This window comes from Pipistrellus hanaki (assembly GCF_964339955.1).
Source record: "Pipistrellus hanaki genome assembly, chromosome: 5".
Taxonomy (NCBI): Eukaryota; Metazoa; Chordata; class Mammalia; order Chiroptera; family Vespertilionidae; genus Pipistrellus; species Pipistrellus hanaki.
Genome location: NC_140507.1, coordinates 87,867,697 through 87,939,785, shown reverse-complemented (window position 1 = coordinate 87,939,785; position 72,089 = coordinate 87,867,697). Strand labels below are relative to the sequence as shown.

The window sequence follows — 72,089 nt, the reverse complement described above, 5'->3', positions numbered from 1 at the left end:
GGTCGTAGGCTCCTCCCCAGCCCAGGCCCTGGTTGGGGCACATGTAGGAGGCCCAATTGATGTGTTTCTCTCACATCGAGGTTTCTCTCTGTCTTTCCCTCTCCCTTCTACTCTCTCTAAAAATCAATGAAAAATATCCTTGGGTGAAGATTAACAAACAAAACAAAAAAGAACATTTTCTGCCTGGCCAATGTGGCTCACTGGGTGAATATCGACCCAGTGATATTCATATATATATATATATATATATATATATATATATATTCACATTTTCTGTCATTTCATGGGATTGGGGATACCGTTTTGGTATACTATTATGGTCCAATCTCTATTCTTTTATTACAAGGGGAAGAGCAATTGAGAAAGGTCATTTTAAGACAAAAGTATGAGAAGAAAGCAAAGGATGATGCTTAAAAAAAAAAAAAAAGGGAGGGGTGATTTGGTAATGGGAACATTGTAGGCATTGGAGTGTAGTGTATTTGGGGATAGGGGCCTTTCTAGGGCAACCCCAAATGACCCTGTGAAGGTAAACTACTCTTCCAAGAGAGAGCTCTGCTCTACTGGCTGTATCTGGTTTGACACTGGCCAGAGAGAAATTAAAGCCAGTAACCCGAAGGGTCAGATGTCAGGCTTAATCTTTGTCTAAAGAATCAAGGCCAGGAGCAAGGAGCCAAGTCCCATCCGGAGTGTCACCAGGAATTACCAAGTTTTGAGCCAAAGAGAGGCTACAAATTGTTGAACATTGTAGCCAGCATGGCTTTAATCAAGTGTGGCAAGACACGCGGACATGGAAATGACTGTCATGAGGAATTTTTTACACTCTCACGTCCCTAAAATCAGGGGGTGGGGCATGCCATTCAGGGCCACACGGGGAAGCACCGGAGGCAGTCAGGAAGCAGAGGGAGCAGGAGCCCTTACTGTGGTCTGTGGGTAAGGCAAGGCAGGGGACAGGCCAGGATCGGCTGGTCTCAGTCACTTCAGTGGGTTCAAGGGCACAGCGACTGTCCCTACTTGTCTGGTCCTGGAGTGACGAGGGCAGGTGGATAGTGAGAGTGTGAGAGCTGGCAGGGTGTGAGAGCGGATGAAGGAGGTGGCAGGGGTATGGCTCTGGCTGTGTTGGGCTGTGTAAGAAAGCACTTTTGCAGGCCAGTCTTCACTCTGGGAATTGGTTGGCTCTGGGAGAAGCCGTCTCTCCAGGACCGGCAAGGCCCCAGATGTGGAAGCACCAGAAAGTAAAAAGGCACAATTCATACGAAAGTCTTAGCTCAACGTGGGAACTGAGGGTCAGGAATCAGGAATAAGGAGCTGGCAAACTGGAAGATGAAATGGCCCTGTGGGGACCTGCACTCTCCAGAGATGACCTTGGGGGCTTTCAGAAGGCTGACCACACCTGGGCCAACGCCAGCCTCTGTCTCATGACTTTTATTTTTTTGGTGCCAAAACCGGGGAGGGAACCACGTCTACTGCCTTGAAGGTGATGCTACTGTTGCTCAGGAAACTGTGACTTGTGTCACCGGCCTCTTCATTTTCCTTCCAGCTCCTGCAACACAAAAACAAGGGCAAGCAGCTGTCCAAAGGGATTTTTACATTCCTGATTTTTACAGGAAAGAATTCATAGAAATATAAAACTTTTATACCCTGTTTCACTATTACCTTTAGCACTTTATCTCCAGTCTAATGAAGCAAATAGTGATCATCGGAATTCTCACAGAAAAAGGCAGATCTAACAGCCAGTTCCGCTGGGCGCTCCGTCTGCTTTCCATGAGGCGTCGGTGGCTCCAGCTCCCCGTGCCGAGCGAGCCCCGAGGAGCAGGCAGGAGTGAGGGAGCTCTGCCTGCAGTCACACAGGATGCCGATGTGCACAGGATGCCGATGTGCACAGGATGCCGATGTGCAGGTCCACACGGTGGGCAGTCGGCTTCCAACTCAGCCCAGTCCAGCTGAGACGTGAGATAGAGTCCACCAGGGACCGGACGCCGGCCAGGCAGGAGCCAGCATGTCTGACCGAATGCAAAGGCCCTCGCCTGTGGCACTAGCGGTGACAAGTACAGTCCTCTGAGATGCTGAGGTGACTCCTTCACCCCCTCCCTCTGCTGTCTTGGCAGCTGTACCTGCTCCACCACGAAGGAACGCGGAGGCAGCAGAGAGCTGTGGCCTGCAGTTTGTAATTCATAGAGGGCAGGCGGAAGACGAGCTCTGTCTGTTCCTCTCCGCTCCCCACCAGAGGGAGATGCAGCAAAGCCGGTGGCTACGGGCTTCTCATTCGCGTCTCTGACCATCAGATATCCGTGCAGCCCGGCCCACTGACAGAAGAGTAATGGTCAGACAGAAGGGAGGGACCTGTGAACAGACTGGTGGCAGATGAAACAAAGGCCACAGAAGGACAGAAGCAGCCACGGTTATGGCAGGAAAGGGGAAGCCAGGGAGAGGGAGGAGGAAGAGGTGACTTAAGTTCAAAGTATAAAAGACTGAGAAAATAGCGGTAGAATGAGAAAAATAGGAAGGCATGAGGGACAGCTCCTCATGGGGAGGCACTGAGACCGGACAGGTGCCGAAAGGTGGAAGGTTAGCTGTTGGTGTAGGTCCGGTGCCTCCAAAAGAGTGAGGGACAATCATGACATCTGTTCTTTTTATTATTATTATTTTTATTGATTTTTTTACAGAGAGGAAGGAAGAGGGACAGAGAGTTAGAAACATCGATGAGAGAGAAGCATCGATCAGCTGTAATCAGCTGCCTCTTGCACACCTCCTACTGGGGATGTGCCCGCAACCAAGGTACATGCCCTTGACCGGAATCGAACTTGGGGCCCTTCAGTCCACAGGCTGACGCTCTATCCACTGAGCCAAACCGGTTTCGGCAACATCTATTCTTACAGCGTTTTATTCACACGATCCTCCTCCAAGCTCATGACACCTTTGAGGCCAGCCCACGCAGGTGTTATTGCCATCAGCTGAGCAATGAGAAAGCAGGAAGTACAAAAAACAGGCAGCTGGCCTGTCAGAGTCAGAGCCTGAGTCAGCTCCCGAATCGGGTTCAAGTCCAGAGGCCTCCTCTTTTCCTTGCCTAGGAGCACACAGAGGGCCCACTGATGGAAGACTTGTTCGTTCATTTGGAAAAAAAAAATGTTTCCTTAAATGCCAGGCAGTGCTCCAGGTGCCGGGGAATCGCCAGTTAATAAAATAAACAGAATGGGTAAGATCCTGCTAACATGGAACCTGTATTCTTATAGATGATAGGACAGACCCACTGGCCGTTTAGCGGTTTTCCTAGAAGCCCAGAGAATTCCCCAGGAGAAGTGTCCCAAGGCAAATCTGGGCCTCACAGCCAACATTTCCATGTGCTTACTCCGTGTAGGTGCTTGATAAGCAGGAGAGACCTCTCTGCTGTCTGTCATGCTGATTCAGGTGAACACCCATGCTAACTCGAATTGACACGCATGCAGTCAAGAAAGGAAGGCTTCCTGGAGGAAGGGACATTCCAGCAGAACCCTAAAGGATTTGAAGGAGGAGAAAGAGCAGGTAGGAGGAGGAAAGGGAATGAGGAGAGAGAGAAGGTGTTCTGGACTGGAGAGAAGAGCTGCTGAGCCCAGCAGGGAGCAAACTGGAGCATGGCATGTTGGGAAGGCCGAGCTTCTGGCTGGCCGGATGACAGTGTGAGAGGCAGAGGGAGGCACAAGATTTGAGACTGATTTTTTAGCTCTCTGTGTGGCAGCTCAAAGAATGGAGCAAAGGGGAAGGAGACCTGTAGGGTGAACCCTGTCGATCTGATTGTGAAATCCTGCCTACCAGGCGTTTGCTAATTGCAGTTACCATGGCAACATTAGACCACAGACCCAGAAGCATCTAATCAACCTCTCTTATTAAACACTGTAGGTCCAGAGCATGAATTTATGCACAGGTAGGGTCCCTCGGGGCGGCCTGCAGTGATCGGGCAGAAACCCACAGTCCAACGCCACCTGTAGCTCTTACCTGCTTCTCCTGCTCATCCCTGCCCCACTGCACCTGCTGCTGGCTCATGCCCAATCAGTCTCCATCTATCAGGAAAGGCTCCTGTTGCTATAGCAGTGCTGGCTGTGAGCCCTGTGTCTGGTGCCCTCCCGAGGGGAGTGGCCTGCAGGATCCAGCCAAAACCAGCTCTCTGACAACCCCAGAGAGAGTGCAGGCCAGACCGAGGGGCCTCACTTCTGCATGGGTGCATGATGGGAGCCCGGAAGGGACCACAGGAGGGCTCCAAGGCTTGTCTGGTCCTGACTCACTAAATCTTGAATGGGGCCAGCTGAGGAGGGACTGAGGGAGGGCTCCAGGGTGTGTCTGGCCAATCTCACTTAGTCCTAATTGGTCACGCCCCAGCAGCAAGCTAACCTACGGGTTGGAGCATCTGCCCCTGGTGATCAGTGCACGTCATAGCTACTGGTTTACCTGTCAACTGTCTGCCCCCTGGTGGTCAGTGCACATCATAGCAAGCACTTGAGTGGTCTTAGCATATCATTACCATATTATGCTTTGATTGTTTGAACAGTCAACGAGTCACTGGATGACAGGACACTTAGCATATTAGGTTTTTATTAGATAGGATTATATAGGATCATGACACTAAGAACAAGGCTGGAAAACAGATTTACTGGCTTTCCTACTGGCAGTGTGGAAATTCTCCCCCTCCACAATTTTTAAACATGTGTGGTGGTAAAATATACTTAACAAAAATGAACGTTTAGCCATTTTAAGGGTGTAGTACAGTGGTATGAAGTACATTCATAATTTTTTTAAAATATATTTTATTGATTTTTGACAGAGATAGAGAGAGAAACATCAACCAGCCGCCTCCTGCACAACCCCTGTCGGGGATGTGCCCACAACCAATGTACATGCCCTTGACCGGAATTGAACCCGGGACCTTTCAGTCCGCAGACCGACGCTCTACCACTGAGCCAAATCGGTTTTGGCCCATTCATAATTTTGTGCATCCATCCCCACTTTCATCCCCAGAATTTTTTATCATACCAAACTGAAACTCTGTACCCATTACTATCACTTCCAACACCTCTTCCCTCAGCCTCTGGCAACCCACATTCCACTTCCTGTCTGTCTAGGCGCCTCATATACGTAAAATCATATACCGTTCGTCTTTTTGTCTCTTAGCACAATGTCCTCAAGGTTCTTCGACGTTGTAATATGTGTCAGGATCTCCTGCCCCTTTTAAATATATATATTGATTTTTTACAGAAAGGAAGGGAGAGGGATAGAGAGTTAGAAACATCGATGAGAGAGAAACATCAATCAGCTGCCTCCTGCACACCTTCTACTGGGGATAAGCCCGCAACCAAGGTACATGTCCTTGACTGGAATCGAACCTGGGACCCTTGAGTGCGCTGACTGATGCTCTATCCACTGAGCCAAACCGGTTATGGCTCTCCTGCTTTTTGAAGGCTGAGTAATATCCACTGTGTGTCTGTACACATAGTGTTTATCCATTCACTCATCAAGGGACACTTCTATTGCTTCCACCTTTTGGCTATTACAAATAATGCTTGCTACAAATACGGGTGTACAAATATCTGTTTGAGCCCTTATTAACTAGAAGTTTTAATTCCTAATATACCTTCAATTAGTCCCATTTAATGGCTGCATCCCATTGCCTACGTCAGTGCCTGACACATAGCAAGGGTTTAATAAATACATATGACATTCCCAGCCAAATGAATGAATGAGTGAATAAATGAAAGAGTGAACCCGCTCAGACAGGGCTGTACTATTTGTCCCGTGGGTGCCAGTCGTGGTGTCCTAACCCCAGGCTGCTGAGTCAGTTAAGAACTAACCTCTTTGGAGCCCATCCAAGTAGGGAGGAAAACACTTCCCCGGCCTCGGCTTGTCCCCTTTGCCTCCGATGTTTGCCCCACAGCAGGCTCAGCTGCCTGCCGTCTCCGGGTGAGTCACGGGAGACCAACTCGAGGGAGGCAGAGCCGAGGCCAGGCAGGGAAGAAGGAATTCTTAGCTGCGGTGTCTGAGGAACCACTAAGCACATTCCTCCCTGTGAGACAATCATAACACTCATAGCCCACATTTCCTTGTGCTTACGCCGGGCAGGTGCTTGATACGCAGTATCTCATTTAATTGTTGAATAAGCCTGAATTAGGCTCCGCAAACCCCCTCACTTTATAGAACAAAACCCGAAGGCACAGAGAAATGAATGAACTTGCCCATGGTCGCCCGGCTGGAAAAGGGGAAGCCGGGGTGGAGTCGACGCCAGGGCCAAAAAGGAAAGCACCGGCAACTGCTCAGGCTGCGAGAAGTTGCCAGTGATGTTGAGGTTAACCAGCATCCTTTTAAAATAAGTGTTTCCTGAGTCTGAGGAATATTGATTGAATACACTTTGGAAAACATACACAAAAATGTAAGTGATTTGGTACCACCGAAAACCATAGCCCCTTTTCACATATTAGAATGTTTCCTCACAGTGGTTTCTTCTTACTTACATCTATCCAGGCAGCCCTCCCTAGCCATAGGGTCCACATCTGAGCATTCAACGAACCGCAGTTGAAAACTATCCCCCACAATGTCACGTTGCTGCTGATGGGCCTATGATAGTTATGTCTGTACTGACTTCTCTTTCTTGCCTGTTCCCTAAACAGTACAGTATAACAACAATGTGCATAGCCCGGACTTTGTGTTACACATGATAAGTCATGTAGAGATGATTTAAAGTATGTGGGAGGAGGTGTGGAGGGCACATACAAATGCCACCCAGTTTCACATAAGGGATTTGATTGGTCCTAGAACCGATCTCCCGCGGATACCAGGGAATGACTGTGCTGGTGTCTTCATTCTCTTAGGAAAGAGGCATCGGTCCTTCCCATCCCGATAACCTGCCTTCTCATCCGTCTTCCTGCTTCCTGCCAGGTGATGTGATAAAACGGGATGTTAATGTAGAATAACGATGGCGGCTGACGCGGAGTGTTCGCCGGAAGCACTTGGCACGCGTTATCCCGTGTGGCTCCCAGCCACTGTACTGGCGCACGTTTTACTGCCGAGGAGCCTGAGACTCAAGACTTCACATGTGGCTCTTCCTCCCCCTCTTCCCTTACGGAATAACTCGGTCCTAAAGCCATGGGGTGAAGGCTAGGGATGCAGATGAGGGGGGCTGTGAGGAGGGTTCTAGACCAAGTGCTGGAGCCCCCACTTCACCCCAAACAGGTGAAGAGGATGTTTTCGTGAAGGTGGAAGGCCCTTGGTTCAGGGGCGACTCAGTGGGAGGTGCCCAGACACCGGGCACGGTGAGAGGCACCCACAATGCTTTGGGGGATGCTCTGGTGTGGGGTGATAAAAACCAAGCCCGGTGAGGACAGACGGGTGACATGGGACATCAGAGCCCAAGAAAGGTGAGGGAGGCAGTGTGTGCGTGAGTGGGGTGCTCGGGCCCAGCCTGGCGGGACAGCCTCTGTCTGAGGGAGGGGTACCGGTGGCTGTGGAGATTGGTTACATAGAGAGAGGGTGGTCGGTGAGCAGTCACATTACAGGTGATGTGAGCCACACCTCTCTCTCCCTGTTGGAGAAAAGAACTATAAAGAAGAGGGGGAAACCAGGCTGAGTCCTCAGGTGCTGGGTTGGCCTGAGGTCTTGGTAGGAGCTCATTGTTTTCAACAGTGCAGGTCGCCATAGAAATAAACATATATGTATAGATGTACATATATGAATGTATGTTCAGTATTTCCCTAGCCCTGTTCACCTGGGGGCTTGGGAGTGGCGATTCCGCAATTGTAATGAGCAAACACCAGTTTCTAAATCCATTCTCTGCTGAGAAGAACCAGTGCTCCTAGGACAAGTAGTGGGGACAAGGAGCCTATACACGGTGCCTAGAGCAATCCTGTACTCGTCTTATAGTAAGTAAGGAAGCGATCTAAGATTGAAGGTTACCCACCCAGACCTGGCCCAGCACAGGGCCCTGCATACAGCAGGTGGTCAGGATTGCCGAGGTGTGTTTCCACCTGTGAACCCCCTGAAGTTCGCCTCCACCTCAGTCCCTGAAACTGAGGATTGTGTCCTTTGTTCCTAAGCAGGGAGAGCAAAGGTCCTGGCACTGTGTGTGCGGTATTACAGCTTCCTGGACTTCCCCCGAGATGACTCCAGACATAGCTGAGCTGAGTCTGTGACGTCCGCTGGAGAGATTTGGCCTCTTCCCACATGAGGGCGAAGGCCAGCGGGCCAGGGCTTAGTGGCTGCAGGGGCGGAGAAGGGCCGAGGGTGCCGAGGGTCCCGGCAAGCACAGACGCTGAGGGGCTGCCTGCACTCAAAAGGAATCAGACAGCTGCTCCTAACAGTTTAACTTTCTGATTCTCAGGTATTAGGATGGGAGATGATGAGGTTGTTTTTTGTTTGTTTGTTTGTTTGTTTGTTTGATTGTTTAATATTTCTATTCTTAAATTACAGTTGATGTACAATATTATATTGGTTTCGGGTATACAATCCTGTGTAGAGGGCCCCTTGGGAATGCATATGGATGCCCCCAACTGGAATTGAACCTGGGATCCTTCAGTCTGTAGGCCGACACTCTATCCTCTGAGCCAAACCAGCCAGGGCTTTAAAAAATTTAAGTGATTGCTGACCCAAGTTTCCATCAATGGGTGAGTGGATAAAAAAGCTGTAGTACATTTACACAATGGAATGCTATGCAGCTTTTTAAAAAGAAAGAGCTCTTACCCTTTGCAATATCGTGGATATTGCTGGAGGTTATTATTCTAAACAAAATAAGCCAGTCAGAGAAAGACAAATACCATATGCAGAATTTAATGAACAAAATAAACTAATAAATAAAATAGAAACAGGCTCATCGATAGAGAACAGACTGACAGCTGTCATGGGAGGGGGGTTGCAGGTCTGGGTAATAAAGGTGAAGGGATTGAGAAAGAAAAGCACACCCAAAAAATAAAACCTCATAGACACAGATAACAGTGTGGTGATTACCAAAGGGAAAGGGGGTGGAGAGAGGTAGCAGAGAGCAACGGAGGGATGTATGGTGATGGGAGACTTACTTGGGATGTGAATACACAATATACAGATGCTGTATTACAGAATTGCACCTGAGACCTATATAATTTTATTAACCAATGTTGCATCTATAAATTCAATAAAAATTACAAAATAAAGTAATTGGGGGTTTTTTTTGTTTGTTTTTTGTTTTTTGTTTTTATTTTGTACAGAGAGGAAGGGAGAGAGATAGTTAGAAACATCGATGAGAGAGTCATTGATCAGCTGCCTCTTGCACACCACCTACTGGGGATATGCCCGCAACCAAGGTAGTACATGCCCTTGACCGGAATCGAACCCGGGACCCTTCTGTCCCCAAGCCGATGCTCTATCCATTGAGGCAAACCGGTCTAGGCAAAATAAAGTAATTGTTGATAGATCTGTATTTATTGTAATTTTATTACTCATATTTTTCTCTTCTTTTTGAAAGAAGAGAAGACCCTTTTACATTTCTTGTAATACTGGTTTGGGGGTGATGAACTCCTTTAGCTTTTTCTTATCTGGAAAGCTCTTTATCTGTCCTTCGATTCTAAATAATAGCTTTGCTGGGTAGAGTAATCTTGATTATAGGTCCTTGCTTTTCATTACTCTGAATATTTCATGCTAATCCCTCTGGCCTGCAAAGTTTCTGTTGAGAAATCAGCTGACAGTCTAATGGGAGCTCTGCTTTTCTCTCACTGCTTTTAAGATTCTTGTTGTCCTTAACATTTGGTATTTTAGTTATGTGTCTTGGTGTGAGCTTCTGTAGGTTCATCTTGTTTGAGATTCTCTATACTTCCTTAACTTATATCTCTATTTCCTTCACCAAGTTAGGGAAGTTTTTCATCATTATTTTTTCAGATAAGTTTTCAATTTCCTGTTCTCTCTTTTCTCTGTCTGGTACGCTTGAAGTACCAGGGGCTCCTTACACTATCCTGATATTTTTGGATTCTTTTTTCTTTTTGCTGTTGTGATTGGGTGTGTTTTACTTCCTTATCTTCCAAATTGCTAATTTGATCCTTGCTTCATCTACTCTACTGTTGTTTCTCTATAATGTATTCATTTCAATTACGGTAGTGCATTATTCATTTCTATTTTTAATTTTTTTCCTATCTCTATTTTTTTTTAAATATATTTTATTGATTTTTTACAGAGAGGAAGAGAGAGGGATCTATGAGAGTCACCAATTAGCTGCCTCTTGCACACCTCCTACTGGTGATGTGCCTGAAACTAAGGTACATGCCCTTTGACAGGAATCAAACCTGGGACCTTTCAATCCGCAGGCAAATGCTCTATCCACTGAGCCAAACTGGTCTCGGCCCTATCTCCATTTTTATGTTTCCTGTTCCTTTGTTGAGGTTCTCACTAAGTTTCTCTACTTTTCCCTTAAGTTCACTGACCATCCCTATAACCAATGTTTTGAACTCTGCATCTGGTAGATTGCTGGTCTCCAGTTTGTTTAGTTCTTTTTCTGGAGTTTTATTCTGTTCTTTCATTTTGGACATGTTTCTTTGTCTACTCATTTGGCTGCCTCCCTGTGTTTGTTTCTATATAAAAGGTAGTGCTGCTAGGTCTCCAGGTCTCGGTAGAGTGGCCTTAGGTAGTAGGTATTCTGTAGGGTTCAGTGGTGCAGCCTCGCCAGTCATCGAACTGGGTGCTCCAAGTGTGCCCTCCATATTGGCTGTGTGCACTTTCTTGTGTAGTTGAGCTTTGACTGCTGTTGGCATATCAATGGGAGGGGTTTAATCCCAGGCCATTAGGATGTGAGGACTGGCCGAGACCACCATGAAGGACCTACTGTGCAGGGGCTGACCTCATGGAGCAGAACTCTTTTTAGTGGGGCTCAGGTTCCCACCACGTCTACTCTTTGAGTGTGGGGTATGTGGCTTGTGGAGGTTGTTAGATCTAAAGCTATCCACCAAGTACACTGGCTCTGGGGACTCCTGGGAGGTGCAGATCACTGTCAGCTGCTGCCTATGCCCTGCCCAGGGCCACCCAGCATGAGCTACAGATCAATCTGCAGATGGTTGCTACTTGTGCTGGAATTGGAGGTGCCTGGAAGAGGCCAAGCTACAAACCAAAGCCAGTTGCCACTAGCGCCAAGCCTGGAACAACCTAGCAAGAGTTACAGGGTATGAAGAGGCCAAATGCTGCTTATTTGAGAGATTTTAGGAGAGTTGGTAGCATGAGCCAAAACTGGCCATTTGTAAGGAAATTCTTGGGCTTGGGTGAGCTGGCAAGCTGAGTGGGGGAGGGCTCAGAAAAGGAACAATGGCCTCTGCCAGCTTTTCTGTCTGGGAGAAAGCTGCCCCCCAGATCTCGCCCTGATGCCAAACAATTCAGTTCCTCCCCATATGTCCGGGTGCCTTCTGAGCTCAGAGTGAGTGAATCCATGTAAGTCTTCATGTGGACCCTTTAAGAGGAATATCTGGGACTCCAGCAGCCCTCTAACTCACTCAGCCACAATCTCCTTTGGTCTTTGCAGCCAGAAGTTTTGGTGAATTCTCTTCCAGCACTGGAACGTAGGTGAGAACCTGGTGTGGGGCTGGGACCCCTTGCTCCTCAAGAGGGGATCTCACAGGCCAATATATTCCTCCCAATTTTTAACCACCACACATGGGTGTAGGACCAGCCTGTTCTGCATCTCTGCCCCTCCTACCAGTCTCTGTGACATTCAGGAGTGGACACCAGCAAAGCCTGCGTGGCATCCCCACATGGAAGCTCTGAGGAAAGAGGGTAAGTTCAAGAAGGAGCCTTCATCAAAGGAGGCCTGCATGGAGGAGGAAGCAAAGCTGGGCCCGGTCCCGGGGACGTGGCTGACTGTGGCACTATTTGCATTTATGGCCCCATGCTGTGGCTCAGCCCTGACTGGTCCACCCATCAAGCTACTTCCTAAACCACCACCCACACTTGGCACAAAGAGCAGCGTCACCTGCCCTGGAAGCATCCTGGGCATTCCCAGAGCCAGGCTCTGCCCTGGGGAAACCTGTCATGCCGTGTCTCTGCCCATCCACACCTTTCCAGGCTTCCTCCTCCCGCCCTTCGGGGGGTTGCTGCCTCCATGCCAGGCTCCTCGGTGTGGCTTCAGCCATGCCAGGGCGCTGACCTCACCAGGAGGTTGCTCCATTCCACCCCACAAACAGGATGGTTCCACCCACCAACCGCCTTAACGTGGGAGGAGCCATTTAGAACTGCACCGCCCTGAGGGAAGCTAAACAGTCATATCCTTACTTCCCATTTCCAGGTGGAGAAACTGAGTCATGGACCTGACCTACCAGGGCATTCAAAACACCTCAGCGACTCAGTGAAATCCAAATCCCACCAAGTCCAGCCCACAGCTGTGACCTCAGGCACCCGGCTCTGCTCTCGCAGTCTCATTGACATGAGCTGGTGCCAGAACCTTTGCCTAAGGCTCTGCTGTGGTTCTGGGGTTCTGCCTCTCAGGTCCTATTAATGTTGCCACCATTAGTAAGTTCATATCCCAACATAACATGGATGATTATATACCTACTAGAGGCCTGGTGCACGAAATTTGTGCAAGGGGCTCCGCCCTCGCAGCCCGCTTCCTTCAGAAGGTCCTCTGGACAGTCGTTCTGCTGTTCGGTCTAATCAGCATATTAGCTCTTTATTGTATACGATGACAAGATGAGACACTACCGAATGTGTGAATGTGTAGGTCCATCCATCAATGTCAGCGCATTCCCTCTGCTGCTAGGTGAAAATCCCCAGCCAGAACAAACAAGCTAAGACCATAAATCTAACGCAGACCAATCTCCCAGGGGCATGCATGCCAGACACAGATGGCCGGCGAGGCCAGGCGCCTGTTCAGTGTGACCCTTGGATACATAGTCTGTTGGACTCTAATTGGCTCTCAGCGGTGTTTGTACAGTGTCCGGGGGAGCCTCACAACTACATTTCCTCCTTCCCGGAGGGCAAAGGAGTAAGGCTATTAAGCACTTGTGCTGGGAGGGGCACAACAGGTTTCATATCTATACTAATAAAAGGGTAATGTGCTCATTAGACCTGGTAGACCGGACATCATCTGGTCATCCTGTCCTCCTTCCAGACAAAGCCACGGTGGTGGGGGCTGAGGCAGAGGTAGTTAGGGGCAATAGGCATCAGGCAGAGGCATTAGGGGCGATCAGGCCAGCAGGCAGGTGAGTGGTTAGGAGCCCGCGGTCCTGGATTGGGAGAGGGATGTCTGACTACCAGTTTACACAGGCAATCAGACATCCTCCAAGGGGTCCCAGATTGGACAGGGTGCAGGCTGGGCTGAGGGGAACCCAACACACGAATTCCGTGCACTGGGCCTCTAGTAGCATAAACTGTCACCACAGCGAGGTACGGTCCCGCTTGCAGAAGGGGACACTGAGGCTACACGTTTCTGCCGGAGCCGCAGCATCCCTCGCACAGGAGCCACCGAGGCTCCAGGCGGCCCAGGACCTTCCCAGCGCCCCTCCCTCTCCTCCATGCCCGGACCCCGGCAAACCTCTACCTCCTGCCTCAGTCATCCATTCCCTCAGCCCAGAGAACCCACAGCAGATGACTCCCATCTGTCAAGGCCACTCCTCCTGGTACACACCCGCCCCAAACACCACACGACCCTCGGGCCCGGCTGCTGAGGCCGGCGGGCGGAGCTAGGAGAGCATCCGGGAAGAACCGAACGGAGCGGAGCGCCAGAAACCTCCTGGGCGCCGGGACCCCGTCCGCCTGGCCCCGCCCCAACGCCGGGCCCCGCCGCTCCCAGGGAGACCCGGCCCGGTTCACGGCCTCTGCCTCCGCCCCCGGCCAGGAGGGCGCCCGCCCCTCCGCCCATCGCCTCCGGACCCCGCCCAACTCCCCTCTCCTCCTCCCCTCCCTCCCCATCACTCTCCGCCCCCCACCACCCTCCTCCCCTTTCCTCCTCCCCATCACTCTCCGCCCACCCCGCCCTCCTTCCCTCTCCTAACTCCTCTCCTCCCCCTCTCCTTCCTCCCCATCACTCTCCGCCCACCCCTCCCTCCTCCCCTCCCCTCTCCTCCTCCCCTCCCTCCCCATCACTCTCCGCCCACCCCGCCCTCCTCCCCTCCCCTCTCCTCCTCCCCTTCCTCCCCATCACTCTCCGCCCACCCCTCCCTCCTCCCCTCCCCTCTCCTCCTCCCCTCCCTCCCCATCACTCTCCGCCCACCCCGCCCTCCTCCCCTCCCCTCTCCTCTTCCCCTCCCTCCCCATCACTCTCCGCCCACCCCGCCCTCCTCCCCTCCTCCGCCAGGCGCCCCGCAGCTCTCCTCCGCCCCCCGCATCCCCTCCTCTTCTCCGACCCTCATCTCTCCCCCCTCCCAGAGCCTCCCCCGCCCCGCCCCTTCCCCACCTTTCCGCGCCCCTTCCAGCCCCTGCGTCCCCGCACCCCGCGTGCCCAAGGCGCACATCACCACCCGCCCCACCTCCTTCCCAGCCCGGGATCCCGGCTGCACCCCATCTTCACCCCATCTTCACCCCGGCGTCACCCAGCCGCTCCCCCGGGACCGCGGCCCAAGGCGGAATCCCAGCGTCCGGAGCCCCAGCGCTCCGGGCGGAGGAGCCGGAGGCCGGGCGGGTCCGGACCTCGGACGGAGCTGACGGGTCACGTGCGCTCAGCACTGAGACTGACACATCGATGCTCCCTCCAAATGCTCTCCTCCGGCCGGAGGGGATGGCGGGGGAGAGGAAGCAGGGGCCGGGTCCAGGCGGGGCGCGCCGGGTGGGTCGGCCGCAGACCCACTGCCCTTCGCTAGGCGCCGAGGGCAAGCTGGTCGCGGGTGGTTTTTCTCCGTCGCCCTGGTTTCCACGAGCTCCGAAGGCTGAGCTGAGAGGCAGAGGTTGAGGGGATGGGGGGCGTTGAGGTTGAAGAAGCCAAGAGAGGGGCAAAAGTCCAAAAGTTTGCCTTGGGGTTTCTTCTGTTCAGTCTGGCTGCTCCCAGAGAGGAATTCGCATTTTGAAAAGAAAGACAGAGAGAAGCCTTGGGAGCTGCGATGGTCAGCAAGCTCATTAGTCAACAGCCAAATGCCAACAGGACCACTGAGATTTCCTTTGAGAGACACATTTTTTAAACTTAAACTTCTTCTAACGCCACTTCTTCAAAATAGAGTCGCCCAGGCCGTGGTATTTTGTGGAAGAGCCACACTCAAGGGGCCAGAGAGCCTCATGTGGCTCATGAGCTGCAGTTTGCTGGCCACGGCCCTAGGCGGACAACGCCCTCTATGTGCGTGTCCTGCGGACCAGCCACAGAGCAGGGGCTCGGTGCCTCCCGCCGCCTCACAGTCTTGCAGTGCCTCTCAGATCCCGGTGAGACCGGCTCCCTGGCTCGGGCCCCTGCAGCAGAGCCCTGGCCCAGTGCCGGGACCTGCCCAGGCCTGCAGCTTGTTCCTCCAGGAATCGGCAGAGCCCCCCTCCTCCACTCACAGGCCTCCTTCGTTTAGGGGCAGAAACAGAACATTGGGGACCAGCTACAATAATAAGAAATGTTATTCATGCTCTGTTATCCGTGAGGGTTCTGCTCTGATTCTAGAAAGCACATTCTCACCTGTTGGGAGTTGCATGCCCTGGGCCGTGGGAGCGAATGTGGGAATGCAGTCCATCCTCCTGTCCCGAGAACTGCTTATCATGGAAGGATTTACAACCTCCGGGCTAAAACAATCTACAATAGTCCCAGGTCAGCCCCTGTTGCCTGTAATCTGGTCCCAGGGCCCGCCCGGGGCACCTGCCCTCTGCCACACTACACTCCCCGGCGGCACCGATGGCTTGTGACCTGGAATGGTTATTCCTTGCCTGCTTTCCCATGTCTGCAATGCCTACTTTCCCACTCATCGTTGTCCTTCTACCCAGTATAAGCAGCGGGCGTGTGGGGAGAGGCCCGCTGCTCTCCCAGACCGCAGGCATCACTGGGGTAAACGCTCACACTGGATGCACCCCTGGCTCTGCCTAATTGGCTCAAGCATCGACCGGCAGCCGGCCCTCTTGGTTGTCCAGTTACACTTCCTCGTGAGGCCCCCTCGCTCTCTCACGGCCTGCTTTTCTCCCCAGCTCTCACCAGAGTCTAAGAAGTGCTTCCCAACCTTAGGTTGAAACACAGATGCACATTCAGGTGGTCCTGGTGGCCCCCGAGTTCCTAAACCGACCCACGTCCTGCTGCTGCGCCTCTGCCGGTGGGTCTGTGGAGGGCATTCAAATAGGAGCATCTAAAACATGGCGCTGTGTGTTCCACCTTTATCTTGTTTTACTTTTGTCCTCCCACACTAGAGTGTAAGTCCCAGGCGGGTAAAGAGCTGGTTTATTTTACTCCCTACTACATCCTCAGCACCTAGAACGGTACCTGGCACACGGGAGGGGCACACGGTTATTTACTGAAGGAAGAAGTAAATGAAATGCAAGCCAAAAGAAAAGCAGAAGTGATCAATCTAATGGCATACAAAGTAAAACTCAAAGTGAAAACTAAATGGAACAAAGGTTTATTTTGTATTTATTTTAAAAATAGGGGAGCAGCAGTCACAAAATGTTGAGTCTGGAATAGTCTGATATCAACTTGTTTAAAGTAAGAACTATCAAAACAACACAGAAAACAGCCAATATCACATTTATTTTATTTACTTTATATTTTATTGATTTTTTACAGAGAGGAAGGGAGAGGAATAGAGAGCTAGAGACATTGATGAGAGAGAAACATTGACCAGCTGCCTCCTGCACAACCCCACCGGGGATGTGCCCACAACCAATGTATATGCCCTTGACCGGAATCGAACCTGGGACCTTTCAGTCCGCAGACTGATGCTCTATCCACTTTATTTTTTTAAAGAACAGTTTATTGATTTTTGGAGAGAGAGGAAGAGAGAAACATCGGTGTGAGAGCGTAACATCAATCAGCACACCCTCTATCAGATGGAGCCCACAACCCGGGCATGTGCCAGGGCTTGTGTTGATTTTAGAAAGTTAAACTCCCTCTCAATCACACTTGTTAGACAAAAGATGACCTAGAAGACTTGTATAAAGAAACCAGTAGCTTGAGTTAAGAGCTCTGCATTTACCTCTTGATTGAAGTAAAATACACATAAGCATAAAATTTAGCATTTTAGCCATTTTTAAATGTATGGTTCAGTGACATTAAGCATGTTCACAGCCCTAGCCGGTTTGGCTCAGTGGATAGAGTGTCAGCCTGCGAACTAAAAGGTCCCAGGTTCAATTCTGGTCAAGGGCACATGTCTGGGTCGCAGGCTCCATCTCCAGTGGGGGGCTTTCAGAAGGCAGCCAATCAATGATTCTCTCTCACCATTGATGTTTCTCTCTTTCTCTCTCCTTTTTCTTCTCTCTCTGTAATCAATAAAAATATATTATTAAAAAAAAGAGAGAGAGAGAGAAAGAATGTTCACATTGTTGTGCAACCATCACCACCATCCATCTCCGGAACACGTTGTCTGCCCTCACCGAAATGCCATGCCCATTAAACAGCTGTTCCCCATTTCTCTCAACCACCAGCCCCTGGCAACCACCACTCTGAATTTCACTATCTGGGCACCCCATGTAAATGGAGTCATACAGTGTTTGTCTTTTTTTTTTTTTTAATATATTTTTTATTGATATTTTACAGAGAGGGGGAAGGGAGAGAGAGAGCTAGAAACGTCAATGAGAGAGAAACATCGACCAGCTGCCTCTTGCACACCCCCTACCGGGGATGTGCTCGCAACCAATGTACATGCCCTTGACCGGAATCGAACCTGGGACCTTTCAGTCCGCAGACCGACGCTCTACCACTGAGCCAAACCGGTTTCGGCCAGTGTTTGTCTTTTTGTAACTGGTTTATTCCCTACAGCATAAAGGTTAGAATTTCCTTCCCCTTTAAGACTGACTAAAACTCCATTTGCCAGCCCAAGAGCTCAGCATGGTTCCAGGTGCAGACCAGAACAGACGTGCCAAACAGAACATAGGTGGGATGTGGGACCATCATCACCTGGGCCTGGGGGTCGTGGCAGCAGGTACAGGTTTGGACCCCATGGAGTGGATCGCCTGAGGGGGAGAGACAGGCAGAGAGAGACACATCAATTGGATGCCTCTCGCACATGCCAACTGGGGACAGGAACGAGCCTGCAACCAAGGCATGTGCCCTTGCCACAATAGAACCCGGAGCGTCCGTCTTCAGGCTGAGACAAACCAGCGAGGGTCCCTTTGGCTATCTATACTAATAATAAAATAACATGCTAATTAGACCGGAGACCCTCTGGACGTCCTTCTGGACAAAGCCATGGTGGCGGGGCAGAGGCAGAGGCGGTTAGGGGCAATCAGGCCAGGAGGGGAGGGCAGTTGGGGATGAGCAGGCGGGCAGGCAGAGTGGTTAGGAGCCAGTGGTCCTAGGTGGCGAGAGGGCAGGAATCAGACATCCCCCGAGGGGTCCCAGATTGGAGAGGGTTCAGGCCAGGCTGAGGGACACACCCCTCCGTGCACGAATTTTGTGCACCAGGCCACTTGTTTTAAATAATGTTGCTATGAACATTAGTGTGTGAATACCACTTCTCATCCTTGCTTTCAGTTCCTTTAGATACATTATTTGTCTGGCGTATGGGGAAACTCAATCGAACAAAAAACAAAAAGCACTGGAAGGTGAAGCAAGTAAGTGGGGCTTGATTCTCTACAAGGGCTGCCTTCCTCATCTCTGTGTTTCTTGTGGAATTCAACATAATGTCCTTGCGCGGCTGGTGTCAATCCACATGAGTCAAATAAACAAGTTTCTTCTAAACACACACACACACACACACACACACACACACACACACATCTTCCAACCCACCCTCTACCCCACTATCAAAACAAACAAACAAACCAGTAATTCATAACAAAAGGTTAACTAACCACTTGGAAATCTTAGAACCCTCTCTTTAACTCTTGGGACAAAGAGAAACTCAAGGCTAAAATGATAGACTGGTTAGAAAGTAACACTGAGAACAGTTACCTATGGAAAATAAGCTGGAGAAACGCAAAAGGGAGAAATTAATGAGGATAAAGGGGGGGAGGGATTAATTTGCTAGGAAATAGAAAGAGAAGTGAACAAATAAAACAGCTAAGTTTCCTTGCTATTTGAGAAAGATGGCTATAGGGGCGTCCAGGAACTCGGGGAGAAGAGCAGACGGTGCCAAGGAGGAGTGAGTGAGGGAAGAAAAGGAATATTGGTCTCTCCTGCTGCCCCCCACAGCCTGAGGCTGCCCCGGAGCTCAGCTTGGATAGTCCTGGCACACACCAGGCGTGTGAACTTGGGCAGGTTACTCGCTCCCCTCTCTGAACTTCAGTGAGCTCATCTGAGTAGGAGGGAGGACAGTTACTCTTCAGCAAGAAGGATTAAACGAGCTACCGGTCAGAAAGAACTACATACCGGTCAGAAAGAACTAAATATAGAGCCTGGCCCATATGGGTGGTGGTTATTTCTATTTTGTTGTTGATGATCCTGTTGATGAGAATGTTAATGTTTTGTTTCACCCAATGGGCGGTCCTGCAGAGGGAATTGTGGGTGGAGAGCCGAGTTCCAAGCGTGGGGCCATGCTCACCTGTGACACAGGGAAGAGAGGCGCCCAGCAGGGCAGCCCAGTCGCACAACTGGGCTCCCACCCCCGCCCACACTGCTCCACAGGTGAACGAGGGTACAAGTGAAGGTCTCTCCTTCTATACAGGCCAGGCCTGGACTCGCTGTCCTGAGGTCTCTGCTCGCTCTGCTGGCCTGTTTGGCTATTTTAAATAATATTGCTATAATTTTTTGAGGAACCAGCATACTGTTTTCTACAGCAGCTGTACCATTTTATATTCCTGCCAGCAATGGACAGGGATCCCAATGTATCTACATCCTCGTCTGCCCTTGTTATCTTCTCCCTTTATTGTTTTTATAACAGCCACGTATTGGGTGTAAAGTGGCATCTCATTATAGTTTCGATGTGCATTTCCCTAATAATTGGTGCTATTGAGCATGTTTTTCATGTGCACATTAGCCATTTGTATACCTTCTTTGGAGAAATATTTATTCAAGTCCTTTGCCTCGGATAAGCAACACAGAAAGGAGGCCAAGCGGAGGGAAGTGGAGCAGTTTTCCAAGTCAAATGCTGAAAGTGACAGCAGTGGAGGTTTATGAAGTTGTTACCCAGGTATGGACCTCAAGATGACTTCAGCTTCGTGGGTTTTTTTGTTTTTGTTTTTGTTTTTAATATATCTTATTGATTGTTTATAGAGAGGAAGGGAGAGGAATTGAGAGTTAGAAACATGGATGAGAGAGAAACGTCAATCAGCTGCCTCCTGCACACCCCCTACTGGGATGTGCCTGCAACCAAGGTACATGACCCTTGACCGGAATCGAACCTGGGACCTTTCAGTCTGCAGCCTGACACTCTATCCACTGAGCCAAACCGGTCAGGGCCAGCTTCTTGTTTGCCTGTGTTGGGAGAGGTCAGAGCAGGCAAGTCTGCAACACTGCATACACAGGGGGCTCCCTGCACCCCAAGGAGGGTACGGTGCAAAGAGCGGCGCCCAGTGGCCAGCCGTCCTCAGTGTCGCATTCCTGGAGGCACCGAACAGTGGGGAAATAATATGTCCTGAGCCCAGTTCCTTCATTTGGGCCGCCTTGTTGACTAGCTCTTGTCTCCTGAGGGCAGGTGAGAACCTGGGGGCAAATGCCAGGCTCCTGAAGAGAATAAAGTAAGGGCTCCACAGAGAGGCTTCCATCAAAGCCACAGGAACAGCGGGTCAGAGCTGACAGGACGGCCAGGCAGAGGCTGGTGTCTCCTGCGGAGCCGTTCCCTCCCTGCCCGCACATGGGGAGAGGCAGAGAACAAACATCGCCCACAGCACTTTGGAGAACCCTCCCCCACAGGCCCGGAGAATCCTCTCCTGGGGTCAGGATTTGGGCAGCTGCCTCTAGCTTCAAAGGATGGCCATGTGACTCCTGTTGGGGGGCTGCCACAGACTTGGGGGGCGGGGGAGATCTTTTTTCTGTGATTAGCTGTGTAAACCTGCATGGACTCAGGGCAGGGAGGGTCATCTTAGCCATCCCGGGGAAAGATCCTTTCTGAGAATTAAGCAACACGTAGGACAGTGCCTCGAGTTATGCAGGTAGACAAGTTTATCTGCCTCTTTCTTCCCCTGAAGCCAGAGGTTACCCAGCACCTTTAACTAGAGCAGCTCTCATACACCTGGGGCGGGTTGCATTGTGTTCAAGTCTTAACCTCTGGTACCTGTGACGGAGACCTTCTTTGAAATTAGGATCTGCAGATGTGAGCAAGCAAAGATGAGGCCATAGTGGGTTCAGGTGGCCTTATAAGACAAAGGGAATCTGATCACACACAGGGAGGAGGCCATATGAAGAGGGAAGCAGACACCAGAGGGATGTGTCTACACGCCAAGGAGCACCAAGGGCTGTTGGGAGCCGCCAGAAGCTAGGAGACATGGGGATGTCCTCAGACTCTTTCTCAGAACCCCCAGGAGGGACCAACCCTGCTGACACCTGGACTTTGGACTTCTAGCTTCCAGAACTGAGAGAGAATAAACTTCTCTGGTTTTAAGCCATCCATTCTGTGGAACTTTATTATAACAGACCTAGGAAACTGTGAGGTTCTCCCTCCTCCCAACTGGTGGGCGGAGTTATGACATTACTGGCATCTATCACAGAGACATTCCCAAGGCATTGAGCCACCAATCAGGGCGTGCCAAAGTGCCCTGGAGCCCACCCCTTCCTGTTCCGCCCTGGGTCCAACCCTCTCTTGTTCCTCCCCTTAAAAAGACCCCCAGACCAGCCCACATGCTGCTTGTCCTCCATGTCCATCTGCAGGCAGCCCGGCTGGGTTCCTCTCCCCTCCCCACTCCTTCAATTCTGATTTCTCTACCTCCGTAATGAGTCCCGCACATTACTGGGGAATAAACTTTATTTTAAAATGTCTTGGTGGTCAGTTTCCTGCGTCTCACACCTTACAGAAATGAATACAACACAAGCCCCAACAGACGGTGTTGAGCGTGGTATCACTTCCTGCTTCATCTTGCAAGGAACGCGTGCAAGAGACTTTCACGAAGTGGTAGCGGTGGTCGGCCGTCTTTTCCCCAAAGAGGAAGTCTTGGCCTCCGTGTGGTTTTCATCAGCCCCATGGCCTCTTGCCATCCAGCCTACCTCCTCCCCCAGCACCTATGCCCAATGAAATCTCAGTATAGGCCCTCGTCATATCGTGTCTGGGTGGCGATAAATTGTCTGCCATCTTTTTCCATCTCGGTTCATCCTCCAACAAACTTAAAGTATAGCCAAAGGGGTAAAAGCAATACATATTTGTTTGCAAAAGAAGGTCTTGACCCTGGCTACATGTTAGAATGACCTGGGAGCTTTTAATAAGTGCCAGGTGCTATCCCTGAGAGTCTGATTAAGTTGGTCTGGTGCCCACCCCAGCTGGCGTGGCTCAGTGATTGAGCATCGACCTATGAACCAAGAGGTCATGGTTTGATTCCCAGTCGGGACACATGCCCAGGTTTTGGGCTCAATCCCTGATGTGGGGCATGTAGGAGGCAGCTGATCAATGAATGATTCTCTCTCATCATTGGTGTTTCTATTTCTCTCTCACTCTCCCTTCCTCTCTGAAACCAATAAAAAATGTATATTAAAAAAATTAAAAAAATAAATTGGTCTGTTGCCCACCCCCTTTCCCCACCCACCCACTTAATTTTTTTTCACCCATCTAATTTTTTAAAGTTCTGTGGGTGTTCCTAACACACAATCAGGAGGGGTTTTTTTTGTTGTTTTGTTTTTAATATATTTTTTTGATTTTTTACAGAGAGGAAAGGAGAGAGATAGGGAGCTAGAAACGTCGATGAGAGCGAAACATCGACTAGCTGCCTCTTGCACACCCTCTACCGGGGATGTGCCCGCAACCTACATACAGGTCCTTTACCAGAATTGAACCTGGGACCTTTCAGTCCACATACCGATGCTCTACCACTGAGCCAAACCGGCTTCGGCAGGAGTTTTTCTTTTTTTAAAACCTCACCCAAGTATATTTTTTCCATTGATTTTTAGAGAGAGTGGGAGGGAGGAAGGGAGGGGAGAGAGAGAGAGAGAGAGAGAGAGAGAGAGAGAGAGAGAGAGAGAGAGAATAATATTAATGTGAGAGAGACCCATTGACTGGTTGCCTCCCACCCAGGACTGGGGATTGAACCTGAAACCCAGGTACATGCCTTTGACCAGGAATCAAACCCTCGACCCCTGGGTCTATGGGCCAACACTCTAACCACTGAGGAACCGGCCAGGGTGAGAACCACTGATTGAAAAGAGGATTGGTATGGCCTGGGAAGGCTTCTAGGATGTGACCTACGGGCTAGCCTTGATGTACAGGGGAAATTTAGACACACGGAGTAGGTGTGAGGAAAGCTCAGTATAGCGGCAGGAGTGAAATGTCAGTCTGGCTGTCAGCCCATCAGCCAGGCTAGTTGGAGAAGGCTCTAACAGTTCAGTGCAGGGAGATGCAGCTAGAAATGTAAGTGGGCTTGTCTGGAAAGGGCCTCAAATGCCATGACAAGAAGTCTAGACAATCCTGAAGGTAAGGACACGGTAAGTCACTGGTGATATTTATGCTAAGAAAGTGGCATGATCAGAGATAAACTTAAGCAGATAACTCCATGTGCAGAAGGCATATAAACTATCTAAATTACTAAATAATGACACAACCTCTTAAGATAGTTGTACTCAAGCTAAAGCAGCCACCAAGAAGGCTGTCTTTGGACCTGAGGTTCTCCCAGGCTAACCTTTCTTCCCACAACCTGAACTTAAAGATCTCGCCCAGTTGACATATTTGTCATGTCTCTAACAGAATCCCAGGTTTGTTTGGAATTCCTTACTATCAGCAATCACGTTTCTTTCAACCTTTTCTCCCTCCTGCTTATCATAGTAAGTCATAGTGCCTTACAGGTTCTCAAGAAAGGTCTATACATAGGAAGAGTCCCACCACAAGGTAAGGTTACTTCTGTATAATTCAGGTGGACTCAGCGGCAGGGCACGGGATGGTCGGAAAATGGGAGAGAGAGGCAGACTCAGTCGGAGCTGAAAGAAACACCTAGTGGAGGGCTGGCCTCATGGTTGGGTCAGAAACAGTACAACACAGTCCATTGCCATGGCTGTGGTGAGCCACCAGGAACGGATGGAGGCTAAGGCTCACCTGGGCCTGGGAGTCAAGCATCAGGGTCAGGTTTGGACCCTACCAAGTGGTGGGTGTCATACAACCAATGCCCTAGCCTGATAGCCCCAGCGGCTCAGCAGACTAAAGGATTGGTGTGGCCTGGCACAATTGGTGGATCCCAGCAGCTGAGCTGAAGATGCCCAATGCCAAGATGCCCATGAGAAAAAAAACAGGACTTATTGGTTTGTTAGCAGTGGCTCCTTATCAATGAAATGAAAACACAATTTTCTGGCCTCCTTTATCTTTTCTCTGAAAGGAAGATGTTGCGATCAGCATCTGCGTCCCGGTCCTTCCCGGTGCAGGACTGTGGGGAAGCACGGGGCTTGTTTGGAAAGTCTGTGAGGAGGATTCTCCGAAAGGTCAGAGGCCCCTAGGGCAGAAGTCGGGAAACTCATTAGTTAACAGAGACAAATATCAACAGTACAATGACTGAAATTTCTTTCGAGAGCCACATTTTTTAAACTTAAACTTCTTGTAATGTCACTTCTTCAAAATAGACTCGCCCAGGCCGTGGTATTTTGTGGAAGAGCCACACTCAAGGGGTCAAAGAGCTGCATGTGGCTCGAGAGCCACAGTTTGCTGACCACGGCTCTAGGGGGACCTTGCCGAAGGCGGCAGCCCCTGCCTTGATTTTTTCAAACAAGTCCGAGCCCCCAAGTGCTTTACTGGAATCTCTATGCTTAGTCTTTAGACCTGACCTTGTAAAAGTATGTGCTTTCTTTCTTTTTTTAAAAAAAATATATTTTATTTTGATTTTATTTATTTTTTTTTTTTCAGAGAGGAAGGGAAAGGAATAGAGTTAGAAACATCAATGAGAGAGAAACATTGTTCAGCTGCCTCTTGCACACCCCCTACTGGGGATGTGCCCACAACCAAGGTACATGTCCTTGACCGGAATCAAACCTGGGACTTTTCAGTCCGCAGGCCAATGCTCTATCCACTGAGCCAAACCGGTTAGGGCAGCATGTGTTTTCTTAAAGATACCCTGCTGATTTTATCTAGAGGTTAATTTTAGTTCAAGCTGTTGCTACAATAAAAGCCTACGGAGGGAGGTGAACGGGGCTGTCCAATTCCTTTAGCCAGGTAGACCCTTAGCCCTCTTTCACAGAAATGTGTGTCAGAGTGATCCATTCACCCATCATTCAGCATCTGCTGGTTAGTCCTGGCACAAGGCCAGCAAAGGCCCCACCTCCCCTGGCTCACTTCAACCTCCAGAACCTCACCAGTGGGCTCCCTCCATGGCCGCCATCCAGCACCAATAAGCTCCAGGGGCAAACACCAAGAACACCTGAGGCTCTAACCGGTTTGGCTCAGTAGATAGAGCGTCGGCCTGCAGACTGAAAGGTCCCAGGTTCAATTCTGGTCAGGGGCATGTGCCTTGGTTGCAGACACATCCCCAGTAGGGAGTGTGCAGGAGGCAGCAGATCGATGTTTCTCTCTCATCGATGTTTTTCACTCTCTATCACCATCACTTCCTCTCTGTAAAAAATCAATAAAATATACTTTAAGAAGAAGAAGAAGAAGAAGAAGAAGAAGAAGAAGAAGAAGAAGAAGAAGACCACCTGAGGAACCTGGCCTGGAGTCACAAGACCTAAGTTCCAGTCCTGGTATCATCACGAATTCACTGCCCTCATTGGGCATGGTGCCCCTGGGTCTGTAACTCTGCCCACCTGCACACCAGCCGTTTCCCAGGCTCTCCTCCTGCTCTCCTCTGATCTTTCACACCAGTGTGCTAAATATCAGGGCAGATGTGCCATGTGCCAGGACTAAAGCAAGAAGGCCTCCACTTCCTGTCTCGCCAAGCCCTTCACGATGCTGCTTCCACCCACACTGCTTAGTTGGGTGGAGGAGACCTGCCAGGGGGAACGGCCGCCAGCTCGGCGCAGTGTTGCACGGGAGGAATGGAGATGTCAGACTCCGATGTCACCTGCAGTCATAAGAAGTGGCAGCTGTGGCGCTCTCTCCAGAACCACTGCCAGGCACGTGTGGGCGGCTGCCCACGGCCCCTCGTTCTGGAGAAGGACCCTCTTGATGGAGCCCCCGGACATGAACTGACTGGTATGGTGTACAAAGCTGGCCCCTTGCCTGGAGGTGGGTCAGCTCTGCAGTGTGGTGTGTGCTCCAAAACCTCCTCCTAAACTTTGAGACTACGTCCTTGCTCAGCCCCAGCCCTTCCTCCTCTGTCCTGCACCCCTCTCTCGCTTCCAGCTTCTTCCTGAAGAATAATCTTAAGTCTCTTTCACAAGAGCATCTGCCTCTGGTCCTGCTTACAGGGACCTGATCTAAAACAGTGTTCCTTTAGTGAGGCCCGGAGCAGGGTGTGGGCGTGAGCTAGAAGGGGTCAATGGGGCTGGCGGCGGCGACATCTGTAATACTGTAATAAATATTTTTTTTAAATAATAAAAAGAAAGAAAATGCCCGGCCAGCTTGGCTCAGTGGTTGAGCACTGACCTATGAACCAGAAGGTCCCAATTTGATTCCAGGTCAGGGCACATGCCCGGATTACAGACTCGATCCCTGTAGAGTGTGGGCAAGCGGCAACCAATCAATGATTCTCTCTCATCACTGATGTTTCCGTCTCTCTTTCCATCTCCCTTCTTCTCTGAAATCAATAAAAATGTATTTTTTGAAAGAAAGAAAATGTAAAACACAAGCATTAATTGCCAGATTAATTTATTCCGTATCATGCAGATAAGCACCAAGGGAGACAAACATGCCTCCAGGGTCCGGTTAAGTAATGAAAGTAAGTAGGTGGGCAGGGTGAGGACTTTGTGTTCTGTTTAGAGAAGGAAGCTGTGGCCCGGGACGTGTGGCTTAGCTGACAGGAGCATATCCACGTTCCAAAGGACTGCAGGTTCAATTCCCAGTCACATCGAAGTTTCTCTTTCTCTAAACTCAATAAAAATTCCTCAGCTGAGGATTAAAAAAAAGAGGGAAGCTGTGGGAATGTGGGTTTAAAAAGGCTAGATCTTCAAGTTTTTCAAGAGACGGTGCCAATGGGCATTGCATATGAAATCTTACGATTTTTAAATGTTGGCAACTAAGTCAACAACAACAACAAAAAAAGACATCAGCCAAAACCGGTTTGGCTCAGTGGATAGAGCGTCAGCCTGCGGACTGAAAGGTCCCGGGTTCGATTCCGGTCAAGGGCACGTACCTTGGTTGCGGGCACATACCCAGTGGGGGGTGTGCAAGAGGCAGCTGGTTGATGTATCTCTCTCATCAACGTTTCTAACTCTCTATCCCTCTCAATTCATCTTTGTGTAAAAATCAATAAAATATATTTAAAAAAGAGATTTCTCTTATAAAAAATAAAAAATAAATAAAAACACTTGATTGCTCAAAATAAATGCAGATCAGATATAATCCAGAATCTGTAAGTTTGCAACCTGTATCCTGCACTGTGTAAGGTACAGTCCCATGTACTATAGGAAGAATGTTAGAAAAGGTGACAGCCTTCAGAGTTCATAAGCTATTTGTGTAGGAAGCCAATTTACAAAAAGAAAAAAATTATGTATTATAGATGACATGAGGTATTTTTGTATTCTTGGTGTTTTTATTTGCAAGCAACAGAAACTGACTGATTCGTTTTAACAGAAAAGAACATTACCAGAAGGATATTGACAGAATCGCTGATTGTAAATATAAATGGAATCCAAGCTCTCAAGCTGCTGTCTTCCAGCTGGCTCAGGAGCTGTGGCCATTCTATTTCATAAAGCCAGCCACTCTGGCTATTGGGGTCCACATTAGAGCTAGCAGTTTCTTCTTTCACTAAAGTTAGTCCCTTGGTCAGAAACAAAAAAAGAAACAAACAGAAATCCCAGTGTGCCTTTAACAATGAAAGGAAAATGCCATTGATGAATCATGGATGGGGCCAAACATATATGGGAGTAGGGAAGGAAGTGCCCAGATTCATTCTGAAAAACAAAAATAGAAAGGCTTCCACAGTCACTCTGTGGGGGAAGGAAGCAGAGAAAGGTCAGCGTCCTTGTTGTCCCTGTCTTTCCCTGGTATTAAAACCCCTGTTTTCCTGACTGATTTCCCAAGCATCGCGGGGTGAGAGCTTCCAAGGTAAGGATCGGTTGCTTTTTCTGGAACAGCACCAGCCCGAGGCTAACCTGACTCACGCGGGAGCCCCTTGAATTAAACTCCAAGAGTGGATGTGACCCTTTTCCTTTGAGAGACCAGGCTGGTCTGTTAAGAGTCCAATTTTAAGAGGCTACAGAGACCAGCTCTAGCCAAAGTCGCCCAGCCCACAGTGGCCTCTCAAATGACATGGGGGAAGTCCTGCCTGACACCAAGCCCTCGGGCCCAGGCACTGCTCTCAGGCACGTCAATCAGAGGCCGAAGCGTGGTGGTTAAGAGCACACACCCTGGACCAACACGCACACGTTTTATTCCTGGCTTTGCCTCTTGGTGTCTGCGTGGACCTGCCTTAGTGTTGGCCTCATCTGTCAAATTAGGGGCTCACATGTTATTAAAGGCATTGATTCAGGGAATGAGCTGAGAAGGTGTTTAGCACACGGAGAAGATCAATACAGATTAATTTACTGTTAGCATAATGCATAACTGCTCATTCACTTGAGGGCACTTGGGCCACCACCATGAAGTGCTGTGTGTATCTGAGCAAAACATGTAAGCACTTCCAGCTCTTCAACTCAAGGTGCAGTAGGACGCCCTGCCTTTAAAGCCATTTCCGGGCCTAAAAAACTGAGTGTCAACACCTGCTAATGTCAACTTTGAGCTCAGTCTGCTTCCAGTTCCAGGCCTGAACTGAAATTGTAACCTGGATACTTTCTTCATTTATCCATACAAGACTTGTGATGGATAATTTCGTGTCAACTTGACCAGGCCATTGGGTGACCAGATAGTTGATTAAATGATTCTGGTGTGTCTGTGAGGGCATCTGTGGATGAGATTAACATGAGTAGACTGAGGAAAGCAGATTGCCCTCCCCCATGTGGGTGGCCCTCATCCAATCCATCAGGGCCTGGATAGAACAAAAAGGTGGGAGAAGGGAGAATTTACTCTCTTCTGCTGGACTGTGTCCAAGCTGGGACATTGGTCTTCTCCCCTCAGACTGAACATTCACTACCCACTCTCCTGGGTTTCCAACCTGCAGATGATGGATCATGGGACTTCTCAGCTTCCATAATCACATGAGCCAATTCCTTATAGCAAGGAAGATTAGATAGATAGATAGATAGATAGATAGATAGATAGATAGATGATAGATAGATGATAGATAGATGATAGATCTGCTACTGGTTCTGTTTCTCTGGAGAACTGTTGGTAATAAACAACTACTTCTGCATGTCCATCAATCAAAGACACTGAAACAGGGATTTGTTAAACAAACAAAAAAACAAACAAATATTCAGGAGTGTGATTCATTTATTTTTAAAGAGGAGAAAGGTAGTAGGGATAAAACTCTGGACATATCAAGGCAGTATGTTTCACTGTTTTATGGTCCATCTCTCCTTTCAAAGACTATGTTCTTGCCAGAGATGAATTGCCACCTGCCTGCTACCACAGCAGCCAAGCATTCACAGTTGAACTTAACTTTCACTTTAAAGCAGAGTATTGAGTGCAGGAGGGACCCAATGCCCATGGCTTTGAGTAGCCAGCTCTTCCTTCAAATTCCTTCTTCCTCCATTACTTGCTATGTCACACAATTGAATCCTTACCTAAATGAGTCATTCTTCTCTGTAATATGATATTAATGCCTCTTTTAATTTTTAAAAAGTATAGATTTTATTGATTTTAGAGAGAAATGGAGATATAACAACATCAATGATGAGAATCATTGATTGGCTGCCTCTTGCACTCCCCCTACCAGGGATGGAGCCTGCAACCCAGCATATTCCCTCGGCCAGAATTGAACCTAGGACCCTTCAGTCCACAGGCTGATGCTCTATCCATTGAGCCAAACCAGCAAGGGCATAACACCTCCCTTTCAAAAATGTCATGAGGTGCACATGAGAGAATGCATGTGTATTAGTCTCCCTTGCTGTTGAAACAAACTGCCACAAACTTAGTGGCTTAAAACAATACAAATGCATTATCTAACAATTGGAGGGTAAAGTCTAGAATGGGTCAGCAGGCCGTGTTCCTCTGCAGGCTCTACAGGAGAATCCATGCCTTTGCTTTTTCCGGCGTCTCCATTCTGCACGCCTTGGTAGGTTCGTGGTCCCACATCACTCAGAATTCTGCTTCCATCATTGCAACTCCTTCGTCTCAAACGTGCCCTCTTTTCCTTATAAGGGCCCTGTGGTTACATTGTGTCTACCTGGATAATGCAGGTAATCTTTCCTTCTCAAGATCCTTAACTTAATCACTCTGCAAAGTCTCTTTTGCCATGTAAGGTAACATATTCACAGGTTCCACTAATTAGGACGTGAACATCTTTTTTAAAAAAATATTTTTTATTGACTTTTTACAGAGGGCAAGGGAGAGGGATAGAGAGTTAGAAACATCTATGAGAAAGAAACATCAATTCAGCTGCCTCCTGCACACTCCCTACTGGAGATGTGCCTGCAACCAAGGTACATGCCCTTGACCAGAATCTAATTTGGGACCCTTCAGTGTGCAGTCCAACACTCTATCCATTGAGCCAAACCGGTTAAGGCAGGACGTGGACATCTTTGAAGGGCTATTATTCTGCCCACCACAGCATGTGAGAAACCTGGGACAATAATTCTGAGCACAGAGTAGGTACTTCACAAATAGCATTTTTTTTGGCAAGGAAAGCAACAGTACTAGAGTGATTAATTAAAGGTGACAAATGGCAAGTACTATATGTTACTACTAATATGAGGTTACTAGATTAGTCAAATTCCAAGAGACATAAAGTAGAAATTGTGATTGCCAGGGACTGGACACTGGGAGAGATGGGAGAATGTTGTTTAATGGATATAGAATTTCAGTTCTGTGAGATGAAGAAGTTATAGAGATCTGTTGCATAACAATGTGCTGGTGTAGTTAACACTACTGAACTGTACCCTTAAAAATGGTTACGATGACTCAAAATGGACCACAGACATAAATGTAAACTGCAAAATTGCAAAACTCGTAAGAGATAACACAGAAGAAAATCGAGATAGCCTGGGTTTGGTGATGCCTTTTTATTTGTTTATTGGAGGCCTGGTGCACGAATTCGTGCATGGGTAGGGTCCCTAGGCCTGGCCGGAGATCAGAGCTGATCTATGGGGCAACTGGCGGGGGTGACTGGGGAACCCCTGCTGGCACCTGCCTTGGAGGTGACCGAGGGGCAATTGGGGGGATAGCATTACCTGCTCCGGGCCAATCCTCCCCCCCCACCCCCCCACCTCGCCCCGCCAGTGGCATCCCTCTGCGGGGTGACCAGCAGGGCAATGGGGGGGGGTGGGGGGAGGGGCGCGCGCCCCGCTGGCATTCGCTTTGGCTGGCCAGGGGCCTGCAGGCTGCAGGCAGCTCCTGCATTGAGCATCTGCCTCCTGGTGGTCAGTGCGCATCATAGTGACCGGTCCTTCAACGGACTGTTCTGCCGTTTGGTCGATTTTATATAAGGCTTTTATTATATAGGATTATTTATTTTTAAAATATATTTTTATTGATTTTAGAGAGAAAGGGAAAGGGAGAGAGAAACATCAATGATGAGAATCACAGATCAGCTGCCTTCTGCATGCCCCCTACTGGGGATCGAGCCCACAACCCAGGCATGTGTCCTGACTGGAATCGAATAGGACCTCCTGGTTCATAGGTCGACACTCAACCCCTGAGCCATGCCAGCTGGGCTGGTGCTGCCTTTTTAGATAGGTATGATACCTGAAAGAAATAATTAATAAGGTGGACTTCATTAAAATTAAAAATTTCTGCTCTGTGAAAGACAATGTCAAGAAAATGAAAAAATAAGCCACAGACTGGGAGCAAATATTTGCAAAAGGCTCATCTGATCAAGGACTATTATCCAAAATAGTCAAAGAACCCTTCGAAGTCAACAATGAGAAAACAAACCTGATTAAAAAATGGGCCGAAGACCTCAAGAGATATATCACCAAAGTAGATACAGATAGCAAATAGGCATATGTAAAGATCTATATCATATGTCATCCCAGAAATACAAATTAAAATAAGATACCAGTATATACCTATCTGAGTTGTATTGAATTTCAGCCAGAACACTGACAACAGCAAATGCTGACAGGAATGTGGAACAACAGGAACTGTCCTTCAGTGCTGGTGGGAATGCAAAACAGCACAGTTTGATAGTTTCTTACAACTAAACACACTGTTTATCATGTGATCCAGCAATTTCATTCCTTGGTATTTACCCAAATGAGTTAAAAAAAACAACAACTTAGTTCCACACAAAAACTTGCACACAGATATTTATAGCAGCTTATTTTTTTATAGCAGCTTTATTCATAATTGTCACAACTAGGCAGATTTCTTCAGTAGGTAAAATAAACTGGTACATCTAGAAAATGAAGTATTACTCTGCAATTTTAAGAAATGAGCTATGAAGTCATGAAGACACATGGAGGAAACTTAAATGCATATTTCTAAGTGAAAGAAGCCCATCTGAAAAAGGCTATATACGGTATGACTCCAGTATAGGACATTCTGAAAAAGGCAGGAAGATCAGCAGGCCCTGGATGGTGTGGCCCAGTTGGCTGGAGCGTCGCCTCATACACCAAAAGGTGGTGAGCTGGATTCCCAGTCAGAGCATATACCCAGGTTTTAGGTTCGATTCCCTGTCGTGGTTGGTGTGGTAGGCAGCCGATCTCTCCCTCTCTCTTTCTCTCTCTCCCTAAAAAATGTAATAACATTTTTTTTTAAGTAAAAAAATAAAAATAAAAATAAAAATCAGCCGTTGCCAAGGATTGGGGGGGGGGGGGGAGATGAATAAGTGAAAGACAGGGTTATTAAGGCAATGGAAATACTCTGAATGACATTGTAATGGTGGATACGTCATTATACATTTGTCCCCAAACTCACAGAATGACACCCCCAACAGTTACCCTTATGTAAACTATGGGCTTTGGGTGCTAATGGCATGTCAACGTCTGTTCATCCACTGTAACAAACACACTCCTCAGGTAGGGGTGTTGGCAGAGGAGAGTATGCATGGGTAGGGGTGGGGGGCATGTGGGAAATCTCTGTACCTCCACACAATTCTGCTGTGAACCTAAAGTTGCTCTAAAAATTAAAGTATATTAGAACAATATTTTAAAAAGTGGTTAAGATAATAGATTTTATGTTATGTGTTTTACTACAATTAAAAAAAAAAACCCTCACTCCTCTGGTCTCAAAGAGACTAATCAAACTTCATCTGTTTGATTTGCTTAAAACAGGTTGGAGCAAGCTTCTTACACCACCACTTAAGCCAATAAATATTGCCTGTAAAGTGGTTTTTTTTATAAAAGTATGTTTGCAAGTACGTCTAACATTTATAATTATAATGCCACATCATTAAAAAAAAAACAAACAAAAACACCTTTAAACCATTTTTTCAGGTAATGGCTTAAACATCTCAAACTGTCTCTAATTGAGGCTGTTTCCAGTTTTCCTCAGTATTTTGTTCTTAATATGAAAATAGTATGAATAATATGAAGGTGTGGGAATTTGGGGGACAGGTGCTTAAACAGTTCTGTATCTCGATCTTGGTGGTGGTTATACAACTATATACATTTGCCCAAACTCCCAGAACTGGGCCTGGTCTATTTGACTCAATGGATAGACCATTGGCCTGTGGACTGAAGGATCTTGGGTTGGAGTCCAGTCAAGGGCACGTACCTCAGATGCAGGCTCCATCTCTGGCCCTGGTTGGGCACAAACAGGAGGCAACCAATCAATGTGTCTCTCACATCAATGTTTCTCTCTGTCTCTCCCTCTCCCTTCCTCTCTCTTTAAAAGACAATGGAAAAATATCCTTGGGTGAGGATTAAAAAACAAAACACTCAAAACTCCCAGAATTGTATACTAAAAAGTTTTATTTTATGTCAATTAAACCTATTTTTAAAAATACATATTTTATTTTATTTTTTTTACAGGGAGAAAGGGAGAAGGATAGAGAGTTAGAAACATCAATCAGCTGCCTCCTGCACACTCCCCACTGGGGATGTGCCCGAAACCAAGGCACATGCCCCTGACCAGAATCGAACCTGGATCCTTCAGTCAGCAGGCCGACGCTCTATCCACTGAGCCAAACCAGTTATGGCAATTAAGCCTATTTTTTAATGAAAAAATGTTATTTGGTATTTTGCTTTGTATTTACCCAAATTAATTGAATTGCAATTTTGACTCAATTGTAAAATTCATCTCTTTAGGTGCCCCCAAAATAACCCACTTAGTCTTTGAGACAAACAAGACAGATTTCACTGGAGATTTGGTTTGGGAAGAGACTTTCATTACAAATCCTTCTCAACTAAAGAGTTTGTGTGACCTCTGTCCACTTCTCCACTCCTCCATCCCTTAGGAACCTACCCGGACCCCAAGTGCTTCTCCCTGGATTATGAAGACCGGTTTACCTACTAGGGTGTCGTTGCAAGCATGCCTTTAAAAGTCACGCTGCAAGTAATACTTATTGGTTTATATAAATATTGAAATGTCTTGAAAGTTAACACATCACAGTGTGCAGAATAACTGTCCCCAGCGGCAGTATCCATAGGCCTCAGAGCATCAGGGGCCTGGAGGCCAGGATACAGGTGAAACCTCTTGAAAAGTGATAGAACTATCAGGTCAAAACAAGGACGGAACAGAACTGCGACCTTGCAGCTCTCCTGTATCTTCAACTTCTCTACAAGACCCTTCTCTTAAGCTTTTTAATATGCTCAAAATCTGTTCCATCTCCAAGAAAAAATCCCCACCCTTCTCCCCCCAGGTATCACCCTGTGCCATTCTTGTCCTTCACGGCCACATTATCTAGTAAGGGCTGCCCCTGTTCTCCCTCTTCTCACTCCAAAAGCACCTTCCGGCCCTGGCCCCACAATCTCCAAAACGAGCTTTGGTTCTGGCCAATAATTTCTGTTGAGGAAAGCAGCCAATGCTCTGTGATGCTCATTTAAATGGACCTTAAAACAGCACCTGGCCCTCAGGCTGCAGAGTCCCCCTGCATGGCTCTCCTCCCCTCTGGCCTTCCTGTCTATCCCTTTTAGCGGCTCCTCTGTCCCATCTTTCAGTGTGCTTCTCTCAGGTTCTCCCTAGACTACTTCCTTCTCTCTCTCTCTCTCCCTCTGCACCATCTCCTCCATCCTCCATAGTTTTGCTAAGACCAAAACCTGTTATCTGCAGCCCAGCGCTTTCCTCCGAGTTCCAGGCTCACCTGTCCAGCGGCCTTTCTGACTTCTACCTGGTAATCTCATTCTGGACCACTAGTCAGGCCACCATCAGGAAATGGAACCATCATCCGGTAACCACCGAAGGGTAACTCTTTTCACATGTGGGTGACATAGCGCATCATTTATTTAGCCCTATTCATTTCACTTCCTGGATATTTCTCAAATTCCTATTCCTCCCCATCTCCACAACTACAAACTTAATAGGTCATTCCTCTTTCACTCTTGCCCTTCTCAGGTGTATTTTCTGAGTTTAAAAGAGAGATGCCTGCCCTGCTGGCGTGGCTCAGAGGTTGAGCATAGACCAAGGAACCAGGAGGTCACAGTTAGATTCCCAATCAGGGTACATGCCTGGGTTGCAGATTCTATTCCCAGTGTGGGGCCTACAAGAGGCAACTGATCAATGGTTCTCTCTCATCATTGATGTTTCTATCTCTTGCTCCCTCTCCCTGCCACTCTGAAATCAATTAAAAAAAAAAAATTATGCCGTTGGCCCTCTGTTTAAAATTCTTTAGCTCCTTTCCCCAACTCTTGGGGAAAGGCCAGCCCAGTGTTTGCTGCCTGCCTGCCTGCCTGTCCAGTTTCTCCCCACGTCTGTCTCATCACTCTGATCTGCTTTCAGCTCCTCGCACGCTTTTCTTTTTCACCTTCTGAGCAGATGCTGCTCCCAGTGCCTAGAATGTTCCCCACCCTTTCCCCTTGCAGCTTCCTGCCTCTCAGCTCTCAGGGCTGGGTCTAAGGCCACTTCCTGTGCTGCCTCCCATTTAAACCCCCACGTGACAGGCTATCCAAATTTCCTTTCCTCTTAACACACATCGTAATAATTTGTGCAATTCTGTTTACTTTTTCCTGCTAGGCGGGAAGTTCCGTGTTTGTTCTGTCGCGGATATTTGTCTTTCCTTCTGGCGACACAGCACTTGAACTTTCTATGCTGGCAGAATCGACCACTTTGAGTCCTGGTGGAAGGGGCAGGAAGGCCGCAGACCAGCCACCCCTGACTCCCAGCCTCTCTTGTAGGTAGGACTTACGCTGTCCCCCAATGGGCACACTGTGGGAAGATTCTGATGCAAGAACTGGCAACACAGAAGGAAAAGGTTGGGACACATGGGCAGAAGTGGCGGCAGCGGCTGCAGGGTGGGTGAGCTCCTGGGACAGGCAGCTTTGGTGCTGGCTGCCAAGTGAGGTCCTTGGAGAGTTGAAAAATGTAGTGTCTGCTGTTCAGCAGTTTCCATCAGTTCTGCAGTGGCTCTGAGCCCTCTTAATGACTGTCACTTGTAACCACTTTCTAACAGACCCCACGTGCACCAGGGTCAGCCTACACCAGCCACCATCGAGGGTGCCGGAGTTCCTGGCATGCTGCACGTACGCAGTCAATGTTGGCTGGTTAGAAGGATGCAGGGAACAAAAGGGTCACGTGTGCTTTTGTGGGATGAAGATCCCTTATTCTTACACAGAATAACTTTTAAAACTTGCCGAAACTGATTTGTCTCAGTGGATAGAGTGTCAGCCTGCGGACTGAAAGGTCCCAGGTTCGATTCCGGTCAAGGGCATGTACCTTGGTTGTGGGCACATCCTCAGTGGGGGGTGTGCAAGAGGCAGCTGATCGATGATTCTCTCTCATCGATGTTTCTAGCTCTCTATCCCTCTCCCTTCCTCTCTGTAAAAAATCAATAAAATATATTTTTTTAAAAACTTGCACCCACCTGACATTTAAATGGCAAGAATCACAAATGTTAAACTAAAGTTTGGAAAACACTGCATTAGTTCATATTGGAAATTCCTATAAAATTGTGTTTCACTGCATTAATGTGCGATTTATTTTCCCACCAGAAAAAAAGTCACATCCATCGAAGAGTAAAAGTTGACTCAGCCACCAGGGAGCGTGCATTCTGTTAAGAACAGTTCCACTAAAATCCAAAGGACTCAGAAGCTGTTCTCGGAGGAAGAATGCAGGGCGAGACCTCCCTCATTCATTTACTAAACTTAGATTTTCTCTCCGTCAAACGGACAAAGCAACTACCTCAGATGAATTGCTGTGAGCACTAAAGAATGTGAGAGGGCAAAAGCCAACATCTGGTCCATGCCAAGTGCTCTCAACATTTCCATATTCTCCCCCACCTCGCTCCTCATCTAAAACAGGATTTATTAAACTACATGGCTAATACAGCAGTGTTTAAGAAACCACCGATACGGAGTTTTTTCATGCTATGCTGACCTCAAATTACACCCCCCAAAACATGGATTCTTTGGCAGGAACATTATAGTGTTTATAAACTCAGATATAAAAATTAGCATCAGAAATGGCTGGAGTGTATGGATTTTCTTTTGCAGATTTATTGGTGATGCTGAAGTTAGCGATGGAGCGCTTAAAGCTTAAATCTGTCTTTACACAGGGGTATCAGTGCTGCCAAATGTAAAAGGACATGCATGCTGACAGCACTGCCCGTGTTTCATCTGATTCCATTACCTTCCAGATCTACCGTGAGAACGGCCGACAAGTATTTTCAAGAATATTAATTATTGTAGAAGTTAGAAGCTGTGATTTTCAGGATATAAGTTGACACTTCAGAATTATTTCAGAAAAACGTAGAAACTCTAGATGCTTCGATTCCTACCATAAATCTTTGGGTTTTGTTAACTTTTAATGACTCCAAAAAGGCCCTCTCCCCCTTTCCAAGATGAATGTCCCCTCCGAGGCCATAATACACTCTACTCCTGCCAGAATCTCATTCCATTACTTATCTGTTCCTGCACACCTTCAACATTTCCTTTGCACGCTCTCCTCAGTCTACAAACACTCCTTCCTCTCATCCCAGCCTAAGCAGATGACCCTACCATCTCTCTTCAATATCCTCCCCCTCCCTTGGTCTCTGTACTAAGAAAGCCAACCCTTGCTCACTTGCTACTCAGTCATTAACCTAATGACACTCTTCTCTAGGTCCCCGCTTTGCTCCTACAGAAGATGCTCTTGTAAAGATGGGCAGTGATTGTCAAGTTAAAACACTTCCCTTAACTACTAACTTTGACCGGACTGCCTGCCTCCTCCTCTTTGGGGAGTTCTCCTAAAATACTGTTTTTGGCTTCTCTGCTGTCTTCAAATGGTGAACACTTCACTGCTATGTGAACTCCTTTCTTCTTTCCTCATGTTTAAATCTTTAAATACTGTATAATATATATGCATGTCTCAGTATTTCATTTCCACTCCAGACCTTTCTCCCAAGTTCTAGTTCTAATCAAGAAGAGGTTCTGTTCAGACCAGCTCAATGTATTCAAAATAGAAACTTTCTTCTTATCACTCTATTCCTTCTCCTGTCCTCACTTTCTCAGTTAATTTCTCAGCTTCTCCTCTAACCCCCACCACCATAAAAAGGGTACACACGCCTGCTTCCTCTCTAAACATTTTCCCACCACTGCCCTTAGCTTTGTGTCTCATACCTACAGACCCGCCCTGCCCCTCCCCCCAACCCCCCCCAGGTCACAGTCCCTTCTTTACCTACAGAATGGAAGGATCTTGCCTCTGGCACTTTACTTCGCTCTTTCTTAACTGTCTAAAACTTAAGTCTTCAACCATTTCTCTGCTTAAGAAAGCCTCTCGGGCCCTAACTGGTTTGGCCCAGTGGATAGAGTTGGCCTGCCGACTTGGGGGGGGCGGGGGGGGGGGGCGGTTCGATTCTGATCAAGGGCCATGTACCTTGGTTGCGGGCATATCCTCAATGGGGGGAGGAGGGGACAGAAGGCGGCTAATAGGTGTGTCTCTCTCATCGTTATTTCTAACTCCCTGTCCCTTCCTCTCTGTAAAAAAATTAATAAAATATATGCATTAAAAATAAAAGCCCCTCAGAGGCATTCCACTGACTACACACAATTAAGTTCAACCCCAGAGGCCACATACATTTCAATTTGGTTCACCATTAAATTACACGTTGTTTCCTCTCCACACTGTTTTCCAGCCACACTGAACTTCATGCTATTTCTGGAATGTATTTTCACATGCCAGGTCCTGCAATTCCCTTCGCAGGCAGGCTATGCTCTTAATTCCCTTCTGCACCTGTTGGGCACTTACTTGTCTTTCAATATGTCACTTCCTGTACGAATAAGGTCCTGAGTCCCTTGGCAGAATAATGCCACTGTCACATCGCACTTCATGCCCTTTCTGCAACCAATGACACTGTGTGGTGCCCTCCACTCAGAGGGCAGGAGTGCCATTCCGCCCACAGTGCCTGCCTGGACACTGGCAGGCACTCCAAGACGTGAGGAACTCAATGTATAAATGTTCTCATCTCCTCTAAACTCCCAGGCACACACATGACAGAAAATGATATACAAACAGAGTTTTGTGAGAGCTTTAATGGCACAAATGATTATAGCTACAAGTTATACATGTATTGTAAACTGTATATAATGATACAAAGTGCTAACTAAATAGATGAAGAATGCAGAATCACTTTGGCTCAGTTAATTCCAATAATTTCAACAACTGGTTCACTTAAAAATTCATCTGCCTAAGTCTTCAATTTTTAGAACAGTAAATATTTGTACTGCAATAAAAGTAACTTGTTGCACTTTTCAATGTGCAAGTTTGTACAGTTTTACTCTTGACTCTTAAAATATTTGCAAATATTTTAAGCCAGTTTTCATCACACAGTAGAAAAACCAGGCCTGCCTTTTTATCTCCAAATTGTAAACAGGTGTAAAGCTTTTCAAACATTACTCTTAAAATGCCAACAGTTAATTATTGGATTCTCAGTTCCAATCACATAATCTGTTTCTGTTTAACACAAATCTAGGGAGGAGCATAAATATCTGTCCCAAAAGCTAGTGCTACCAATAAACACTGCATGATTTCATCTTACAGAAGTTCTACTGTGACCATGTAATAAACAGGACAAAATTTCACTGGTATTTTTAAGAAAAAGGGCAAAACTAAATTTATTTTCAATGTTGAAAAAATACCATTAATCTACCCAAGTTCTATCATACTGGTAGAATTATCACTGAATTTCAAAAGAGAGCAATGCAGTGCCTGTAAAAAGTTGGTCTTATTTTAAGAAGAATTTTACTTTTACTTCTTATAATACCAAATAGCATGTTATAGCAGTTTAATTATTTAGTTCTCTTAACTTAACCAGCTTTTCCAATTTTATTCAGGCTTTTCAAAATCAGTGGATCATCAGATTTTTGTTCTTCCCAAAGAAATTTAAATATGAACACTTGAAATAAATAGGTTACAGAAGACAAATCAAGTGTTACCAGGTTTAAGAATAAGTAGAAACAAGGTATAATAAAAAGATGCCCAAAATTATTTAGCATCCGCTGCTAGAAAGAAACATAAAGTAAAAATAATTCAGAAAACTATTTTGTATATATCATCCTTTTCTTAAAGATAGCTAGCTATACTCCTCAAAAAAAAGATAGCCAGAAATTATTTTTTTCTTACTCAGTATGTTATTTTCCACTATAACACGTAAATTTTTAAAAACTTGATGTGAGAGAGTTAGTTTCTGCAAACTGGCAAACCTGGTTGTCAAAGTGTTTTTATTCAAGTCAACCTGATGTACTTTATTTAATGAGTAAATTGCTAGTTTTAAAATTAACAATGGTCTCTAAATATTCAATAGTAATGTCTATATCATAAACAGTAATTATTTATATATAAAACATATAATAGTATCCTTCAGAGTCATGCTGTGTTTTGAAACCCAATAAATCTACTTGAAATAATTGGTAATCCTGATACTTTCTAACAATTTGGTCCTAAAGCTTCACATTTTAGAAACAAACACACACAAAAAGTATGTCGTTGAAGGAAGTTGTTGAGAGTTCTGGAACGTGAGGAGTTTAATGTATCTGAAAAGATGGCTACAAGAGAGAATGACCAGTGCCTGCAGGATCGCAGGAATCACCGTGGGAAGATTATACAGTAAACATTAAAAAGGAGAGGTCAGGAAAAACAAATGGCATCTTTTCAGAACTGTGTCAAATGTTCCCACAAACCAAGTCTGTTTTCAAAGCTGCATAAGTGCTTGGAATAACTCGGAAACAATTACCTGTGGAGTTTAAAGGCTTCCAAGTGTTGGTGATGGTTCCTGAAACAATATGCCTGTATTTATACCGCAAACTGGACCTCATTCCAAAGCCTCTTCTTAGAAAAAAAAACTACTTTTTTTTTAATTTAAAGAAAGTCACGAAAAATTCACATGCAGCTAATAAACACAAAAATACCCAAAACACACACACAAATCCCAAAAGCAATTTCATATTTCTAGGCCTGAGACATTCCTTATCAGAAATAAAGATTCTACACCATAGAAAAGACAGCATTACAACCTACTAGTATTAAAATCTGCTGATGTATTTTAGTTCTTATTCTATTTCACACCCATCATTTATATAGACCGCCTCCTATCAATTAAAAGGTGCCATCAGGAGGCTTAGACAAAGCTGGTTTAAAATAAATTTTTATTGCCCAGGATTTTTTTTTTTTCTTGTGTCTTGTATGTATTTTTTTTTTCTTGCTTTATTTTTTAATAACTATAAACTCAAGCTTAGGGAAGCTTGCCCTTGTCTTGAAAAACAAAACAACAAAGCTTTTACGTCATTTGCTAATCTTATCTTGTTTTATGATCGAGATGGTAGTCATCTCAAGAGAGTAAAATTTATACCATGAGTGATTCTGGTCTAAGCCTGGTGGCACTAAAAGGAGACAATAGCATTATTGACAAAATTATTATCTGCTGGTGGCATTTGCGGAAAAGAAGCCCTTGCAAATTTCTAAACAACAGTAAACTCTGTTAGGAAATTCTAAGTCTTACAGGCCCAAAGAGAATGAGGTTAGTAAAATGCCTCAACAGAGTTTGAATAAAATACTGGATTTGAGAGTTACTGGAGCTTGGATATGTAAAAATAGGACTGTAGGTTGGGTCATGCTTACAATGGTCTCAAGTTCAAATAAACTACTGTGACAATACACCACTTCACAGGGCGCACGTGTTCCGGGCTTCTGGCCGTCAGTAGGTGCTGGCAGAAGATGTGCTCAGTCGCTTTCCAATGTAGATGCTGAAAGGAAACAAGCGCACATGTTCACGGCTGTGCAGCTCTGCACCAGCGCCTCCATGGCTCAACTCAAGTAACCACCAGCCTTTCAGTCCTTACAAAAGGCTCAAAAAGTCTAAGTGCCCAGTTTCCTAGCACCCTCCCTGAAATGCTCACTGACTTACTAAAACTAGTTACCAGCCAGCCAGACTGGTTTAGAATGATTCCATTTTAACTCATTAGGCAGGCCTGGTCAGCACAGGGGCAGTGACCAGACAAGGGAGAGCTGCAGGGAACAGGCCCATCACAGAGCAAAGCAGAGCCAAACCCCTTTCGATTACTCCTTCTTGGAGTCAAAAAATCCCACTTTTTTTGTAGATTAACATTTCAGATACACAATATAGTAATATATTAATTATAATGCTGCCAGTGCTTTAAGAGGGTTCTTACTAACAGCTTAACTCTTAAGGATTAAGAACCTAATATTATTTTTCTATGCAGAGCAACTATTTTTACTCTTAAATAACATAAGCAGAAGGGAAGTTAAAGAAAATATGGAATAATCCCTCCCTCCCCCAGACACAGTGTAATAAAACCAGCCAACTACTTAAAATCCTTTTTTCTATATTCACCTATAACAATAGTTACACTTAGGCCAGCAGGAGAGTCTGGGTTCATGAAAGGAAGAGATAGATACTACAAGGTACAAAAACTAGCCTTTTAAAGGCAAATGAACTACTGAGCAGTCAATACTGTGGGAGAATTTCAACTCAACCCCTGCCCTACACTAATCCCATACAACACTCACACATTCCCTTCTCCCACAAAACCCCTTCCTGCTCTGATGTGATCATTGACCTCAAAAGCAGACCATGCACACAGAAAAACAAAAGGGTGTGTGAAAAGCCATGCACGTTTCCATGGTCATGTCTACGAACATCTCTCCAGTATGCTGAGCTCCTTGAAGGGGAGCAAAGGGATGATGTGCCTTTTGATCATTATAAAGTGACCCACTGGACATGCTTCAAGAGAATAACAGGTATGTCTTGGAATATAATTAACAGCGAGTGTTTAACTCCTAAAACCTTTCAAAAATCTATTTCTTCAATTATTCAAATCAAGAAAAAAAAAGAATTTAAAAGACATGCCTGGGAAATTAATGAATTACAGGTAAATGTGGGATTAATTTTAGAAGAATAAAAATGCTACAAAGAGAAAAAACAACAACGGTATCCTCAAACAACTTACCAGTTTCACTCAAGGACTATGCAATAAAATGTTGTAGCGTCCCAGCTGGGATGAAAAAAGTTCCCATCAGCCCCAAAATTTACACACTGAAGATTAGTTTAAGATTTAAATCATCTTGAACAATTTATAAGCAACAACAACAAAACCCAAAAAAGAAAAAAATCAGTCATAGATAAGACCACTTAAAATGATCACTTTGGCCCCAGCCAGTTTGGCTCAGTGGATATAGCGTCAGACCACAGACTGAAAAGCCCCAGGTTCAATTCCAGTCAAGGGCATATGCCAGGGTTGTGGGCTCTATCCCAGTGTGGGGCGTGCAGGAGGCAGCTGATCAATGATTCACTCTTATAATTGATGTTTCTATCTCTCCTTCTCTCTTCCTCCCTAAAATTAATACAAATATATATTGTATATTTAAAATGATCACTTTAGAAACTAATATGAACACCTATTTTTCAAATAAGAAAAAAACTCTACTATTAAAAATGCCTATAAGTATACCAACCTTAGTAATTCTTTTAAACTCATACCCTATTTGCACTAAAACTTTAAAAACAAAACAATCCAAACCACTTTCACATGCATTTCTTTCATCTGGAAATAAAATATGAGGATAAAATGAGCAGGGAAAAACAAAACTCCAAACTGTATGAATTGACCAGTACTTACCCTAGCCCCAAAGCCAAAACATGAGAAAGGAAGAGAGATGGAATGAACACCTTAAGAAATTCCGCAGAGAAAAGGCCCCCCTTCTTCATGGCTCCGCTTTTCCTCATGCTTAACGAAACAGAACGCTTAGGGTGCCTGAAGTGGAACTCCCTGGGGAAGAAACGCAGAAGCAGGGATCAGAAATGCATTTGCTAAAAGCACCCTGGGGACTAGCAGGTCCACTGCATTTACGGGCACTGTATCCACTGAAAACATGTGAGAACTTACTTCGGGGGGATGTTTTCAGGCCTACTGGACCAGTCGGACACCCAGTCTACACTTTTCTTCAAAGCATCCACTTCTCTCTCTCCTTCTACAACTTCTTCTTCTGACTGTAAAGGAGAATTCAAACTTTAAAAAAAGACAAAAAAGAGAGACCTGTTCTTCCAACAATGAAAGACAAATCTAGACAGAAAATCATGACTGTACATCAGTCTTCTTATGTCAGAAACATGCCATTTTTCTAAAATGGCTGACAAAATAATAGAAGACCAGAGTATTTAATGTCTTTAAAAAAATTTTTTAAAAAACAGTGTTTCACTGTTTTTATATCTAAGCATAAAACATGAACCTGAAACATCAATTAAGCCTCAATAAAAAAACAAGTGAAACTGAAAAAAAACATATTTGAGGATATGCTATCTAAAGTGTGGAAAATGTTAATAATTATTGAATCTGGGTGATGCTTATATGAAGGTGCAATGTAATATCCACTTTACTTTTGTATGTGTTTAAAACTTTTCATAATTAAAAATAAAAGGGAACATATAAAAAAGTACATGTTAACAAATATTAAGTGATAAGAAAGTAAATACTTGGAGACTTGATGAAAAAACAAATAATAGTATATATTAAGCATACAGAGAGAGATGTGATTCTAAGCACTTTCCATGCATTAACTTTTACCTTGCAACAACCTATAAAAATAGAAACTATTAATATTCCATGTTTATAGGTGAGGAAACTGAGATATAAATTCAGTAACTGCCTAAGGTTCCTAAGCAGTCAGAGCAGGGCCAGAATCCAGAGACAGGAAAATGTTTCTAGAGCCTCCACTCCTCAGCATTAGGTTTCACTCCCTGGAAGATTTTATCTAGACAAATCAATATCCAAACATTTCTCTAGGTTTATTTAATACTACTTAAGCCAAATGTTTTCTGGAATACGTTATTTTATACTGAGTCAGAGTTTGCCATCTTTTATATAAAAAATGAAAAAGGAAACTGTTTTCTCTTTAATAATAATTTAAATTGTTCTGGCCAAGAGCAATCACAATTTTCCAAAAGCTTCTTTCAACAGAACCCACAGGAATGAGACATTCCTAAAAATGACACAGCATTATTTGTTCATTTTTAGGGAATGTGATGCTATGACCTCAAACAAAAGGATCTCAAAGTTAAGAATTGTTTTTGATTTGCAATTTTGTTTAAAGCTTTGACTAAAGCTTTCATTCTTATCGGTCAGCAGTTATGCAATGCAGAACTTGACATATCTCTGTGATTCTTTTTGACAGGTTCTCTGTGGAATAGCTGTCTGGGGAAGGTAGCTTCAGATACTCTCTAGATACAGATAGTCCCTTTCATTATCAAACCAGAAATCCCTGTGGAGCTTTGCTCCTCTGTAGTATCATTCTTATTTTGTTTCGCCAGACTTGGCAAATTCCACGGGATGACACAATGTAGACTGTAGGACTAAGCTTTTCCACTGGGTATTGAAATTACTCAGAATCATGAGTTGGCTCTTAAGAGTAAATCTAAAAAATCCCAAATAAAAAAACAATAAATCGTTACAATTTATTTATAGATCAGCTCATGTACACACAATGTCTGACTATATTCAACACACTGCGTGTCTTTCCAACTTTGACCTCACATATCTCTCTCCAAAATTGCTCAAAGGTTTTAGGCTTAAATTTGGGAACGAGGTAGTATTTCATCCTTTCCAGGAGAATGAGAGCCTAATAAAGTGTTTTGTTCTACTTTTTATTTTTAATATATCTTATTAGAAGGAAGAGGGATAGAGAGCTAGAAACATCGATGTAAGAGAAACATCCACCAGCTGCCTCCTGCACACCCCCAACCAGGGATGTGCCCGCAACCAATGTACAAGCCCTTGACTGGAATCAAACCCAGGACCCTTCAGTCCGCAGATCGAAGTTCTATCCACTGAGCCAAACCGGTTTTGGCTTGTTCTATTTTTTTTAAAAAAAGGTATACTTTTCTCTCAAGTGAGTTTAAAATCAGGACCATAAATAAGTTCTCTAGCTCTCCTCAATACCCATCCTGTGCTTCCTTCTATTCATCTTAAATTTTCCAATTTTAGGTTTTAACTTGTCTTCCAACTCTGAGAATTCCAGAATATGGTAAAAATGCATTTATTCTAATTAAATAAAAGTCATGCTTTCGACTGAATCAATAACCCTCTCTCTACACCTACTCAGGTAGCAGATTAGGATCAGTTTGGCCTGTTCTCAGGTGGAAGGCCCTTCCCTTTTATTCACTTACACTGTCCTTCTCTGGCTCTCCTCAAGTTTTTAGGTCTCTAAACATGGATAGTAAACTGCATACGGTGGGGTCCATGTTCAAGTAAACCAGTTTACAAAAGGGAAAAGGGAGGACAATTTCAGTTTCTATCATATTCCAAAGATACCCAACACTGAGTAGGCTCTTTAGTTCCAGAAACACACTGTAAAAATGCCTTCAAGAGACAATCTATTGTTCCTTTTCTGCTACAAAACTGAGATTCTTAAGGACTACCATCCTAAAAATATAGTTTGAATGACCTTTTGCCTAAAAACGCATTACACCTTGGGCTTCCTCATACTGTAGGTCACCGGTCAGACATGTTTTAGTTCTTTCTCAAGACCTTGTGCGCTCTCCTGAAATCAATCCCATTCATTGACTTATTGTAGAAGAAGGAACAGGGGTCACAGGCTCAGACAGCCCTGGTTTCAATCTGGCTCTATCACCTACTTGCTTTGTAATCTTAGATAAGCAGCTTCATTAAGACAAAGCCTCACCTTTCCCATTCGTTCGTGGATATAATAGCACCTCTTTCACTGAACTGAAAACATTAAATGTGGGAACATTTTTTAAAAATAAATTTAGCACCAATAATATATCTAATATACCTTTCCTTCCCCCTCCTAGAAAAGGCTAAAATGTCATATTCCTCATATAGACACATAAAAATATTTACTAAACTTGCTTCTCATTCATGAAAAAAAATCCTCCACCCTCCCCAAGTCCTAAAGTGATTAATTTTAAATTATCATTTCTGTAATTCAAAAACAAAAACAAAAACTTTAGCCTGGCTGGTATGGCTCAGTGGTTGAGCATCGACCTATTTATCACAGTAAAAATCCTGGTCAGGGTACATGCACCTGTTGATCCCCAGTGGAGGCATGCAAGAGACAATCAATGATTCTCTCTCATCATTGATGTTTCTCTCTCCCTCCCTCTCCCTTCTTCTCTGAAATAAAATTTAAAAGAAACAGTTTAAATGGCCTTTTGAAAGTTAAAATAAATGGTACCACTGATATTTCCCTCACTAAAAGTCTCCCTCTAAAGATATAATATAGAAGTCAGACTGTTTTTCCAAGCACGGAAACCTGTTTAAATGGACTGATCTGATTAGTAATATCGCTTACCAAGGGCTTGATGAGAACCAAAGTTCTTTTAGGTACTTGTTTCTAAATAGGGATCACACTAGCAATGCTATGATAACCTGACACAGAGGCCAAAAGTCTTACTTTTTTAACTCTACACATCCACTTAAATTCAATTGTTAGTTAAGCCTAATTGTTCACCAGCTACTCCATGAACTAGGCAAGAGAGCACTTATCAGTGTTCCATTAGGTTGTTAGGTGGATTATTAGAGGGGAAAAAGTGTATGTGGAAGGTGAGGGAGATCTAAGGTCAAATAAATAATTGGGAAATACAGATTTCTTTATTGCAGGAACTGTCAGAGCCTTAAATGTTACCACCTGCTATGACTAATGGTGTGGGAGGGTGAGGAAGCCCAGGTCTGCATTATTTTCCCCTGATTTGACTTCAGAACTACCATGAGCAAATGTTCCTCAAATCGCATTTGGAAAAGGTTAGTTTTCAACATATCTATACAAAAGACATTATGAATTGAGGACATTTTTCTCGAGTCAGACTACAGCAAAGAATTAACTTCATTTCTCAATCTTGGGATTTCTTAGCCCATGTCTGCATGGAAACTTCATAGACTTTCCTCTTCATTGCTATAGTTCAGTGACTATGGCCAACGGACATAAAAAAGCCAGCAATTTAACAAGTCCAATCAGACATTTTCCTATTTGAGAGCCTTGCTTCTATCAATACATAAGCTTCTCTACAGAATAGAGTTCATCATAAAATAAATTCGTAACCAATTCCAGAGATTTCCTAGGTTTCAGAGAACACCACAAATAGAGCATAGTCAAGGTAGGAAGAAATTGTGCAGCCTTCTTTAACAAAGAATGCTAAGTGGATCCCAGACAACATGCACATATTTCCAGTGCAACAGTTTAAGACACTGTACAGTGAGAACCCCACAAAGCAAAGTTTTTATTAGAATTTATTTAAACATTCATTTAACATATATTCTTCAGACACCTTAACACAAGAGAAAAGGACAATGATTCCTGACCTCAAAAATTTACACTCTGACACTTTTAGGTGACCTGAATTATCAATAAAGTTAAGGGTTGGCTATGAACATTTTAAATCACTAACAATTATTCACTTACTAGAGGCCGGATGCACAAAATGTGTGCAAGAGCAGGCCTTCCTTCCCCTGGCTGCCGGCACCGGCTTCTCTCTGCACCCGGGACCCGGGCTTCCTTCCGGCTGCCAGCATGCACCCGGGACCCGGGCTGCCTTCCAGCCTCGGGCAGGCACCAGGACCTGGGCTTCCCTCGCACCCCAGCTTTGTCCAGAAGGTCGTGTGGAAGGAGTCTGGTCTAATCAACATATTACGCTTTTATTATTATAGACTAGTAGCCTGTGCATGAATCTGTATGCCAGTAGTGCTCTGCGAGACCTGGCCACCTGCGCCTGTTGCCCAAAGGCTCTCTGCAGCCCAGAGGCCCATCCGCACCCCGGCCTGGCCAGAGGCCCATCCATGGCCGGGCAATGAAGCAAGCATTCCGCCCGGCTGCTCACACTGCCTGTTCTCAGAGGCTGCCCCCCTGGAACTGGGGGACTCTGGCAGGGCTAGGAGGACTGGGCGCTGCCATCTTGTGGCTATGGATGCCGTCATCTTTGTGATGGAGTGATGGTTAATTTGCATATTACTTTTATAAGATCATAAATTTTATAATATAAACCTTTATAAGCTTCCAATACTATATCCATCTGTATTTCCAACAATGTCAGCTCCTACTGAACTGCATTTATCTTCTTTAACTTATGGAACCAATGTAATTCAGATCAATATTTTCCTAGCTATTGAAATTCACCTCAAAAGTCATTGCTTTCATTTCAGACACAGTATTTTGTGACCTTAAATAAGATATGTCTTCATTTTCTATTTACAAACTAGAGGCCTGGTGCATGAAATTCATGCATGGGGGTGAGGGGTGTGTCCCACAGCCCTGTCTGCTTCCTCTCAAATCTGGAATCCCTCTCACAATCCAGGACTGCTGGCTCCCAACCACTCACCTGCCTGATTGTCCCTAACTGCTTCTATCTGCCAGCCTGATCACCCCCTAACCACCCCCTGCCAGCCTGATTGATGCCTAATTGCTCCCATGCTGGCCTGATTGCCCCAAAATAACTGTCCTCTCCTGCCAGCCTGATAGCCCCTAACTGCCCTCCCCTGCAGGCCTGGTTGCCCCCAACTGCCCTCCCCTGCTGACCTGGTCACCCCTAACTGCCCTCCCTTGCCAGCCTGGTCCTCCCCAACTGCCCTCCCCTGCTGGCCATCTTGTTTCCACATGGGGGCAACCACCTTTGACCACATGGGGGTGGCCATCTTGTGTGTTGGAGTGATGGTCAATTTGCATATTACCTCTTTATTATATAGGATTCCAGAAAGTAGCCTGGAATACTGAAATGATATATCATAGACAAGAATTTTCCAATTCTTTTAGGGTGATGTCCCCAAATTTTCAGGAGTACAACAAGGACTTTATCATTCTCAGTGAATTCTAAAATTAGAAACTGAGTAACTTAAAACAGATCCAAACTATTTTTTTAAAGTCTTCTTAATATATATATATACATATATATATATATATATATATATATATATATATATAATGTGTGTGTGTGTGTATATATATATATATATATATATACACATATCTCCCCCCCCCCCCCCCCCCAGAGAAGATGGGAAGGGAGAGAGGGGAGAGATAGAAACATCAATGATGAGAGAGAATCACTGATTGGTTGGCTGCCTCTTGCCTACTGGGGATCAAGCCCACAACTTGGGCATGTGCCCTGGATAGGAATCAAACCCGGGACACTTCCATCTGGAGGCTGACGCTCTATCCACTGCACTAAACCAGCTAGGGCAAATCTTCTTATTCTTTAATATATTTTAGCTCAACATACTTAGAAGAGGCTTTTATTTTCCCTAATTATTTATTGTGAATCATAAAAATAAATTATCACAAACACACATACACACCTGAGAGCTATGGTCCCTGCTGGTGTGCATTTCCACATCAAACATAATTTGCCCATCTTCTTGTGGGGAAGGGCTAGAAGAAAAAGAATTGAGCTATTAGTTTTTATTCCATTTCGTCAAATAATTAGCCTCTACTGGAAATTAGAAAATTGAAAATTATAGTAGTATGGCTTTGGAAAGCGGCAAATCAGAAGTATACAATAACCCCGTGAAAGAAAAAATGAAATTGAGCACTTTTACTTCCAAAATGTTCTGGAATTTTTCAGTGGTGATACATTTCTTTACAACGATAACTTTGCAAAGGAAATTTATGTACAGACCAAGACTGTCACATTTTATTTTAACTTTTTCCCCAATAAAGGTAAAAATGATCTTTAAATTCAGAGACCTCATTTGAATTCTTTGTCTCAATGTTCCTTCATCATTAAATAATTCAGCAGCAGCAGTTCTTAAAGTGTGAAAACTGCTTTCATAATACTATTAATTTGCCGTTTTCATTCTCATTCTCTCATGAATGTACAGTGAAAATTTCCAAAGTCCTAACAGATAGAATGCAAAAGCAGATGAGAATCCAATTGTTTTTTATAATATTAAGCCATATATTAAAGAGATTTGCAAAAATGTAAAACAGTGCCACTGGTCTTAATTCTTTTGCTTATGAAAAATAGTTATTTTCCATTTAAAAAGTTAATTATGTTCAAATGTAATGATTTAGTATTTTGAATTAATGAATACATATTTTTTTTATTTTTTCAGTTTTAATTTCTAATATAGTAAATACCAAAATATATTGCCCACATAAACAAAAGCTTTGGGGTCCCTAATAATATTTAGGAATGTAAAGAAGCAGAGACCAATGATGTGACTCAGTGGTTGAGTGTCGACCTATGAACCAGGAGGTCATGGTTCAATTTCCAGTCAGGGCACATATCCAGGCTGATGGCTCTATCCTCAAGAGGGGTCATGCAAGAGGCAGCTGATCAACAATTCCCTCTCATCGTTTCTCTCTCCCTCTCCTCATCTCACTTCCTCTCTGAAATCAATAAAAATATATTTTTAAAAAAGAGAACTACTGCCGAAACCAGTTTGGCTCAGTGGATAGAGTGTTGGTCTGCGGACTGAAAGGTCTCAGGTTTGATTCAGGTCAGGGGCATGTACGTTGGTTGCGGGCACATCCCCGGTAGGGGTGTGCAAGAGGCAGCTGGTTGATGTTTCTCTCTCATCGACGTTTCTAGTTCTCTATCTCTCTACCTTACTCTCTGTAAAAAATCAATAAAAAAAAAAAAAAATATATATATATATATATATATATATATATATATTGTATATATATATATATATATATAAAAGAGAACTACTATTCTACTTATTTCAGAAATATTTGCTTAGAGATATTTTAGTGAATTAGGGTAAGCATAGTCATTAGATAAGCATATAATATATATTCATATATATATATGTATACATATAAATATATAACCTTTAATGAAAAATACGAAGTATAGTACCAGAACTACAAAAATTTACAGATAAATTTTTAGACAAAGTAATTTTTTTTTGTGATCATGAACTATATACCTCATACAATGAATTAATATAAGGTACTAAGTTAGCTTTATCCATGATCCCTTTTGCAATTCCACAGCAGGTCTCTAGGTCTTTCACTACAATACCTCGCCCCCAAATCTAAATTCAAATAGGGATGAAAAATCCTCTGGGCTGAGAGAGCCTCGGCTAGGGGAACCAAACATAGGTAAACACCTGAACTTGCTGCCTCACACAACCACATCACAACTACAACTAAACGACAAAACAGATACCATCCAGAACCACAGGAAGGCTGGCTGAGTGGATGTTAAACAACTAAAAGGAAAGAGAAAAGCACAATGAGACCGGAAGGAGGTACAGAGGTGCAGAGGTGCGGAGGTATGGAGGCTTGGAGGCGTGTGCGGAACCCGGCAGGCAACTGGGTACACTGCTGTTTTTTTCAATTGGGAGGGAGATACAAGCTCCTGACTGCTCTGAACTCCAGTTCTGGGCGAGACTCTGGGGACCCAGACTCATCGGGGAGAAACTGGACTGTCTGGCATCGGGTCAATACACGAGGGCAGCTTTCTCTCAGAGGTGCTTGCAGTGATCATTGTTCCTGCACGGTGCCATCCTGCACGGTGCCATGGGTCACAGATATCCCGGGATCTTTTTGGGGCAGGGCTGATGGGCAGCCATTCCTATGTGCTCCACCCTGGTGATTCCTTGAGACCCTGCCCCACTCAATTTACAACCCCACCCTGTGTGCAAAGGCTTTGCATATGAATGGCCTGGCCTTTTGCAATCTAAAACCTAACAAACTGCGGCTAGGTTAGAGAGCCCCTGAGCTTCCAAAAGGCAGCCCAAGGTTCCACAGCAGCTTGCATTGCTTCACAGGTAGGCCTCATCTGGGCACCTCCAAACCCCAAACAAAGTAGAGGAATCTGCAGAGCTCTCTGCAACTCCTGTTGGGTGGCCTCAGGCAATAGTTGACTTTGCACCTCCTTGGAGATCCAAGAGCCAGTGTACCCAGTGGTCAGAGTGAGACCATCTACATTACAACTCTTCACATCCATAAGAGAGACACTCAGGGGGCAGACTCAGTGAGTCCAAAGGCCCACTGAAGCAAGTCCTGCCCCATAAGGGTGTCTCCAGCACAGAAGTTTTCCCATTGTAGACACAACTGGTCCTCACAGCCAATTGGCCTGGAGGTCAATTCCTCCCAGTGATAACAATAGCAATCATGGCTTAACTACAACAAGACTGCACACAGCCCACAAAGGGGTGCACCAAAAATGTTGACCTCAGGTAATTAGTGAGTCTGAGCCACTGGGCCCTATAAGACACCTAGCACACAGAGCCACTCTTTCAACACAGGGAAGCAGCCAAAATGTGGAGACAAAGAAACAGGTCACAAATGAAAGAAATGGAGGAAAGCAAACTACTTGATATAGAGTTCAAAACCATAGTTATAAGATTACTCAAGAATCTTCTAGAAACCACTGAGAAATTAAGTGAGACCCACAGGATATAAAAAAGGACCAAGTAGAAATTAAGCATACACTGATTGAAATAAAGAATAATATACAGCTGAAACCAGTTTGGCTCAATAGATAGAGCTTCAGTCTGTTCGATTCCAGTCAAGGGAATGTACATTGGTTGTGGGCACATCCCTTGTTGGGGGTGTGCAGGAGGCAGCTGGTCGATGATTCTCTCTCATCGATGTTTCTAGCACTCTAACCCTCTCCCTTCCTCTCTGTAAAAAAATCAATAATATATTTATTTTTTTTTAAAAGAATAATATACAGAATCCAACAGCAGAATAGAGGATCCCAAGCATCAAGACAAAGATTTGAAGTATAAAGAAGCAAAAAACACCCAACCAGAAAAGCAAAAAGCAAAAAGAATGAAATAATATGAAGTAGTATAAGGAGCCTCTGGGACAACTTCAAGTGTACCAAAATCTGAATTATGGGGTTGCCAGAAGAAGAGAGAAACCAAGATATTGAAAACCTAGCTGAAGAAATAATGACAGAAAACTTGCCTCACCTGGTGAAAGAAATAGACTTATAAGTCCAGGAAGCGCAGGGAACCCCAAACAAAAGGAATCCAAGAGGACCACACCAAGACACATCATAATTAAAATGGCAAGGGCAAAAGACAAGGAGAGAATCTTAAAAGCAGCAAGAGAAAAACAGTTACCTACAAAGGAATACCCATATGATTGTCAGGTGATTTCTCAAAAGAAACTATGCAGGTCAGAAGGGAGTGGCAAGAAATATTCAAAGTGATGAATAGCAAAAACCTACAATCAAGATTACTCTATCCAGCAAAGCTATCATTTAGAATTGAAGGTCAGATAAAGAGCTCCACAGATAAGAAAAAGCTAAATGAGTTCATCACCACCAAACCAGTATTATATGAAATGCTAAAGGGTATTCTTTAAGAAGAGGAAGAAGAAAAAAATTATGAACAACAAAGTGACAACAAATACATATCTATAAACAAGTGAATCTAAATATCAAATGAATAAAAAATCTGATGAACAGAATAAACTGAGGAATATAATAGAATCAGGGGCGAGAGATGAAAATCAAAAGGACAATGCGGTACCATCTCACACCTGTCAGAACGGCCAACATCAACAAATCAACAAACGACAAGTGTTGGCGAGGTTGCGGAGAAAAAGGAACCCTCGTGCACTGCTGGTGGGAATGCAGACTGGTGCAACCACTATGGAGAACAGTATGGAGTTTACTCAAAAAACTGAAAATGGAACTCCCATTTGACCCAGTAATCCCACTCCTAGGAATATATCCTAAGAAACTAGAAACAATAATCAAAAAGGATATATGCACCCCTATGTTCATAGCAGCACAATTTACAATAGCTAGGATTTGGAAACAGCCTAGATGCCCATCAGCAGATGATTGGATCAAAAACCATGGTACATCTACACAATGGAATATTATGCTGCCATGAGAAAGAAGGAATTCTTATCATTTGCAGCAACCTGGATGGAATTGGAGAACATTATGCTGAGTGAAATAAGCCAGTCAATGAAAGAAAAACACAACATGATCTCACTCATTTATGGATAATAAAGAACATTATAAACTGATGAACAAAAAGATAGATACAGAGACATGGTAGGAGGAGGATAGGGAGATATGGGGAGATAAGAGATCAACCGAAGGATTTGTATGCATGCATATAAGCATAACCAATGGACGAAATACTCTGGGGAGGGAGGGCATATATGGGAGTGTGTGTGTGTGTGGGGGGCAATGGTAAGATATGTACACATATAATATCTTAATAAAAAAAAATGAAAGAAAAAAAAAGAATCAGGAACATAGAAAGGGAGTGGACTGACAATTCTCAGGGGGAAAGGAGTGTGAGGGTGTGGGAAGAGACTGGACAAAAATCGTACACCTATGGACGAGGACAGTGGGGGGGAGAGGGGGATAAGAGCAGGGAATAAGATGGGAACCAGGTGGAGGGGAGCTATGGGGGAAAAAAGAGGAACAACTGTAATAATCTGAACAATAGAGATTTATTTTTTTAAATGCTTTGGGCTTAACTTGCTCAAAGGAATAAATATTAACTATTAAAGTTGTCATGAGCTTGTGTACAGTGTTAATATATAGAGTTGCTGATTAGACTGACTCAAAAATAAGTAAGATCACCGGAAATATACTAGACTGATTAAGCCTAAAGGAGATTCTTAAATGAAGATAAGAAAAAAGCTGCTTCTGTATCAAACAAACATATTAATGTATTTAGAAATGTTTGCCTTGAACTAGAAACCTCAGACTATGGCAAAGAAACTGAGTAGAGCAAGGTGCTCTTGTGGTTCCCAGTTATTGTCATTATGCTCATAATTGTTGGGTTCACAGACAAAAGCCCTAAAGCACATGTGTCAAACACAAGGCCCGCGGGCCAAATCCAGCCCGCCAGGCCTTGCAATGTGGCCCGCACCGCGCTGTCATCACTGCACTCCGCTGTCAGTTTATGACATTGTCAGTTTATGATTGTTCAGTAAACCATTCGGACCGCGATTTAGGCTGGATTTTAGATTTTGGCCCCTTCTCTGATTGAGTTCGACACCCCTACCCTAAAGTGAAGGGCCAGCTTTACACTGCCAAGACCAGGTGAAGGCAGGCGCATGACCAATCAGAAATTCTGCTCTACTTCCACACTCTTCTTTACCGATGGCACCCATCTCACTCAAAAAATATTAAACATTTCACTGGTGAACTGCTTACTACTCCTTACAATTTGGAATTCATTAGAGCTTCAATCCTGGCTCCTGTTAAGAGTAGCTGGAGAGATTTTAATATATTCTCATGTCTCTACCCACCCTGACAAGATGAGAACCTCCAGGGTTGTGCACTGGTATTTTTAAAAGCTCCCTGGATTCACATCCCCAGGAGGGGGTGTGCAGGAAGCAGCTGATCGATGTTTCTCTCTCATCGATGTTTCTAACTCTCTATCCCTCCCCCTTCCTCTCTGTAAAAAATCAATAAAAATATATTTTTAAAAATTAAAAAAATAAAAGCTCCCTGGGTGAATCTAGCATGTAGGTTGAAAACTCCTACAACAGGGTGGAACAAAACAAAACACATAGCGGTTATCTTCTAACAGCCACCACAGTGACAAAAATAGATCTATGTGGAATCATTTTTAAACTGAAAGTATATATAAATTAGCTTTGGTACCAATACCCAGAAATGCTAAATCCTAAATGCTAAATCCTAAAGCCAGTTGTACTAGTAATCCTTGTGCTGGTGGAGGGCCTAGTCTTCAATTTGTAAAATACACAACATTGTAAAATGCAGTAAAACAAAGTATAATAAAACATAGCACAAAAAAGAAAATAAAGATATTACATGCATATCATAGAACTCCCTGATAGTTTCTGTAGTTTCCTGCTTATTTTGGCCCTTTTGATAGGCTTTCAGAACTGATCCTAAAACTTTTCCACCTACAATAAATACTTCTTAACAACTTCAAATAGAGAGATGCATCTACAATAAATACTTCCTAACAACTTCAAATAGAGAGATGCGTGACAATTCAAATGACATGAATTATGAAGACTCTTTTAAATGTTAAAGGGTGTTAGTCAGATATCCCAAAAGTATTACTGAGCTAAAGTTCCAGGCCTCCTCTGAAAGATGGCCAGTAATCCAGAGCCTGGAGATACATAGCTGAGGGACAGGAAAGTGTTAAAAAGCATTTGCCACCACTCACTTCAGATGTTTAGAAATTCAAATGAAACATAATCATGCAAAGGTGACTTCATATTCAATTACAAGCATACCTGCAACCATTCTATATAATAAAAGCCTAATATGCAAATCGACTGACCAGCAGAATGATGGGCAGAATGACCGTTTGCTATGATGCATACTGACCACTAGGGGACAGACGCTCAACGCAGGAACTGTCCCCAGCGGTGGTGGCAGGGGGCAGGGTCGGCAAGCCAGCAGCGCCAGGCCAGGCAAGGTGGGTGCCAGTGGGGGCCCCCTGATTGCCCCGTCAGTCATCCCGCAGAGGGAAGTGACTGGCGGTGGCAGTGGGGGGCTGGGCCAGTGAGCAGGCAGTACCAGGCCAGCCAAGGTAGGTGCTGGTGGGGGCCTCCCAATCACCCCACCAGTCACCCTGCAGATCAGCCCTGGTCACCGGCCAGGCCTAGGGACTCTACCCATGCACAAATTTCATGCAACAGGCCTCTAGTAAATGAAGTAATATGACCAGAGAGGCAAGCAGATGACTTGCTTTCTGCTCAATGACAGCACAGTGAACACAGATGAAGGAACACACTGGTGCCAATGATCAAGGGCCACCTACTTGAATGGATACTGAAAGCCTATCAAAAGGGCCATAATAAGCAGGAAACTACAGAAACTATCAGGGAGTTCTATGATATGCATGTAATACCTTCATTTTCTTTTTTTGTGTGCTATGTTTTATTGTACTTTGCTCTACTGCATTTTACAATGTTGTGTATTTTACAAATTGAAGACTAGACCCTCCACCAGCACAAGGATTACTAGTACGACTGGCTTTATTGAGATACTAGCTTTATTGCGATGATCTGAAATATGCCTGTACAATATAAACTTCATTCTAAAAGACACACTAATGCTGTCATGATAGGAATCAAAGGCAAGCTGCTCAGAAAAGAGCTATCTGCTCTCCTCTGTTTCTTGACCGGAGCCATCCCAGGCTCTTTAAAAGCACAGGAATAAGTCAGAGAAGAGATGGGGTGGTGGGGGTGCACACTGTGCCACAGAGACAGCAAACCAATCCTCTGCTGCCTTGATAACATCAGTGGATCATAAGACACCCAGGAACTTCAAAACATGATTTACCTCAGTTAATCCTTTTATATATATATTTTTAAATTGATACTACGTGCTACATACACAATTTTTACAAAGTACAAATATATTTAAAAGAAGAAAAATCTGTAATTCCATCTCTTAAAGATAATCACTGCTTATATATTTTTTAATTTTTAATTTTTCTTTTTGGAGAGAGAGGAGGAGAGACCAGGAAAGAGAGAGAGAGAAACATTGATTTGCTGTTCGACTTGTTCTATTTATGCATTCATTGGTGATTCTTGTATGTGCCCTGACTAGGGATTGAACCCGCAAACTCAGCGTATCAGGACAACCCTCTAACAAACTGAATTATCCAGCTAGGGACCACTGTTTACATTTTTAAATGTCTCTTTAATCTTTTTCTGGGCATTTGCATTTTCTACATGGCTGATACCAGTGAATTAATCAGAAGATCATCCAGAAGCCCATAGTACTATAAGTATGGCTGTCACTGGTCTAAGAATTGTTAAATGATACCAGTGTGTCATTGAATATCTAGTTCCTCTGAAAAACAGATGCTTATACTGAAAATAAACTAACAGCTCAGTTTCATTCTACACACACATTCCTCTATATTCTTATTGTTTCACCATAAAAAATCCTTAATCAGTGGAATTAGTTTCTCTAACTTAGAGAAAAATGAGGTCTAAAATAAAACTTCCTCAGATAAAAAATGAATTGTTTTTACAAACTTGGTCAGTGCTTCCACCATACAAATACTGTTCTAACTTGAACCAACTTGCAGTTCCTGTGACGCAAACATTTACTGAGTGTGTACTACATGCCAGCACCATCACTGAGAGTACAAAGGAGATGAAACACAACCCCAGCCTTTCGGAGCCTCACAATCTAGAAGGGAGGACAGATATATAAAGAGATAACTATATTCAAGGCAGAATGTGATCTGTGAAACAGGGACACAAAAGATAAAAGAAAATGGGAGAAAGTTAGATTAATTTTATAAGTAAACATTTATGCCATTGACTTTTTTAAAAGATTTTTTTTTTTTTATTATTGATTTCCAGAGAGAGAAGAAAGGGGGAGAGAAGAGATGGAGAGGGAGAGAGGGGGAGAGGCGGAGAGCGAGAGAAAGAGAGAGAGAGAGAAACATCAAGCAGCCACCTCCTGCATCCCCCCTATCCTCCAAATCCCAAGGATCAAGCCCACAACCCAGGCACAAGTCTTGACCGGGAATCGAACTGGCAACCCCTCAGTACATGGGATGCTGCCCAACCAATTGAGCCACACTGGCCAGGTATATGGCACCGAATTTTAAAATAATCATCTAAATCTGATACAGTCTGATAAGGAAACTGCCTTAATATGGGGAAAACAATGGGTACTCGAGTACTTGTCAATTATCTGTCTGGTTTTAAATACACATGCTGTGATCAAATCGGCTGTCATATTTTCCCATTTATTTTTCCTAATGGGAATTAACCTTGTAACCCATCTGTTTTCTGAATTCTACCAAAACATGGATCTCACTTACCTGTCACAATGAGAACTGCCTCTTGAACTACTCTGTCCTGATTCATGTTGTGCATCCAAAAGAATCTTCTCCATGTCTCCATTGTGGATAGAGGATGAGGAAGGGACGTGCTCCAGTCCCCCATTTTTCCCATTGCCATTATCATTACCATTGCTGCTGTTCATGGGTAACTCCACCCAGGAACCTGTTGGACAAGTCAGATAACTTGTTAAGCACAGCAGAACCGAAATCTGTCATGTGCACACAGATGTGAACATGGTGAATTCAGATAAGAAGTCTTATTCGCCTCAAACCAAATGCAAAACATATTCTGAGACAGCTAAACAAGAAGCAATAAAAGTTACAAATCTATACAGTTATGTTCCTGAAGCAGCTCACGCAATCAACCAAATTAGAAAAAGTTGAACTCTAAAACTACTAAATGTGTCCTTCAGCCGATTTTCTTTCTGGTTAAAGCTTAATTTATATATAATAAACACGATTGGAAATTTTTAGTTTGCTTTTCAAAAAATATCTACTTTATCGCTAGACAGGCTATTTACCTTTAATATTTTAGTTTACATCTTTTCCATAGTCTACCTCAGCTATTTAGTTGTTTCCTCTCCACAAATAACATCAATATATGACAGTTTCATAAAGATCATCTAGTAAGTAAGTTAACAACTGTGTCCTTATTAGCACAAACAATTGAGAAGCTCCTAGAGAAGCAACTTAAATGCAATCATAAAAATCTTAAGTTGTGTACAGATCTGGAGCACAAAATTAAGGCAGCTGGCTCTCAACTAAATCAGGTGACAGTACTAACAAAATCTGAAGGGAAAAAAAGGCTGCACCTCTATCCCACAAACTAGTTTCTTTTTTCCTTTATATCTCATACCTTCTGTTCTTTCTCCTTTATGCGCTAAACATACCTTGTAAGAACTTGTCTCTTCTCTCTTCTCTCGCGAGAGTTATTACCGCCTAGATTTTTCATTAAGCCTCACTGGTTGGGGGAGAAATAACTGTTCATCTGCTACAGGCAAAACTGAGTTTTCTCAGGAACAGTCAAAGGGGGCGGAGCCACAGAAAAGGGGATGTGGCCCTGGTAATGTAGATAGGTCTAAAAAATATTTATTGCTTAATCAGTTTACTGAACACATGAAGGTGTTTTTATTTTAACAAGAATTGACAATAGTAGCCAATAAGCCAACTTCACAAAAAAAAAGATAATGTATTTTTCCTTCCGTAATTTCCATTCTTTACAATAAATTTTGTTTTGGAAATCGTCACCATACAGGTTGATGGAGCCATTGCTCTAAACTCTCAGCAAAAGCATTAAATAGAGTTCTGTGGCTAAACAGTATTCCATCAGCAAATCAGAATAATCACTCCAATAAAGTTCAAACCCTAAAGGCACTCAAAATGAGGTGAGGACTATTCCAGATCTAGAAGTGAGCTCAGCATCATCCTGATGTGAAGGGAGAGCTCAAAGGCATACTGGATAGGAAATATGACTCCACCCCTTACTATCTACTAGCATCTGACTTTCTGGCTTTGAATTTCCTCATTTGTAAAACGGAGGTGATAAGTACCTACCTCCCTGGGCTATGTGAGGATTAAATATAGGAGCACTAGAGGCCCAAAGCATGAAATTTGTGCAGGAGCAGGCCTGCCTTCCTCTGACTGCCAGCACGGTCTTCCCTCTGGCACCCTAGACCTGGGCTTTGCAGTCCCGGCTTCATCCAGAAGGTCAGCCGGTCTAATCAGCATATTACACTTTTATTATTATAGATAGATAAAGTGTCTAAACAGTAGCTGCTCAGTTACACACTAGTTAAAAGAGCTTATATTTGTCCCTAGCTTGGTAGCTCAGTCATCCCTATACGCCAAGCTTCTGGGTTCGATCCTGGTCAGGGCACATACAAGAATCAACCATTGAATGCATAAATAAGTGGAACAACATATCAATGTTTCTATCTCAAATTAATAAATAAAAGTTTATATTTGTAAATTACTTAGAACAGTGTTTGGTAAATAAAAAGAAGGGATCTTTTCTTTCCTTTCCCTCTGAAGCAGTCCTAAGGATGTCACAGTTCCACAGTTATTACCAATTCTTTGGGACTGTACCGCCAAACAACACAGCTACATAGCGTCTCCATGGCCTTATTCTATGTGCACACAAAAATGTACACAGACTAGATAGAACTCGACATGGGTTAACAAATTCAACTAGCAAAGCAAAGGCAGAGTTAACACTGAATAGTTAACTAAATATTTGGAGTGCCTCCGGAGTTAAGAAATATGTCAAATGCATCCCTAAATTTAGAGCAAGGCAAAATATTTTAACTGGAAATAGGCAGAGAAAGAGAGGTATATGATATCAATTGTTGGTTGCTTTTTGTGGTTTTTTGGGGTTTTTTTCCTGCTTTCACAGTTTGAGATTTTCAAACTTATTTTAGAACCAGTTCTTGTACAGAAGCCCAATGTGTACAATTAACAAAAACAAATAAAAGGCCAGGGCTACTCTGGCAGAATCAGAACTAAATAACCAGGAGTTCCAGATGAGTCTCTGTGGAAGCCAGTGTTCCCTAAAATATAATTAATGTTCACTTGAAGTAGCTAATGAAAGAGAAAAAAGGGTGTAACAGTAACAGATTTTCTGTTCCTTACTTTTTTGAAGGACTTGCACACCAATATCTAAATTCTACTTCCATATTAAAAATTCTTATATTTTAAAAATATGTAAGCAATCATAATCTAGGAACTTGGGGAGAAATACCTAGAAAAACTTAGTAAAAGTAATCTCTGCCTTAACCCTCAGCATAACTGAAAACATTTCTACTTAAGACAGTATTTCCTTGACATATATTATTAGTACAGCAGTTAAGAGCACAGACTGAAGCCAGACTCCAACTGTATCATTTACTACTATAGCTATTACCTATATCCTACACTTGCCAGTTTTCTCATCTGTAAAACAGGGACAATAATTGTATCTACCTCCTAATATCGTTAAAAAGATGAAATGAGTAAAAGGCATTAAAAGTAGGAAAGGGTACTAGTACATAGTGTTAGGTAATATTACAATTAAAAATATAGTTTATTCATTTTTTTATAGAGAGGAAGGGAAAGGGATAGAGAGCTAGAAACAACTATGAGAGAGAAACATCAATCAGCTGCCTCCTGCACACCTGCTACTGGGTACAAGCCCTTGACCAGAATTAAACCTTTCAGGCCGCAGGCTGACGCTCTATCCACTGAGCCAAACCGGTTTCACCTATACTTTATCTTTTAAAAAATATTACAAAAATGTTTTTTGAAAAAGCAAACATCAGTACATAAAAAAATTATTACCTCTCATCCCAATCTCACATTCCTATCACAAAGGAAACCAGTTTTAAAACTTTCCTATGTAAACTTCCACAATTTTAAATATGGAATCATACATTCATTTTTCTATAAGTAGCATTTGTTACCTAACAACTTGCAGGTGTCTTTCAATGTTAATGTATATTGCCTTACTTCATTCTTTTTAAAAAATATATTTTATTGATTTTTTTAGAGAGAGGAAGGGAGAAGGATATAGAGCTAAAAACATCGATCAGCTGTCTCCTTCACACCTCCCACTGGGGATGTGCCTGCAACCAAGGAACATGCCCTTGATAGGAATCGAACCTGGGACCCTCAGTCTGCAGGCCGACTTTCCACTGAGCCAAACAGGTTAGGGCTTTACTTAATTCTTTTAAACAACTCCTTTGCATCCCATCATAAATGGCAATGGACAACCATTACCCAAAGTACTGTTTCCAATATTATTAAAACCAAGGCTTCATGGAGGGTAATCTGGCAATTATATTAAGGGCCTTAAAATGGTAATTTCCTTTAACTCAATAATTCTCTTCCAGAAATTTCTATGGGGAAAAAAAAAACAAAAAACAGTACTGCAGAGAAAATTATTCACACAGATATTATGAGGCTACATATCAGCTTCATCATTTGAGAAAAATGGAGAAAAAGCAAATTTATCTTTCTAACTACACGTCTTTTTCTTATCATCTTGTTCATTCCTGATTTACAGCTCAAAATTTCTTTATGTTCTAACTCTACCAACCCTAAATCCCTTTTTACTTAGACAGGAAACAAGGCAAGATATGAGGACTGTGCTGTCCAAGCAATAGAAAGCAGGAAAAAATCTGAGTGAATTATCTTCCTAATAATTTTTAAAATTAAAAACTGCAGGCTCTGTTACATTAAAAGCCTTACAAATTGAAAACTGTTCCTTTATGCCAGATTGTACATATACACAATACATTGGATTTTTTCTATTTTAAGTTCTTGAGAATGGCTAAGAGATTCAGAGAAGCATGCTTCTACATTCTCTAATACAATACATTGTGAAGGTGGGTCCAGTTATTGTGATTACATTCACAACTGTATACTGTATATATTCTTTATAGTTTTGCTAGTGGCCCAGTGCACAAATCCAAGCACATGGAAAGGAAATTAATTAGAAGAAATATTTTAACACTAGAAGCCCGGTACACGAAACTTGTACATGGGTAGGATCCCTAGGCCTGGCCAGTGGTCAGGGGCTACACACACACACACACACACACACACACACACGGAGATTGCTGTTCACCCTTTCTCTATAATAGAAATGTCAACCAAATTCACGATCAATAATGACAGATCAAAACACATGTGTGTGATTGGTGCCAGTGAGAGCTTTAAATTATCATGCATGTGCAAATCAACTTAACCTTTTATAAATACAGAATAAACTTGCATAATTAGACCTGATTTCTGGTTTAGCTAAACTTTTGCCAGCTCAGTGAAGCACCCCAAGTTCTCTTTCAGGTACCATATTTTTCGGACCATAAGACGCACTTTTTTTCCCCCAGAAGTGGGGGGGGGAAAGTCCCTGCGTCTTATGGTCCAAATATAGCCTACACATATACTGTAAAAAAAAATTTTTTACTTGCCCGGCTCTGTGTGGTCTCTGTGTGCTTGCCCGGCTCTAAAATGGTTCTAAATGCTGCTGTTTACTTTACAGGGTTGATTACAAGTGTTTATGACTGTGATGTTGGGTTTTAATGCACATAAAATATTTTAGGACACTATTTGTTTCAGAATCTTTTCTTCTTCATTTCCCTTCTCTAAAAATTGGTGCGTCTTATGGTCCGGTGCGTCTTATGGTCCGAAAAATACGGTAATTGTCAGCAACACAGCAGCTGGTTATTATTGTAGATCACGCAGGTAGCACAAAGGGTAAAATATTTAACTGCACAGTGAGAAATCCTGAGGTCATTTTCAAGGTCCACCATTTCTAACTTCTTTCCAGTTGGGTCAAGTTGGGTCAAGTTTCTAAGTCTCCGTTTTCCACCGAGTCTCCTATCTACCTACTCCAGGACTTCTGTGAGGATCAAATGAGGTGAGGCACAGGAAAACCTTCAAACATTTGGGGATCTCAGCAGCGTCGGCTACAATTTGGTGGGGTGCCGCTCCGGGGTGGTGGCGGGGTCTGTGACCCACTGAGGGGAAGCTGAGTGTTGCTGTGGGTGACAGGTCCACAGTGCCATTTCTCTGTAAATGGCCAGTGAGCATCATGGCAGCTCCTGTGGTGAGCACCTGCCCCCAGTGGTCATAGCTACCAGTCAGACGAATACTTAGCATACTAGCCATAGATAGATACTGTGTTTCCCCAAAAATAAGACCTACTTAGAGGTTTCCTTCTGAGTGAAATATAAGGCATCCCCCCCAAAAAAGACCCCCCCCCCAGGCTCTGTCTCAGAATGCTATTGCTAAATATAAGAGATTTGGTCCACTGATTCTGAAAGAAATGGAGTCACAAGAAATTCACCAGGAAATTCAGGAATTGGATTGTTATGATGATGTTCCAGAAGATGATGACATGATTGTCATTGAATAAATGAGTAAATTCTTGATACCGTAGGACTCACAGTTTGTCTGGTTTGTGTTGACAACTACCGTACTACCGCACCATATACAGGTAATAAATTTCCTTTATTTTCATTTAATAATAAATGTGTACCGTATTCTTCTTCATGGAAAAATAAAACATCCCCTGAAAATAAGACCTAGCGCATCTTTGGGAGCAAAAATTAATATAAGACACTGTCTTATTTTCGGGGAAACAGGTTAGTAGATAGATAGATAGATAGATAGATAGATAATTTAAAATCACCGAAAAAAATAAAAATAAATAAATAAATAAAATCACCAGTTTAATCCTCACACAAGAGGGAAGTGGAAGAGTTAGGGGTGAGGAAGAGGAGAGAGAAGGAAGAAGAGTATTATGTCTAAATTTTCCCTCAAGTTTTCAAAGCTCCACATGTCACTCTGACCCTAAACAAAGGTGATCCATTTCGTTATATCTTATTCTCTTTCCTTCAAGCTTTTATTTTATTTCAAGTACCTGATGCTAGAATTCAGACCATGAATAGTCACTGACATTCTTATGAAACAGAAAGTCAATAACTACAATGTAAGGAGTTACTTACATACCAGTTACTTATGTGTTTAAAAACGGTATTATAAGGCAGTGAAGTTTCACAAAGCTTTCTTGCAATATCGGGGAACCAGAACATCATGGCTAAAAATGTTAAAAAAAACAAAACAAAACAAAAAAAAAACGGAGTGGGGGTGGGGAGCTGTACTTTCTACATTAAACAATAAGAATTATACTGCTATCTCGATTTTCCTTTAAAAAACAAACAAACAAAAAACTTTATTGATTTCAGAGAGGAAGTGAGAAGGAAAGAGCGGGGAAACATCGATGAGAGAGAACCACAGATCGGCTGCCTCCTGCATACTCCTTACTGGGAATTGAGCCCAAAACCCAGGCACATGCTTCATGACCAGAATCGGACCTGGACCCTTCAGTCCACAGGACAATGCTCTATCCACTAAGCCAAACCGGCAGGGCTGGATTTTCCTTTTATTACTTCCTAATTTTTATGAGATATGTGCCCTATACAAATATTAAGTAATTTAGTAGTTTTCTTAAGAATAGCCGAAACCGGTTTGGCTCAGCGGTAGAGCGTCAGTCTGCAGACTGAAAGGTCCCAGGTTCGATTCCGGTCAAGGGCATGTACCTTGGTTGCGGGCACATCCCCAGTGGGGGGTGTGCAAGAGGCAGCTGGTCGATGTTTCTCTCTCATCGATGTTTCTAGCTCTCTCTCTCTCTCCCTTCCTCTCTGTAAGAAAATCAATAAAATATATTTAAAAAAAAAAAAAAGAATAAAACTAACAACTGGAAACTGGAAAAGAATCTTTTAACTTTGAAAGCTGTTCAGATATTTGTCCACTAATATGTAATGAAAGTGAACAGTCTTCCTATAGTGGTAAATTAAAAAATATATATCAGAGAAATGTTTCATTGTTTCAAAACCTCTATAATAAAAGCATAGTATGCAAATTATCCTCTCAATCTGGAGTTGTCCAGGAGTTTGACCAGAGGGCGGGGCCAGCCAGGGGAAGGGAGGGAGGCCCGGCCAGCAGCCTCTAGGGACCCTACCAGTGCACTGGGCCTCTGGTATTTCAACAATTTGCTATTAAAACTCTGCTTTGATCCCCTGAACTAAAGATAAAATCCCAAGCCAGAGATAATCTGTACCATGAGTTCATGTCCTGTTTTTCATAGTTGTGCAATTTTACCCGACAAAGAACTTCAACTTATCAGCGATTTGAATAGTGCATATTAGATGCCTGGATAAGTTGCTTTGCCCAGTGCCCAAAAATCATTTGAAGGACTCAATAAGGCTTCTTGTTTTGCTCCGTCCAGTTCTGTATAATGAGCTAAAAAAACAGAGTAAAAGGCAAGAGGGGAGTAATGAAATATGGCACTGCTGGAAAGCTTTTCAGTACTTTAAAAGCTCACCCTACCCCCAACAAAATGCTTCCCACCCAGCAGCTTTTCCAATGCAACACTCTGACATCATACACAGGCTGAGTGTTCTTCCATTTCCTAACAGCTAACATAAACGTGGCAGCAGCTGCTTGGCCAACATCATCAAATATCTCATAGGTCTGTCAGACACAGAGATAAACAATCACATGTAACTCAGCTCCATTTTTATTTTTTTATTTTTGTTAAATGGTCAAAGGAAAATTACAATTCCTTTGCTTTCTGCGAAATCATGTACACATATTTGCCAAATAGCTAACTTAAGGGCATTATAGGAAAACAGAGTACAACTCAAAACACGGACACTAAAAAGAGGTAAGATGGCCAGGTCACCTCTGTACACTAAATCAGACGAAGTAACATACTGAGAGAGTAAGAAGCACACTCTCTGGCCACTGAAAAGAAGTGCCCTGAAAAGAGCACTAGATGGGATGAAACTTCAGCTCTAGGCCCAAGCCGGGTGTGAACTGGGACAACACACCTGACTGAGTCTAGATAGATTGCTTTCCTAGGAAATAACAAATGACAGTTACCTCTCAAGTTTCCTCCCCACACTTAGTAAAGTATATGATTGTTAACTATTATACTGTAAACCTGACACTAATACAAAATAATATTAAATGTAAATTGTAATTGAAAAACAAAACTTTAGGAGGTGGGGTGGGGAGAGATTAACCAAAGAATTTATATGCATTCATGGACACAGACAATAGTGTAATCATCTGTAATACTTTCAACAATAAAGATTAAACAATAAATAAAAGAAAAAGACAAATTTAAAAATAAAAATAAAACCTCTTCCCGTTCTAAAATCCCATGCTTCTAAGAGTAAGCTAAACACCAGGTAAATAATTATTAAAATGCATATTAATATGTAAAGCAAATTACACTTATGGAATCTTAAATTAATACTAACTTACTGTAGGAAATGATATATGTCGTATATTCCAGACCATAAGACAGTTAAACGTTTTTTAAAAGTCAACATTTAAGGAATGTATCCATAAAAAGATGAAGCGGCAGCAATAAGCAATGAAAACATCTTAAAATACTCAAATTCTCTCCCCATCTTGCGAGGACAGGAACTCTCTTCCCTAAAATAATTTTTAGGCCATACTGGTACACCGCCCTCTTATGAAAGATACTGCAATGCTTTTAAATGTCACTTAAGCATCCAAGTGGTTCTTAAACAATCTCATCTGGCATATGCTAACTGTCCCAGCCACCTCTTTTATGAAAGGAATTACAGAAAGATCAGGCAAAAAAAGCCTTCCAAGACCCTGAAGCTTTAAAGAACACCTGGAAATAATACCCTTAGGACAAGATGTCTAAGCCCCAGAATGGCACGAAAAGCAACTGTAGTTGGTCCTAATTCAAGACTGCCATTCACTTCCGACCGCCCTTGTGTGTGCATCTGTTTTTAACCGTTTCTGAGAATCCATTGCCCCAGACTCCGTGATTTGTGCAATCTTGTATGGTTCAAGAGGGTGTTTGTTCACAAACAGGTTTATAGGGCACACAACTCTATCGTTAAAAAAAATCATTTGAGCAACTCTGAAACATCTCAAAAAAAAAAAAAAAAGTAGCATCGCTTCCCCCACCCCTTCCCCCCGCCCGCTCCCGCAACGTGATACAAGTAACCACTGAATTACTAAATGGTTTTCCTAACCCGCCTGTGGTAACAAAGGAACGCAACCAGAGGGCTCGCGTTCCCCGGCCCGGCAGCAGGCCGACCCGGCGAGGCGGGGTCCCGGGCCGAGGCCCGCCGCACAGCCCGCTTCCCGCCGCCCCGCGGCGCCCCCGCCCCTCCGCTCCCGGCGGCCCGCGTCCATCCCCCGGCGGCCCCGCCGCACGTCCCCATCCCGGCCCACGTCCCCTCGCCGCCCGGAGCGCTCCGCCCACCGCCCCGCCGCCCAAGGCCCGCCCTCCATGCCCCCGCCCCCCGCCATAGGTTCCGCTCAGGGGCCACCACAGGTGGGACCCGCACGTATCCCCACTCTTCCCGCCCCTCGCCCTCCCCAACAGCGAACCCCAAGCAGCCCCCGACCCCGAGCCCCCAGGAAAAGAGGGGAGACCGGTCCAGAGGCAGGCAGGAGCATCTCATCCTGACAGGTGACGGGAGCTGTCAGTCACCCGCACAGACCCGACCTGGACCAATGGGCTGCCTTCTCCTCCCGCCCCCCGCGCGGAGCCGGCCGCGGGCCGGCGGGGCTCCTCCTCCCCCATCGCCTCAGGCAGCCCGCCCGCCTGCCCGGCGCTTACTGTTGAGGCCGGCTGGCGGGGGCACCGGCGACTCCCCTTCCTCGCAGTTGTTGTTGTTGTTGTGCAGGGGCGGTGGCTGCTCTACTAAGTGAGACGACATGGTCGGGCGGCTGGAGGAGCGGCGGCCGCGGCGGGACTGCCTCCGGCGCTCTCGGACAGCAACACAACAAGCCGAGTCCCCCGCCCCCTTTTCCGCGCCTGCGCAGTCCCGCCCTGCCCTGACGTCAGAGCCCGCCCCGGCCACGTGACGACAACACCACCAGGAGGGGCGGGGCGGGCGGGGCGGGGCGTGCCCGGCGGACTCCCGACGCGGGGACGCGGGAGGCACGCTGACGCGCGCGCCGGGAATGCGTTCCTGCGTGTCTTTTGCACGGACGGGCGAGGAATGCGGCCGGAGCCGGGATGGGGTGGCAGTGTGCAATGAGGAAGTGTGAGGTGCTCACGTGCTGGAACCCACGTCTCCCACGCCCACGGGATCCACATTGTTGTAGCCTCCCGGGAGCATCTATTTCCTTGCTGGTGTGGCAAGACCTCACTCCTGTCATGGGTGATGCCGCTGACACAGAGGAGGAAAAGGCCCCGGCGCCTCCCTGCCGTGCACCTGAATTAAAGCTGTGTCAGGAAGAGTAGACTTCTAGTTGTTAAAGAGTTTCAAGAGTTTTGATTACAAACGTTACACGCGATCATTGTTTTACAACGTATTTCATCCTAAAACTTGAGATTTTTTTAATTTGTTTAGCGATTTGCCTTTATCTCTATGTATTTGCATAATTCTTTTAATTTCTCTTCCCTTTTTCTGTTTTTTGTTAATCCTCACCATTGATTTTTTAATTTTTTTTAGAGAGAATGGAAGAGGGGGGACAGAGAGAGAGAGAGAAACATCAATGTGAGAGAGACATATTGACTGTCTCCCACACGTGCCCTGAATGGAGCTAGGGATAGAGCTTGCAACCCAGGTACATGCTCTTAATATGTTTATTTATTTATTTGAGAGAGGAAGGGAGAGGGAGAAGAAGAAGAGAGAGAAAACATCAATGATGAGAGAGAAACATTGATCAACTAGTTGCCTCTGGCACACCCACTACTAGGGATCGAGCCCACAACCTGGGCATGTGCCCTTCCCTGGGACCCTTCAGTCCGGAGGCCGACACTGTCCAATGAGCCAAACCAGCTAGGGCCTCAGGTACATGCTCTTGACCAGAATCAAACGCAGGACCTTTCAGTCCAGGACTATGTTCTAACCACTGAGAAACTGATTAGGGCTAATTTTTGTTTTTTATTAATCCTCACCCGAGGATATTTTTCCATTGAGTTTTAGAGAGAGTGGAAGGGAGGGAGAGAGACAGAGAGAGAGAAACATCGATGTGA

At 44.5% G+C, this 72,089-nt stretch overlaps 1 protein-coding gene across 6 annotated transcripts; it reads right to left on the bottom strand.

Moving 5' to 3' along the window:
- Positions 1 to 39,838: 39,838 nt before the first annotated feature.
- On the bottom strand, positions 39,839 to 70,936 carry BNIP3L (BCL2 interacting protein 3 like). 6 transcript variants are annotated; one of them, XM_084884855.1, is made up of 6 exons: positions 70,722 to 70,936; positions 60,551 to 60,734; positions 51,140 to 51,212; positions 44,726 to 44,829; positions 44,459 to 44,608; positions 39,839 to 42,565 (listed from the first exon to the last, which is right to left on the bottom strand). In XM_084884855.1, exons 1-6 carry the CDS (start codon positions 70,819 to 70,821, stop codon positions 42,517 to 42,519), a joined length of 660 nt encoding a protein of 219 aa, XP_084740981.1. In that variant the 5' UTR covers positions 70,822 to 70,936; the 3' UTR covers positions 39,839 to 42,516. The 6 variants fall into 6 exon arrangements, with proteins under 6 accessions (XP_084740981.1, XP_084740980.1, XP_084740984.1 ...); XM_084884854.1 differs by having other exon boundaries at positions 44,509 to 44,608; positions 70,722 to 70,932; XM_084884858.1 differs by having other exon boundaries at positions 44,726 to 44,848; positions 70,722 to 70,910.
- Positions 70,937 to 72,089: the final 1,153 nt, after the last annotated feature.

What these genes read in the sequence shown, in the direction of transcription:
- BNIP3L (XM_084884854.1), bottom strand. Translation starts at nt 70,821, where the DNA reads ATGTCGTCTCACTTAGTAGAGCAGCCACCGCCCCTGCACAACAACAAC. An exon ending in CCCGCCAGCCGGCCTCAACA is followed by an intron (nt 60,735 to 70,721) that starts GTAAGCGCCGGG and finishes CTTGTCCAACAG; the next exon opens with GTTCCTGGGTGGAGTTACCC. An exon ending in TCTCTGCGGAATTTCTTAAG is followed by an intron (nt 42,566 to 44,508) that starts GTGTTCATTCCA and finishes GTTTCCTTTCAG; the next exon opens with CATCTACATTGGAAAGCGAC.